This window comes from Macadamia integrifolia, chromosome 3, assembly GCF_013358625.1.
Source record: "Macadamia integrifolia cultivar HAES 741 chromosome 3, SCU_Mint_v3, whole genome shotgun sequence".
Taxonomy (NCBI): Eukaryota; Viridiplantae; Streptophyta; class Magnoliopsida; order Proteales; family Proteaceae; genus Macadamia; species Macadamia integrifolia.
Genome location: NC_056559.1, coordinates 5,388,654 through 5,459,954, shown reverse-complemented (window position 1 = coordinate 5,459,954; position 71,301 = coordinate 5,388,654). Strand labels below are relative to the sequence as shown.

At 38.0% G+C, this 71,301-nt stretch overlaps 5 protein-coding genes across 7 annotated transcripts in view; 4 read left to right on the top strand and 1 right to left on the bottom strand.

The window, feature by feature from the left end:
- Window positions 1-7,258, top strand: part of LOC122074815 (patatin-like protein 2) — a 22,358-nt gene extending 15,100 nt beyond the window's left edge. Inside the window, exons 2-8 of one of the 2 annotated variants that reach the window (XM_042639784.1) lie at window positions 4,346-4,496; window positions 4,624-4,808; window positions 5,396-5,582; window positions 5,683-5,847; window positions 5,932-6,234; window positions 6,668-6,843; window positions 6,950-7,258. In XM_042639784.1, coding sequence (XP_042495718.1) covers window positions 4,365-4,496; window positions 4,624-4,808; window positions 5,396-5,582; window positions 5,683-5,847; window positions 5,932-6,234; window positions 6,668-6,843; window positions 6,950-7,043 — 1,242 coding nt within the window. In that variant the 5' untranslated portion in view covers window positions 4,346-4,364 and the 3' untranslated portion in view covers window positions 7,044-7,258. Of the gene's footprint in view, window positions 1-4,295; window positions 4,497-4,623; window positions 4,809-5,395; window positions 5,583-5,682; window positions 5,848-5,931; window positions 6,235-6,667; window positions 6,844-6,949 lie in introns of those variants that run through there. The other variant, XM_042639783.1, reaches the window with a different exon arrangement.
- A 10,363-nt stretch (window positions 7,259-17,621) lies between these two features.
- Window positions 17,622-22,600, top strand: LOC122073982 (U-box domain-containing protein 44-like). Its single transcript, XM_042638737.1, has 4 exons — window positions 17,622-18,003; window positions 18,798-19,367; window positions 19,468-19,777; window positions 20,524-22,600. The coding sequence occupies exons 2-4, from the start codon at window positions 18,813-18,815 to the stop codon at window positions 22,131-22,133; spliced, it is 2,475 nt and encodes an 824-aa protein (XP_042494671.1). The 5' UTR covers window positions 17,622-18,003; window positions 18,798-18,812; the 3' UTR covers window positions 22,134-22,600.
- Window positions 22,601-23,673: 1,073 nt separating this feature from the next.
- On the top strand, window positions 23,674-43,697 carry LOC122073983 (protein LPA3). The gene is made up of 12 exons (XM_042638738.1): window positions 23,674-24,179; window positions 24,338-24,368; window positions 27,196-27,288; window positions 27,362-27,424; window positions 27,597-27,708; window positions 30,671-30,756; window positions 32,379-32,437; window positions 32,559-32,661; window positions 32,734-32,794; window positions 40,682-40,764; window positions 40,861-40,941; window positions 43,231-43,697. The coding sequence occupies exons 1-12, from the start codon at window positions 23,845-23,847 to the stop codon at window positions 43,288-43,290; spliced, it is 1,167 nt and encodes a 388-aa protein (XP_042494672.1). The 5' UTR covers window positions 23,674-23,844; the 3' UTR covers window positions 43,291-43,697.
- A 1,084-nt stretch (window positions 43,698-44,781) lies between these two features.
- On the bottom strand, window positions 44,782-47,904 carry LOC122074645 (F-box/kelch-repeat protein At5g42350-like). Of its 2 annotated transcripts, XM_042639561.1 has the most exons (3): window positions 47,645-47,904; window positions 47,094-47,381; window positions 44,782-46,916 (listed from the first exon to the last, which is right to left on the bottom strand). In XM_042639561.1, the coding sequence occupies exon 3, from the start codon at window positions 46,861-46,863 to the stop codon at window positions 45,031-45,033; it is 1,833 nt and encodes a 610-aa protein (XP_042495495.1). In that variant the 5' UTR covers window positions 46,864-46,916; window positions 47,094-47,381; window positions 47,645-47,904; the 3' UTR covers window positions 44,782-45,030. The 2 variants fall into 2 exon arrangements, with proteins under 2 accessions (XP_042495495.1, XP_042495496.1); XM_042639562.1 differs by lacking the exon at window positions 47,094-47,381.
- A 7,178-nt stretch (window positions 47,905-55,082) lies between these two features.
- The window catches only part of LOC122073726, a 49,442-nt gene continuing 33,223 nt past the window's right edge, over window positions 55,083-71,301 (top strand). Inside the window, exons 1-10 of the mRNA XM_042638351.1 lie at window positions 55,083-55,593; window positions 55,714-55,806; window positions 56,003-56,076; window positions 57,171-57,229; window positions 57,376-57,427; window positions 58,840-58,943; window positions 61,416-61,489; window positions 69,091-69,192; window positions 70,076-70,134; window positions 70,239-70,413. Of these exons, the coding sequence (XP_042494285.1) occupies window positions 55,228-55,593; window positions 55,714-55,806; window positions 56,003-56,076; window positions 57,171-57,229; window positions 57,376-57,427; window positions 58,840-58,943; window positions 61,416-61,489; window positions 69,091-69,192; window positions 70,076-70,134; window positions 70,239-70,413 (1,158 nt within the window). The 5' untranslated portion in view covers window positions 55,083-55,227. The remainder of the gene's footprint in view (window positions 55,594-55,713; window positions 55,807-56,002; window positions 56,077-57,170; window positions 57,230-57,375; window positions 57,428-58,839; window positions 58,944-61,415; window positions 61,490-69,090; window positions 69,193-70,075; window positions 70,135-70,238; window positions 70,414-71,301) is intronic.

Below are 71,301 nucleotides of genomic sequence, written 5' to 3'. Positions count from 1 at the left end.
CTGCGTAAGGAGTTTAGTCCCACATCGCTCGTGGATCCCATCCACGGTCTATACTTAAGTCCTTGGGCGTCTTCTCTTGATGAGCCGGTTTTGAGGGAGAAAGAAAATGGCTAAACCCAGATCTGGTATCAGAGCTGGGCGGACCCGAGGGAGAGTGAGTGCGCGTCTATCTCTTGCGTAAGAAGTTTAGTCCTACATCGCTCGTGAATCCCATCCACGGTCTATACTTAAGTCCCTGGGCGCCTTCTCCTGATAAGCCGGTTTTGAGGGAGAAAGAAAAGGGCTAAACCCAGATCTTTTCTTTTTCTTATTCAGAACACATGGGAAAATGTTTGAGACTTGTATTTCCACTATAAGCTCTTTTGAATGTGAGGTGGGTTGTTATTGAAAAGTCTTTTGGTTAATAGATGTTAGTGTCTCCATTTATCATGAATTTCTATTTTGATTGTGATACATTTGATATGCAGTTGAAACATTTGTGTTTTGCCTATTGTTCCCAAAATACTAGCTTAATCTAATGCTATTTATTTTTAGCAGATATTTGCATTTTCTTGTTTGGTATATGTACTCTATACTAGCTGTCCTTAGTATGGGTTACATTGAATTAGTTAGCATTTGTCCGAGAAATATCCTAGATGTCTTTGGCGCAACATCTTGGACTCAATCTATCCCTTTATCTTTTTTTCTCTAAAAGGTCATGTATATTAAGATGAAAGGAAAAAACTATACAAGGAGAAGAGGAATCCAATAACCAGAAAAAAAAAAATAATAAAAAAAAAAAACCCATAAAAAGTCCGAGTGTACTTCCCCACCTTCGGCGTTGCCATCAACAGGGAAGAGCACTAGGCAAAAAACAAGATAAATTCGCTTTAGAAAAATCTATAGCGCGACCTGCCCATTGCATCATCCAATATAGATTGTAAAATCTCCGAGGACCACACCAAATTTGTTGAAGATTCTTCCTTCTTGGCCTCCGTATTAGCTAGAAAATCCACCATGGGATTTGCTTCCCTATAGCAATGGTTAATTTTCTAGCTAATACTCTTAAGTTAAGATAGAAGAAAGGACCACTTCTGCCAAACAAACCATGGCACCAACCCCCTTTGCACCATCATTACCACTGATACCGAATCGCATTCAATCCACAGAGACTCACACTGCATTTCTCTCGCTCTATCAATACCTTCTATCAACACATAAAATTTCACTTGGAAGCTAGTTGCATTCCCTATGAAGGAGCTGAAGAACAAGATCATTTGCGCATTACTGTCTCTTATAATTCCACCAGCCCCTGCCTTACCTCGGTTACCCAGAGACGATCTATCACAATTAAATTTCCACCAACCTACACTTGGCGGCACCTAGGAAATTTCCCGCACCCCCTTGACTCTTCTTCTTGGGATCGTTATATTCATCCTGGCACATCTTTGCTGGTCCTGGCAAGATTTGATTCTATCTCGGTTACTTGAACCCCGCCTTTTGGTCTCATCCATGATTCCTTTGAAGATCTGACTAAAGGAGGAGTTACCCCCCCCCCCTAAATCTCCTTGAATTCCTCTCCATCCATATGAAATATGGGACTAAGATCAAACGTGCCATCCACATCTGAGACAGCCCCATCACGCTAGGTTTTTGAGACAATCTGTTCCTCTATCATCAACATGGTCATTATTATTAATTAACATTTATTGGATCTGCCATGGATGTATATTTCTTCTATTCATTACCTTCTTTTCTGTGTGTGCGTGCGTGCATGCGTGCGTGTGCTACTTATTACAGCTTCAGTACTGCCAATTAGATAGAAAATCTGTGTTTCTGTTATATTTTGTTCTGAATTTGTCTCTTACATTGGCATAGGCTGATGCTTTACTAAACATCAGGCTGATACTAATACATTGATGTAAAATTCGAATAAAAAAAAAAAATACATTCATGTAAAACCTTGTGCTGAATAGCATCTCTAGTTTCAAATTTTTCGATAGTCCGGATTTTTAATGCTTATTTTGCCTCTTGCCAACTCCATTTAAACTCACATGTGAGCTTTCAGCCCCATCCATTTTGCTATGCGGCTAAATTGATCTAGGAGACATTATGGTGTAATTATTATTATTATTATTATTATTATTATTTTAATAAAGGGTTTCTAGGCTTTCGACCTGACTAATCTCACATGCCCATACTGATCCCACAATCGCATGGAAATGTTTGTCCCACATTGGTTGTATTTTTTGTTGTCTTGGATCACATAAGTCCTATATATTTTATGGGTTTACAGTTGCCTAATTCAAATTTATAACGACATCTTAATTATGTAATTATGCTAAATAATTTTACCATGTAAAATAAATGGCAAACAAACATTGGAAAATTTTACAGTGATATTTTACAATATGTTTTACCTCCTAGAAACAAACGTTGGAAAATATATCAGCAAGGAAAATTTTACATGGAAACAAACGAAACCTAATAGACAAAGCCTAGCAAATGGAAGTTGCTTCTGCAGGACTAGGTTTTATGCTATAATATTTATTAAATTGAAACATCGTTTAGTTAAGTCTAATGGACTATTTTTTTGGAATTTTTTCAATAATTATAAGCATAGAACTATTGTAGACCGAACTCCTTAATTATGCAAAAATTGGGGGAAAATAATAATAAAATCCAACTGAAATTGGACCAAACTAATTATCTGACAACCTAGTCACTAGATACTTCCTTCACCCATCCGTGGGTTGCTCATATGGCTAGGGGGAATTAGGGATTGTGTGGATAGTGCACACGATCTGGTGATGATGGAATCAAATCCTCTTCAACGTGTGAGTGCACCTAGCACACATTTGACAACTAGGGGTGTATGCCTTAGTGTTTTCAATTATTTGGTGCGCACTGTCATACTAGAGAGATCCAGGTCCACTTGATGATATTAATTTTAAATTAAGCAGTCTCATATTTTGATCATTAAGTTATCTAATTATTTTATAAGATTATCTAAATGACATCTCCATATGTGTATTTAGAACTGATATTTTTTTAATTTTAATTGTTTCTTCTCATATTATTCCTAAAAGTTCTTTGAGTTAAGGTATATTGGGGTTTTCAAAAACTCTTATTGTCTTATACATTTTTCGAATACACATGTGAAATGACAATAGTTACCCTCATTGAAAGTATCAATTAGAAAATTCCTTAATTCAATGTGTAAGTGAGAAAGTTTTCCTCCACCTCACGTGAAGGAAAAGTACAACCATTAATGGCTGGCCTTTGTTTATGAATGGTCAAAACCCTCTATTCCTCTATTGTGTGATATCCTATGGATTGCACTTGAAGCCCTTGGTACAGTGAATTAATGAAAACCCGGTCCATGTAGGAGTGCTAAATGTATAAACATAAAATTTTAATCCAAGAATAGAAAATATAAAAAAATGTAACTTAATACTTTCATAAACTACTGATAGATCAGAATTACAAGACCAATGTTCTCCCTGTGCGTTCTTCTTTTCTTGAGCATAAACAATTAGCTATTGAGCTTCCATCATTTCCAGCTACTTCTTGATTGTTAAAAAATTAATTAAACCAAGGGCGGAGGTTGGACACGCCACTAGTTTTTCTGAAACTAACAATTTTAACCATTGGCAACGCAGGACACACATGGGCATAGACATCTTTTCATGTGGTGGGCGAGAGACACTGATACAAGTCTAGCAGCCTGGCGACATGCCCAAACTTTCTCATAATCTATCATTGTGTTCATGCCATCCAATTAATAGATAATTAGGTCAAAACCATTCAATTTTGTATCCTTTCCAACAATATTGTTAAATGCATGGTAGAAGTAGTCCATATTCGTTGAATGCTCCAGTGATATTTTTAGCTTCCATTTCTGAAAATGATTTAACTAAGACCTCAGATTCAATTCGTTGATGCCCACCTTTGTCCTTGGAAGTTGCAGGAGCCATTATTGACGACCTTCACTATCACAGAAGTAATAAAATTTTCATAGTTGACAATCCACCTAATTCTTCTTACCTAAGAGTCTTCTCCTGGTCCTGCCTACAATTCTTACACACTGTGGTCCGTACTCCATGGCCATCCTTGAACCAAGAGTACTCTAGCTAGTTCATTTGGGGGTTGGAACGATTGTGACTTTTCCTTTCTTGATGAGAAGCCAAAGACATTCTTTCTTATCCAGAACTTTTTCTTGGAAATGAGGAGCAATTAAATTTGAAGAGGACTATCTTAATCTTTTTGCAACTAAGGATAAAACAAGACTACAGACATTATAAATACCCAGTAACCCACAAGCATAACATAACTGCACAAGCTCTTCAAGAGACACCCACAATTTTCTCTCTCTCTCTCTCATCATGGAACGAAGTAAGTCAAGCTTACAGCCCCCCACATATGGAAAACTAATCACCATTCTCAGTATTGATGGAGGTGGAATAAGAGGGATCATCCCTGGCATTGTCCTTGGTTTCTTGGAGGCCCAACTACAGGTAACAAAATTATAGAATTTACTCAAGAAATTCTGGATAGCTGAAGCAATAATTGACACAAAAAAAAGCTTAGGATCTTGTGAATCTATGATTTATGTTTCTAATTGGTTTTAATTTCTTGCTGCAGGCTCTGGATGGTGAAGATGCAAGACTTGCAGACTATTTTGATGTGATTGCAGGAACTAGCACAGGTGGTTTGGTGACTGCCATGTTAACTACACCCAATGAGAGGACGAATCGTCCTTTATTTTCTGCCAAAGATATTAAGGACTTCTATCTTGAAAACTGCCCTAAAATATTTCCACAGAAGAGGTAGTATTCTCAGCCAAAAAAAAAAAAAAAAAGGTTTAATTGGGTTCTAGGAGAAAGAGTAAAAAATCAATGGGTATTTGATCAAATAATTATTTATAGGGAGAAAGAACATTAACCGTCTCATTTTCTATGCCACCCCTTAAAACCAGGGTTGTGTTTAGGCATGGGAATGCAGATGATAGCATTCGTCTTCCTATATTTATATCATATCTAGTGAACATTGTTGGGGTATGATGTCTTCTATTCCATCACTATTTGTACATCGGTTTAAATATAAATTTGTTGCAAAAGTTCTTTCTCAGTAATCAATCAATGTGAGAGGTGTGAGAATGAGCAATTATAACCCAATTCTCTGGAAGCAGATATCATCTCACCATGAATTTAGATAATCTTATCGAACCACCTAGATCATTTTGCGTTGTATGTTTGTTTGTTTGCGATTTATATTTTTTTTGCATCCTTTTAGATTTTTTTTTTTTTTAAAGGTTTTCGTTTGCTACATACATATATAATATTTATTGGGATTTTATTATTGTAATTAAGCTCATCTAATGTAGTGATTGATCAATTTCTGTTTTGAATTACAGCTGCCCATTTGCTCATATGGAAAAGATTATCAAAACATTGACAGGACCAAAATATGATGGCAAGTCTCTTCATACAATTGTCAAAGAAAAACTAGGAACCACACAATTACATCAAACACTTACAAATGTGGTTATCCCTACATTTGACATCAAAGAAATGCAGCCAACCATCTTCTCCACCTATGAGGTTATTCCTTATCTCTTTGAACTTTCTCCTTCACACCTTCTCTAGGTTTGGGAGAGTTCCAGCAATTCCAAGGCATAATCTGAATGATTTTTTTTTTTAGGTGAAGAACACACCATCTTTGGATGCCTTACTCTCAGACATATGCATCAGTACCTCAGCAGCACCAACATATCTTCCTGCCCATTACTTTAAAACCACCACTAGTGCTGATGGGAGTGAAAGAAAATTCAACCTCATTGATGGTGGTGTGGCTGCTAATAATCCGGTATATATCTTGAATCCTTAAAAATGAAGTCAATATCCAGTATATTAATGGTTTTCTCCTAATCTTAATCCATATATGTTTCAGGCTTTGGTGGCTATGGGTGAAATAACAAGGGAGGTCGTTAGGGGAAATCCTGATTTCTTCCTCATAAAACCAATGGACTATACAAGATTTCTGGTCATATCTTTAGGGACTGGTACAGCTAAATTTGAACAGAAATTTCATGCTAAGGAATCAGCTAAGTGGGGTATTTTGGGTTGGTTGCTCACTGGTGGCAAAACTCCATTAGTGGAAGTGTTTACAAACTCAAGTGGAGACATGGTTGACTATCACATATCTGTGGTTTTTAAAGCTCTTAACCTAGAAGATAACTACCTTCGAATTCAGGTAATTCTCAAAAAACAAATCCATATCGCTTGTCAAAGAATTCCTCTAAAGCCCTTCTTTTTCGATTGTCAATCTCTTCTGCTTCATTATCTACATAACTCGTCAGTGATAGCAACCACTGGGTGTTGCTACCTTTATATAAACAGGATAGGGACCAACCCTAAAATAAGAGCAATTAGGTTTCTTATAATAAAGCTCAATTATTAATATGTGCACATGATAATAAATACATTACGACGGTTAATTGGAGCCCATAAGGAGATCAACCCTGATTGGGTTCCATTCAACCACATCTATCAATCGACACTTCATCCACATATTCGAACTTACTCAATGACTAATGCTAACCCATTCATATAGAAAACATTATAGATTTATCATTGGATTGTTCTTCTTAACCATTTTTAACACTCTTGATTGAAAATTAATACAGGATGATACACTAGGAGGGACAGTATCATCGGTCGACATTGCTACTAAAGAGAACTTGGAGGATCTAGTGAAAGTTGGAGAAAACTTGTTAAAGAAACAAGTTTCAAGGGTGAACTTGCAAACGGGTATCTATGAACCAGTGAAAGGTCAAGGAACTAATGAAGAAGCTCTCATCAAGTATAAATCAATTCTACCTCTACATCTTATACTAGATTATCAAGTTCTTATATATAAGTTGCTTTTGTAGTAATGTGGATGATTAAATTCGCTCTAATATTTTCAGGTTTGCGAAACTACTCTCACGAGAGAAGAGAGAACGAGACATGAGATCGCCGCACACTCCACACCACAAATTGCCATATATAGAACCCAAATAACTGGGATAAGGCTGAGTTGTTGTTGTCGTTATTGAAAAACTCTAATGGTTTCAGTCTTTGATCTCTGTTGTTCATTTTAAAATATTCAATAACCCAATTGTGGGTTCATGGTAAATGGCATTTGTTGGCCTTGTAATTGGTCACTAATTAAATTTTATTGGAATAATTGGTATAAGGAAGCGAACTTTCTATTAAACAAAAAATAGCTTCCTCTCCTTGTGTTGTCCTTCATTCCGCTCACCTCATATAGATTATTTGAGTTTAAATAGAGTCATTGCCAACCATTTAATAAATTTTGATTTGTCACTTTTTATGAAAATGCTGAGAAATTCTTAAAGTGGAACTTCCATGATTCTATATCCTTAATAGATTTTAAAAAGGATAAGTCCTCAAAAATCAAAACCATGCCCTAATTCAACTAGCCAAGTCAAAATCCTGACATGGATTGATCAAAATCGGTCTGTAGACTCTGTACTCTAGATTGATCAGGAATCGGCTAGAATCGGCCCAAACCATAAGGTACTGCAACTAACACCCCCATGCCCCAACCATACAGTACTCTAGACTGATCAGGAATGGTAGGTTGCGGACTTGCAGTTCAAACTTTGTTGGCATCTAAGCTGGCTCCCCTGAAATTAAATGCCAACCTTTGTTTTTGTTGGAGGTGGGGGTTGTAAAGAAATTAAATGCCAACCAACACATCACTTTGACATATAAATGGATCTTGGAGCCTGTCTTGTACATGGTTTTTAATTTTTACAGCTTACATGGGAAAATATCAGAAATTGTATCTCTTTGACATCTTTTTAAATTGTTAGCAAAGACATGTAAATAGATTGATTACGAATCAAATGTGATTAAAATTGGATATTTCTTTACTTAATACATATACCTCTAGATGGATAAGTATTAAATAACCGTCTTTTCTCATTCTCTAGAACATGTCAAATCTTCATGAACCCTCAAGATCATTACTTACTTTTTCTTTAATGAGTAAATAATTATATCAAACCTCAAAGGAGGAGGAAATTACAATGCAAGGAAACCACCAAGAGACATGGATTCAATGGATACTCAAATAACCTTAAATTTTTATTTTTATTTTTTATTATAAGTTGGATATCTATTTTCGAATTGAATTGTTATGTTTTTAGATTATTAGAATTTGGATCCAAATACCGTTGGAAATGATACAGATATCCCTAAACGGATATGTATGCTAATCGAATTTGGATTTTTTGATTATCCATTTAGATCCCTATACACAATAGAGGTTATTTGAGTTATGAAGAATTATTTGTAAAAGGAGATTGAGAGGAAGAGAGCTTCTAATCCTCTTTTCTAATGCTAGTAAAATTGCTTTCATCTCTCTGTGAATATAGAAACGTTGTCAAACTATATACATCCTTGCATTATGATTAGGGGTGTGAAAATGACCTGGCAATCCTGAGCCCGCTCTAACTCTCTCTAAGGTTGAACCTTTCAATCCACAGGGCAAACTTATGCTGGGTTGGGGTAGGCTTGGGCTGAGGCATTGGGCTAATTAAGAATAAACAACAACAGCTAATGTTCTTCAAGGTTCAAACATTCTAATTTGGGGGATAGGCATTAAACAATCGCTGATCGCTGGGAACTGATGATCAATGGTGGATTTTCGATCATTTGATAAGATACACTTTTCACATTTTTTCACGTTATTACGGAACAGTCTGGTTAACATTAATTTACGCGTCAACGTCATCAATGCATTTTTATGATTTCTTTGTGTTCCTTCCTTTTCTGGTTGGTGGGTACCCTTTTCTGCGAAATAACAAAATGAATATTTGGACCACTACCATAAGGAATGGGACCCACCTGTTAGACTTTGTTGTAAATGGCCAAATCGGTGTCGTATCAGCCAATTAATTTTGATAGGTTAATCTGTGGTCTTGCACCCTAGGTAATGTGAGCAAGCAGGGGATGAGAGAGACAGACACGTACTGCTGACGTAATCCAAGTTATGTTTAATTTACCCAAAAAAAAAAGTCTAAGTTATGGTTTTTCTTTTCTTGGTAACGACTAAGTTATGTTTAGATGCTGAGGGAAAAAAAATATAACTAAGGCAAAAATCATTGTTAATATTATGATTGAATTTTTTTTTTTTTTTTTTTGCATATTTTTGCATCCAATTTTTTTTTTCTCTATGAGGGCAAAATAGTAAGGAAAACAAAAGGTATCATAATCTTCGAGGGCAATTCATTCATTCTAGCTTGAATTTGATACGATGGTATTAAGGGTGATCAATTTTATTTAGTTCTTTTAGTTTCTTCAATCCTAATCAAATCATTTTTGTATTTTATTATTGGAACACTCAAATACAATAATTGCATATGTCATGCATGTTACCTCACTCAAATGCGGTGGTGGTTGTTGGCTCCCCACGTCATCTCCTTCCCGAGACACTACAAGCGCTGTCTCTCCCTGCGCGAGCTTGTGGATTCGTCTTCCCAGGGACCTGATATTAACAAGAAAGCAAGGACCGAGGTGCAGGGTTCCACCTTCTCTGAGGCTATGGTGGCTGGCCGGATGCAGCCACCCAATCTTCCATGACGATCTTATCTCTGAATTTTATCAAGTGCTTAAACCACCATGGACTTTCTTTATCGGACAGAGCAGACATTGGGGCTACTTCCAACAACTTTACACTTCATCTGCCCCGATTCCAAATGACAACAACTTTGATTGTATTCAAAATCGGGTTTCTGCTGCCGATAACAATATATTATTACAACCAGTTACAACTGCTGAAATTTATAAAATCGTTATGGGTATGGCCTCTTCCAAAGCTCCCGACCCAGATGAGTTCCAAGGCCTATTTTATCAAAAACCACATGGGCAATTATTGGATCGGATGTGATTAAAACGGCACAAACCTTCTTCGATTCCGGTACCTTCTCAAAATCCCTCAACCGGACGTTTATTGTCTTGATCCCTAAAGTTGATCACCCAACCTCGGTCGGTGAATTCCGTCACATCGGCCTATGCAATTTCATTTACAAAATCATTTCTCGCATCCTTGTTTCCCAATTACAACCTATACTACCCAAAATCGTATCATTTAGTCAGAACGGATTCATCAAAGGGCGCAATATTCATGACAATGTTCTTATCTACCATGAACTCCATCAGATTAAATGTACTAAACGAGGTATTGCGGGCTTCATGTCAGTTAAAATCGATATGCAAAAGGCTTACGATCGGATGGAATGGAGCTTTCTAGAGAAGGCCATGTTGGCATACGGATTTCATAGCCAATGGGTCAAATGGGTGATGTTTTGTGTCACCACTTCAGAAATGGTTGTTCTATTAAATGGTTCTCCATTGCAATATTTTAAACCCACTCGAGGACTGCGCTAGGGAGACCCTTTATCATCCTATCTTTTTGTACTTTGTGTGGAGGTTCTCTCTTCCCAATTGGCAATCGCCATCAAAGGGATCAAATTAAAGGAATAGAGCTTACCAGAGGAGGAGAATTCATATTTCATTTAGCCTTTGCTGATGACCTTCTATTGTTTGGTCAAGCTACTTCAAGGGAACTGGATGCTTTCAAAAGTATTCTAAACGACTACTGCAAACATTCTGGACAGATGATTAATCTTGCTAAAACTAGAATTCGGTACAGCCCCTACGTGAGTTCTTCTTTCAGGAGGACTACAGCTGATCGGCACTAAATTAGCCCTTCAACCCGTCTTGATGTATATCTCGGCATTCCATTTACCGAAGGAAAACTTACTAAACATGACTGTCAGATGCTCCTCTCACGAGTCACACAAAGGTTACAGCATTGGACGACCAAGTATCTAAGTGGTGCGGGTAAGCATATGTTGATTCAGTCCACATTGGCGACCCTACCCACTCATTATATGTCATGTTTTTGCTTGCCATTTTCCATTCATAATAGTCTAGATGCACATAATAGAAAGTTCTTTTGGTCAAATGGTGAGAAGCCATCTCACCCTGACGATTAGTTGGGTTGCCATCTGTCAAACTAAGCCCAGTGGAGGTTTAAATCTAAAGCTATATTCTCATATGAATACGACTTTATTGGCAAAAAAGGTTGGCAACCTCTTCATCCTTCGCAATCTCTATGGGGTAGATTAATGAAAGCCCATTATTTCCCACATACTTCTTTTCTCAAGGCGTCTTGTCCTACCCATGCCTCTTGGGGTTGGAAATCACTTATCAACACTCATGATCTACTCAAACAAGGTATTTTCTTTCAAGTTGGTGGTGGCCAGGATATTCATCCCTGGCTCAATTTTTGGATACCCAATGTTCCGTCGTCGCAGGCACCTTACCCTCTCTTGTACCAGGCCCCAACTTCAGTTTCTCAATTGATTTGTTCCATCACTCGCAGTTGGAAACATCAAGTTATTTTCCATCACTTTACCCTCTCTTGTACCAGGCCTTGCGAATCTTGTCCATTCCCCTCTCTCAACACACCATTAGCGATCGTATCATTTGGTTAGGCACTGCAGCTAGCACTTTCACTATCTCATCTGCTTATCGGATATCTTTGGGGCCCCTGTGCAATAACCCTGATTCTATCTAGCTCAAGCTCTGGCACACATATACAATTCTAAAAATTCAGTTTTTACTTGGAAATTATTACTGGGGAAATTACCTACACCAAAACTACTCTTGCATAAGGTTTTACCATTCCAAACTCCTGTTACTAGTGCTCCCACATTAGATTGCCTGCTAATCACATACTATTCGAATGTCCTTTCTCTACTCAAATCTGGCAAGTAACTAGTTTACTAGACCCACTGGTCTGACCTGAGTTCCTCGCTTCTTTGGCTGTTCTCCTTCAGAAGCATAGAAAATCTAAAGAGGATCACGCCTGATTGTCTCTCTCACCCTCAATATATTGTGGAATGTTTAGCTTGCCTTTTTGGATCAGGCATTTAGGAATTCCAATACATCATTAGGGAGTATAGTTAGAAACGCCTCTGCCATGGCGTTCTCCTTCCTCTCTTGAATCCCTCAGCAGGTTCTGAGACCGACAATGGTTCGATGGCTTCCACCTTCATATCCAACAGTCAAAATTAACGTTGATGGAGCCTCGAAAGGAAATCCTGGGCTCGCTGGGGTTGGAGGCATATTTCGAGACTATAATGGCACATTTTTTCTTGGCTTCTCAATTGGAATGGGGTTTGCTCATGCGTGCGTTGCTGAAGCCCTTGCCGTATATCATGCTTTAAAACTGGCATTGGCCACAGAATTCCTCACGGTTCAGATTGAAGGAGACAATCTTACCATTATCAACATACTCAAAAGGAATTTTCAGTCCATCCCTTGGCGAATTCAATTCATCATTGACAACTGTTGGGCTCTTGCTGCGCAATTTATTTCGTTCAATCATACCTTCCGTGAAGGCAACACAGTCGCTGATCTTTTAGCCAACCGTGGAGTGACTTCTCAAAGTTGTACTATTTGGAATTCGGCCCTACTTTTCTTTCTTCAGCCTTATTTTATGATAGTTGTAATGCTTCCTTTTCTTTTCTTTTCTTTTTTTTTTTTTTTTTTTTTAAGTTTACCTCACACATTTTTCTCACTTTTTTTCTTTTGTCTTATTTTTTGGTAAGGATTTTTTCCTCACAAATTATCATTTATTGAAGCTACTCCTAAATCTTAAAAAATAATAATAATAATAATAATAATAATAATAATAATAATAATAATAATAATAATAATAATAATGATAATAATAATAATAATAATAATAATAATAATAATGATAATAATAATCTTAAACCACAACTTGTCAAACAAGCAACATTAATTAATGGAGTGGCTAGTTGACACCAAGTTACCCATGTGGCCATCCAATTTACTCATTCACCTCGGTGAAGTGTGGTTGTCATTGATAGTCGTTAACTTGATTTACTATTGCCCATTTTCATTAGTTGTAACCAAATGCAGCTTAGAGGGAAATGTTTCACTTTCGCCTCTGCCAATAATATCCATAGAGAAAATTACTAAACAAGCGGGGATGCTAGTGTGCCCAACACTACGAAATGACACCTCTCACATCAAGTTCTACGAACAAACTCGCAATTGTCTCATGGTCCCCCATTTGCAAGATTAGATCCATAAATTTAATGGCAAATCTTGAAATTTTCAATAGGGAAAGGAAAAAAATCACTAGAAAAGATAGATTAATTTGAGGTCTGCTTAACCGTTTCGCACGTTTTGGGCTATTATAGTATAAATGATAACATGTGTGTTCAAGAAGGATTAGAGAGTTATTTAATTAATAAGAAGAAAGGGTCCTATGATTCTTATCTAGGATCAACCAAAAAAATATCATATCTCTAAGAGATTAGGTATGCCATTGACTTTCTTATATCTAGCAGCTTCCATAAAAAAAGGATGATGCTTTGAAAGTGTGCTGTAATTTTTGTTCATTTACAATTTTTTTTTTTTTTTTTGATACTATTTATTCCATTGAACAAGTGTCCTGAAAAGGGGAAAGTTGTTCTATTATCATCTTTTTTTTTTTCTTTTTTTTTTGATAGAAAAGAGAAGCAAATGTTATTATTGATTTTCTAGTGAAGGGTGCAATTAAAAATGGTCTCTTTTCTTTTCAATTTGGCCATCCTCGTCACGTCGACGATTACCTATTTTTAAATATTCTTCATTGTCAAGATTTTATTTTCATTACTGATTTCTAAGGTTTGAGGTTTTGTTGTTTATGGTAATGTCGAAGGTGGGATTACCTTTAATCTAACATTTTGTATTTGGGTAGGGATGACCAAACATTATCTTATACATTTTTTTATTCTTTAATGCACTTACTCTGATCTAAATAACTATGATTACTCACTTATGTGTTAATGGAAAAATGATGGGATAAATTCGACCATTGGATATCTAGAAAATTGTTTAAATTGATTATGTGTTACATTTCTATCTCAAATTCAATCTTGCATGCTTCTATTTAAATTTCATTACCTCTTATAGTTGTCCATACACTCCTTGTAGTCCCATGCACCCTCTTCATACTTCTGAATATCTTAGGACATACCCCTCGTAGGCCAATCACCCATTCACTCACTTCATAATCCTAAATATCTTAATTGTTTGTTTTGTCGTTATGAAAATTCCAATTAGACTGAAACTTAACATGTGAGCAAGATCTTTAATGTCGAAAATCAAAGACCCAATTGAAAAAAATGAACTCCTTATTAGTTTTGATTTTAAAAACTGCTAAGGAATTGCAACCAATCGAACCAATTGATACTGATCGACTGAAGTTAACTATTTTGACTTATCCACTGATTGGATGTTTGTGTGCCTCTCTTGATCGGTCCTTATATTAACATTGTTGCCACATGATCAGACAGTGATCCCCAACCCTATTTAACCATAGTTTGAAAAAAAAAAATTTATTACACTGCTCTTGTATATATTCTTCTATACCCTTCTCACATAATATCCAGTGGGAGAGACAAAAGATGATTAGTGCTACTAATGGTGTGCCCTTTGTCTTTGATGGTCTTATTGTGTTGCTTTGGTCACAGGTTGGGAAGCTCGGACTTCGATCCACGCGGTTTAAAGAGTCAATTATCTCAACAACTATATGGAAAACTTTCCATTTATTGATGTATCTTCTTATTAATATTCTTCACCACAATTTGATGTGTCTTATCCATGAGATTGATTGCACACGTTAATCAGGCTTAGTCAAACGATTCCAATTCTATATTTCTTTCTTCATTTCTTTGAACGGTCAAAAGAAAAAGGGAAAGAAGAAAACTCAAAATGGTAAAATGCTCTAGAACTTAATGCATCAATCAATCGATTAAACTACTTTAACTGTACTCATAGTTGGAAAATTAGGTTCTTCAATTCAACTTACCTTCTTCAAAATCTATTGATTCATAAAGTTAGTCATGTTTTTTTATATATCTTCTTTCCTTCTGTTTTTCTTCGAGTGAGGAGGGACAAATGCTATGATTGTTTCATAGATGAGAAGAAAAAATAGTTAATATTAAAGACATCCAATGCAAATCCTATTGCTTCATTATAGAGAAAGAGAACGCACCTTGAGCCCTATAGTGCCTGGGTTGGGTGTTTAGGGCTGAGATTTTTAGCCTAGGATAGGGTAGGATAGGGTTGGGCAAGGCTAGCTGGAATGACGCCGTATATATAAATATAAGCCAAGAGTTCCCTACCTAATCATGTGCCCTTTGCAGTAGCTTTTTTTCCTTCTTCGTTTTTTTTTTTTTTTCTTAGCGAGCCCTTGCACTAGCACGGGGGCCATCTAAGGGGTATGCAAAAGCATCATTATGGGATGGTTTTTTGTATTTCATAGGGGTGAGGCCATCAATTCCCTTCCTAAGTCTGGGTGTAGGGCCACACGACCAAATAGCATTCATTTCTCTTATTATGTATAATTTTATAGAGAGAAAGATTATTCTCAGGCTGCGTAGCCTACACTAGCACCTCCTTGTGTCTATCTCTCTCCTCCCTCCTATGAAATGATATATTTTCCCTTATTGTGTAAGAGAGAGAGAGAGGTGTTTGCATACGTTACACAACCGGACATGGAACTCAATCTCAATTAAGGAAAAAGAAACGTAAAAAGTAGCATGGCCCTTGCGCCAAGACACATGGGAAGCTAGTGCAGCAAAAGCCACATTTCCTTTTATGGATCCCTCTCCCTCTCAAATATTATATATTATTAGGAGAAAGAACACTACTTTGTTGGTGCTAGAAACGCCCAGACATAGCAGATGCAGAAAGACCATGTTGCCCCCACCATGCAAGCCGTTGAAGATGTTTATATGCATCCTCCCATTGGCCAACATGTAGGTATGTGTCTACGCCAATAGGGTAGTGTTCTATTTCCCTATATTATATATAGGAAAAAGAAGCCTAGAAGGTAGCGTGGCCTCTGCACTTAACACCTAAACACAAAGAGGTGCAAAATAACCTCTTCCACATGAAAAACAATAATTCCGCCATTGCTAATGCTTCCGAGCATGCTCCCATTGGTGAAGGGGCCACATTGTCTTTTAAGGAATGCTCTCCCATTATATATTTATGGAGAAAATAAAGTTGTTTGGTTGTGTGGCTCATATGCTTAGTAATAGGAGCTTACAAAATTACCATGCTGCCCTCTTATGAAATAAAAAAATCTATTCATGTTAATGCCCCTATGTGCGCTCTCATTGGTGTAGGGCACACGTGACTAGGCAACTATCTCTTACCCTATATTTATATATACAAGGTCGATCTAGCATGCCTGCTTTACATCCTGGAGCCTGCTAAATGTGCTATTCCTACATTCCTCTATTTTATTATACATTAGAGTTTCTGATTTTTCTAACAATATTTTAGGTTGGGAATGTTGCATTATTATCCGCGGTTATTTTGTTTTATTTTTTATAGATTATGATGACAGATGAAGCATTGACGCAAAACTTGAGGTCTTCTCTATTACCTTAAATTAGCCAAAGAGAAAGGTTGGATGATATATGAACTCTAGAGTGATTTGAAGGAGATGCACAGCATGGCGTTGGATTTTAGCACCTTCTTGTGGCCATTGAGTGCAATACTTTCTTTTTTTTTTTTTTTAATGATTATAAATCACTATTTTTGATAACTTTTTGTCTCAAGGAGTCTTACCACATCATGCTTTTGTTTAAGTATATTGCTTATCTTCCTAAGCAAAAAAAATTTAATTTTTAAAAAACTGGTACTATCATTCTATCTCATTTAAAATAACAAAAAAATGGTTGATCTTGACTAGAGGTGTCAACCTGTCAGGCTGGGCCGGTCTTAATCAGGCTTGACCAGTTGAAAGCCTTGCACTGTGAACTCTCATTTAAATAAACGGACCTAGTTTATAGGAGGCATGACACGGTTTATAATTGGGTTGATCAGTGTCAGATAACCTTAAATGGGCATTAACCAGGTTACAGACCTATTTAAGTTTAAACGGGCTTTAAACGTGCCTACCCTAAAATTCTTTTCTTAAGTGAATTGAAGGCCTAGAAATATGTGATGCAAATCTTTGATGAAGAAAAATAAAATGATATGAAATTATGGTTGTTCTTAAGAAAAAAAGATTATGACTGTTACAACTTACAAAACAAAACTTAATCAAATCAAATCCTATTACAAAACTAAAGGTAAGAAAGTTTAATTAGAGTCCTACTAATAGTAGTAAAATAAGAATTTTATATAGTATTAAATGGGGTCCGGTTCGATTGGACTACAATGAGTATGTTCAAATCTGACATATAAACGTGTTAGTTCGATCAGGTGTCCGACGAGCTAGCTAACTGCACTGTGAACGCTCATTTAATTAACACATCGAGCTCAATTGGGCCTACCGATGCGGACTGAGAATTGACACCCCCAATCCTGACCCAGATCTAAACCTGTATCGGGCTAAAAACTGTCAAGGCAGCTGTGGGCGGTACACATTCGCAGTCAATTCTTTTTACTGTTTCTTTAGCTATTAGTTCCCTTTCATCCTTACACCGTCTCCTCTTCGTCCCCACCTTTCGGTTATTTGTCTCTGCCTTCTATGATCTAATCCGTAGAAGCGGTGGGAGTGACTATGGGTTTAGAGTCAAACATTCTCAGTTTCTCTTTCATTTCCTTTTACAATTTTCTATTCCTTTCATCTCTAGTCACATTCCCAGTTACCTTTCGATCTATATCCTTCTCCTCCTCTTCTTCTTCGTCCCCATCTTTTGGGTATCGAAGAATCGCAGAATCCCTAAAACCCACCCGAACCCAATCAATCAAATTCTCCATCACTGCCTCCACGGTCCCCTGCTGTTCGGGTGGGTTCTTCGTTCTATCACCTAAAGAGACTTCAGTTATAGCGAACGAATAATCCTCATGGATCCAGAATTTGGGTTTTCCACAACATCCCTGCTGACTTAGAAGATTTTGGAAGGTATGCTTTGGTGGTTTATACTTACTTTTCAATTGGTTCTTCTCATCATGTCTTAATTGATTTATTGTATCTTGAAGTGAGGTAAAAGCAACGATTAGGGTTTTACATTTATTGCATATCATTATGGTCATCGTCATCTTCCTCCTTCACGGTAATCCTTCTATAATTCCGCTCTGTATAACAATTCTTCTCCAACACTAGCTCTAATTAACCTTTATATCGCACATTTTTGGGTTGAAATTGAAACAAATATTTCCTTGTTGATCTTCGGATTGAATTGAATTCTAATTAGTTGTCTGAATTCCTTCGCCTTTTAATTTTTTTGTTGTGAGCTGCAATTCAGTGTTTGGAATAGTTTATCTGATCTAATGAGTCTTCTGGTAGTGGGTGAGGAAGACAACGTTGAGGCAATGCAGAATATCTTTCCATGTACAAGAAAAGGGATCTTGTAATGGCTATGAAACATAATCATTTCACTTAAGATAAAAATTGTGACTTGTGTTGCCCAACAAACAATCCCTTTTGGTAGGAGCCTGGTGTATTTTAGTGTTTAGAGTTGTTGATTAAGTCTTTGACTCTGCTGCTTGTACAGGCACAAAAGTGAATTTTTTTTTTCCCCTCCATTTAGATCTATCTATATTTTTCTATTGTTTAGTCATTCTGATCAGAGGTGGAGCAAGTGCAATGGACTATCTAATGCTTGATAGTTATGGACTTATGGTACAGATTGATACTTATATGAAAAATTTGCGAGCATATCTGACATCGATATAATTTTATATTTCTTCCTGTAGGCATTCCAAAAAGAGATGGCAGACAACTGGGATGGAAGTTTTGACCCTGGTAGCCAGTCTGATGATAGCTTCCAGTTAGAAAGGACACATATTGAGCCTATGTATGATGCATTTGTTTGTCCTCTCACGAAACAAGTAATGCGTGATCCTGTTACCTTAGAAAATGGACAAACTTTTGAGCGAGAAGCAATTGAAAGGTGGTTCAAGGAATGCAAGGATAGTGGAAGGAAACTTGTCTGCCCATTGACACAGACAGAGTTAAAAAATACTGATCTGAACCCCAGCATAGCTCTACGAAACACAATTGAAGAATGGAGTGCAAGGAATGAAGCTGCACTGCTTGATATTGCCCATAGGACACTCTCTCAAGGAAGTTCAGAACGTGATGTTCTGCAGGCCTTGATGTCTATCCAGCACATCTGCCAGAAAAGCAGATCCAACAAGCATGTCGTTCGAACGACAGGGCTGATACCAATGATTGTTGAAATGTTGAAGAGCAGTAGTCAGAGAGTGCGGTGTAAAACTCTAGAAACTCTTCGTATTGTTGCAGACGAGGATGAGGATAATAAGGTTGTCAGACGCTGCTTATTTTCTTGTTAGATTTTCTTACATCATCACAGACATGAATATTGTTAGTTTCAATTTCCCAACAATTTTTCTTCTTTTCCAGGAAGTACTGGCTGAAGGAGACACCGTGCGCACAATTGTTAAATTCTTGTCTCATGACCTGTCCAAAGAGAGGGAGGAGGCTGTATCTTTGCTATATGAGCTCTCAAAATCTGAAGTTCTGTGTGAAAAGATTGGTTCTGTCAATGGAGCAATTCTTATATTAGTTGGGATGACTAGCAGCAACTCAGAGAATGTTTTGACTGTTGAGAAAGCAGAAAAGACCCTGGAGAATCTGGAGAAGTGTGAGAAAAATGTGAGGCAGATGGCTGAAAATAGTAGATTACAACCTCTTCTTACGCGTATCCTTGAAGGTGCTTCTTCCATCTTTAACCTTTCCCATTTCCTTGCCTTTGGCTCCCTTACAGATAAATCCACTTAATTTCACCATGTTTTCTGTAATAAAATTGGAAATTTCTTTGTTCTTCAATTGCTTGAAACTAAAATATGAAATTTGCGTTCAGAGAGTTTACATAGAGACTTAACCAATGTATGCCAGTCTCTTCTCTAATCTACTCGTACAACAATTAAAGCTATGGCAACCACAGGGTGACACTGTTTTGTCTGGAGTAACGCAAGTTATCATCCTTTATTGATTACTTGTTAAACTGCCTACTCTATACATTGGTTTCTTAGCAGCCCTAGAAAAAACTTGACCTTTCTCTCCATGGGTGGATATTATAAGATTTATCAGGATATGTTTGGATTCCATCAACATGAAGAACATGTAAATGGTCAGAAATAGACTATTGTAGTACATTGAACTACTTGCCCTTAACTAGGTTAGTTATTGGAGTCCATTGAACCACTTGGCCTTAATTTATTTAGGGGCAAGGGAAAGCTGCCCGCCCACTCCCCCTAAGCCCAGACACAGCTCGGCATGAAAATACCCAGCATGTGTGGAGGCAGCTGGCACCCAGCTGTGTCTAGGTGTGGGGAACGCTAGACGGACAACGTTCTTTCTCCCTTAATTTAGCTAAAACCATGCACTAAAGATATTAATACAGTTACATCTTCCATATTCAACTCCTTTTCCTCACCAAAATGGGAATTGACACAGGTCCCCCTGAAACAAAATTGTCCATGGCTGCATTCCTCGGTGATCTGGTTCTGAGCAATGATGTGAAGGTCCTTGTAGCCCGAACTGTAGGATCATCATTGGTCAATATCATGACAAGTGGCAATATGCAGTCAAGAGAAGCTGCCCTGAAGGCTCTGAACCAGATATCATCTTCTGATGCGAGCGCTAAGGTGCTTGTAGAAGCTGGGATTCTTCCTCCACTTGTCAAGGACCTCTTCACTGTTGGTGCTAATCATCTGCCCATGAGGCTGAAAGAGGTTTCTGCAACAGTTCTAGCTAATATTGTGAACTCAGGCTATGACTTCGACTCCATTCTGCTTGGACCTAATCATCAGACACTGGTCTCAGAAGATATAATCCATAACCTGCTACATCTCATTAGCAACACTGGTCCTTCCATTGAGTGCAAGCTTCTCCAGGTCCTTGTTGGGCTCACTAGTTCTCCCACGACAGTTCTGAATGTAGTGGCTGCCATTAAAAGTTCAGGTGCTACCATCAGTTTAATTCAGTTCATTGAAGCTCCACAGAAGGACTTGCGTTTGGCTTCACTGAAACTTTTACAGTACCTTTCACCCCACATGGGTCAAGAGCTGCCTGATGCCCTACGTGGTACTGCTGGCCAGCTGGGTAGCCTGATCAAAATCATCTCAGAAAACAATGGGATCTCAGAAGAGCAAGCAGCTGCCATTGGTCTGTTAGCTGATCTTCCAGAGAGGGACTTGGGTCTTACCAGGCAGTTGTTCGATGAAAGTGCCTTTGAGTTGGTCATATCTAGAGTTGTCAGTATCCGGCGAGGAAATACCCGAGGTGGCCGGTTTGTGACTCCATATCTGGAAGGGCTTGTGCAGGTTTTGGCAAGGCTCACATTTGTCTTGGGCGATGAGCCCAGAGCTCTTGCTCTTGCGCGTGAGCATAATCTTGCTGCATTGTTCACCGATATGCTTCAGTCTAATGGGCTTGATAAAGTACAGATGGTGTCTGCCATGGCTTTAGAAAACCTCTCGGAAGAGTCCAAGCGCCTTACCAGACTGCCAGAATTGCCAAAACCTGGATTTTGTGCTGCAATCTTTCCATGTCTTAGCAAGCCTCCAGCTGTCTCTGGCTTGTGCCGTCTCCACCGTGGGTTCTGTTCATCGAAGGAAACCTTTTGTCTTTTGGAAGGACAAGCTGTGGGAAAGTTGGTGGCATGTTTAGAACACACAAATGACAAGGTGGTTGAGGCAGCGCTGGCAGCACTCTGCACATTGTTGGATGATGAGGTCAACATTGAGCAAGGGGTGATAGTTTTGTGTGAGGTGGACGGAATCAAGCCAATGCTTGATGTCCTACTTGAGAAAAAAACTGAAATCTTGAGTCAGCGAGCTGTCTGGGCTGTTGAGAGGATTCTGAGGACTGATGATATTGCATATGAGATATCTGGTGATCCTAATGTGAGCACTGCTCTGGTCGATGCATTCCAACATGGAGACTATCGAACTCGGCAGATTGCTGAGCGTGCTCTAAAGCATATTGATAAGATACCAAATTTCTCTGGCATATTTCCAAAGGCTGAACATGGGGTAGGCATCTCACAGATGTCCCTCTCATGAAAGGCCAGTGATGGATATAATGGTCTTTCTCATTTTCAAATTATCATAACATACCAGAGGAAGTTCAAGGCCCTGTTTTCATTGTGGCTCGGAAGCATGCTCAGTCATCAGTTGTATATCTCATTTGTCTGAATTTGTTAGATTTGGATTTTTTTTTCATTGGGGATGGATGGGTTAAGAATATGTTCGTCATCGTGCGAAATTGCATTTGTATTGTAGGGATGGTTGTGAATTTTTTTCTGTGCACTAGTGAAGTTGAACTGGCATCAAAAGGGATAGGAACTACTGAAGTTGAATGTAATGTATGAACTTACTAAGTGCCGATTGCAAGTTCAGTGGGATTCACCCTTCTTTGTGGATCATAGTGTCGATGTTCTAAATGTAAAAACTCCTAATGAGGGGATGCAGTTGTCTCCATTCTCCAATACTTCTTTAAAGTAAAGAGGGTATGCACAATTCTCTTGTCATGAGCTTTATTTGTGGTTACGATGATTATGTCTCTGCACTTCTTGGGTATTGACAATCTTCTCAAATCTTCACATTAGCCATCAGAATTCCAGAACTCGGTTGGTTATATGAGTGGCTTGTCATTTAACCCTTTCTCTAAAGCTGGAGTACAGTTTCCAGGATTGCAGAATTTGGTTGGTTATATGAGCCTCTCATCCAGTTATCTGACCACTGTTGATACTTTTGATGGCAGCCACACTAAGTCCAGTTCCTCTTGACACTCTTTCAGCTTTCTCCCCCCACTTCCACAAATGTGTGAGATTGTCCAGAACAGCTGCAACAGTGTACTTTGGTAAATACACTGCAAATGATTTTCCAGAACTCACTTCAGATTGTAAGCATCTTATAAAGTTTGTCTGACCTGATGGTTGCTGATGACAACCAAAACTAGCCTCATTTTTTTCTGCTGCAGTGCATCTCCTCAGCATCCTCTTGCTGCTTCCCTATGGTTACGTATGGTTGCTAGGGAAATTAAATTGAAAGCAAGTGAAAATTTTCAAACTTGAAAAAGAGATTTTTGTAACTTTACTTAAATTAAAGGGATTTGGATGCAATATAGTCAAATGGGGTAAAATCTCATTCATCAAGCTCCTAGTTTCTTCCGACCTTTCCACTATTGCAGAGATCACATGAATCATAGTGTTACCACGGTATCAGGTGTGATACCCCGAAATCATCAGTTGCAGAAGCTTGAAATGATTTCCAATCCTGTTCTTCAAGCAGAGGTCCTTCATCAAGATTCCAAGGTGTGATCATCCCATTGAAACCCACATTCGATCATCTTCTTCCTATAAAAGTCAGTGGCTAATTCACTATCTTCCTCAACAAGAACATCCAATCCAGTATAGAGTTGAAGATTTTCAAGTTTTCAAAGATTGGTTTTTCCTGAAATCGAGAAACCGACCCCCACCAAGACTTCTTTTGCGGGACCCTCTAAGTTGTTGAATTGTCAACAAGGATATATCTATTGAAGATCATACTGATCAGGCGATCAGAACCATTTTCCGCCATGCATTGGTGGCACTTGTAGACCTTCAGTTCTGGTCTACGAGAATGTGGGACCGATATTCCCATATGCTATCATATCGTTACTTCACCTTATCTGTGAACCTTTTGTTCCCACTTCCCACTTCCCACTTCCCACTCAGTTCGTTACTTCGTTCCGCCAAGAATCGAGAGAGGTTACAGTGATTCAGTGACTGTAATGGCCATGTCGATGGCCTTCTCATCCTGGAGCCCACGCTCTATCTTTTCTCCTTTCCCTCAATTTCGCTTGTTTCAAGCTCCTCTTCCATGTCTTCCTCTCTCATCCTCTATCTTATCTGGTTCTCCGCCTACTAGGCTCTATTCTTTCCGAGTTCGCTCAAGTTTCCGCAGCAATGAGGTTCGAAGCAGCATCGGAGAAGCTCCAAATGTCAATCCTACTGCCGGAGTTGCAGTTTATAAGCCCAAATCATATGAAGTTCTTGTCACTGATGCTACCAACTCTCTCATGTATGCTCTTGAAGACGGGAAGACCCGTTTGGAAATTGATTTCCCGTAAGCCTTCCTACTTCCTATTGAAAATACCCTGCATAAATCTGTATCAATTTTTCTTTTTTATCATTATCCGTCTCAAATTTGATTTGAGTTGGCTCCATTTTTCTCTTTTGGCACTCACTCATTTTTTCTATGCTTGCTATCGGTGGTATCATCAGACCCTTGCCTAGCAACATCTCTTCTTACAAGGTACTTCAATTTTCCCACAAATTTGACTCTTTGGTTGTCACACCTCCCACCCCACCCCAAAAAAAAAAAAAAAAAAGAAGCCAGATTGAGACTTTTTAACCGTCTTTGCAGGATCATTTGGTACTCATGTTCTGAGAGAATGGTGGGAATTGTCAATTGTCCCTAAAATTCTGGTGTGGAATAAACAAGGAAAAACTGAAAGGGTAATTCAAAACACGTGATATATTTGATCTGAAATGCCAGCAAAGGAAAACTGGTACTATGAAGAAAAAGGATCTTCTGAAATAGGGTGTCAGAGGATGGATAGTAGTGCGAAGACTATGGATTTGTGTTTTAGATAGGAAAGGTTTAATTTGTATAGTTAAAAGAGGCATTGTAGGTGATATGTCTCTGCAGGTTATTTAAATCAGAAAGAACAATTGGTTAAGTTGGGGATCAGTAGGTTTTACGTGATCATATGGCCAATAAAGATTGTAGAAAATCAAAGTGGGGAACTAAGGATGAGGTGTTTTTGGCCCTAGGAGTTTGAGTTTAGGTTGGGACATAGTTTAAAGATTGGATTAAAATTAAATTAGAGAAAAAGAATAAGCCTTGTTGTAAGGTAATGAGAAAACAGTGAAGTACAGAAAAAATTGTAGAAATATTTATTGTATGCGAAGAAAAATCCAGTAGAATGTTAGCTTCTATTTAATAACTACTATGACATAATGCTCCTTGTAAATACCAAGGTTCCATTGAAATCACCACCCACAAAAATAATCTCCAGCAGGAATGTGTTTTTTTGAGTTGACAATTGATACAGATTCGTGGTTGCACCAGCTTGACCAGTCTGGCCATCCAGACCAAGATGAACAGGCTCCCAACTTTTTCAGGTTCAGTAGGGTATTTAGAATTTATTTTATTTGGGAAAAATATTATGCTATCTTTTATCTTGGGATAGCTATTAGACATGTAGGGAAATTTCCAGTTTGAGTTCTGTCGAGTTTCTATTATTTCTGGTTTATGTTTTTGGAAGTAATAAGAAGTCTTCTTTATTTATTTATTTTATTATTATTATTATTCTTCTATATATATATATTATTTTTTTTTTAAAATTGGCATTTAATCCAATATGTAGGACTGTGAAGAATGGATTATTGAGTTTGTTTTAGGTTGAAGCCTGCGTGGCTTGTGCAACCTCCCCTCTCTCTTCTCTGTTCACTCCTTCCTTTATTCTTCTCTCCTTTCTGCCCAGCCACTTTATTTCCTACTGTTACTGCATTGGTTAATGGTGCCTGCAGACCACCGTAGGTCAGCACCAATCCCTTTCATCCCTTCTTCTTTCTCCTATCTTCTAGGCATAAGACCACCTTCCCTAGGCGACCTGAACCATAGAATCTTAAGCCGTGATGCCTCTCTTGCTGTAAGTTAGAGCTTTGCAAACAAATATGATTTCCCCTCTTTTGCCCTTCCCTGCTTACTTTGGTCCCTTTTATCTTTATTTTTGTTTGGGTTCCATGTATACCCTCACTCAATAAATAATTAAATAATATTCCCCTTAATATCATTGTCTACCAAATAGTACATTAAAATTTCTGGTTATGTACCAGTTTGCTAGTACATCTCATATTTGATTTATTACTTATTGCTACTTGGGTGGGCCCATAAGCGACCCACGTGGGGTTGTTTGAACCCGGGATCGCACAAACAATGCTTAAATGTAAATTTTATTTGTTTCACTAAGTACCAACTTGGATTCCTGGTCAAAACAGATCTTTTATCACAAGGGGAACTGCTACATTGACATGGACTTTCTAAGAATGAAGATAATGAAGGTTGTAGGCCCATACATAAACTGATAAACAAAACAAGTTGAAACTATGAAAATACAGAGGAATCCTTCATGATGCAGCATAACTCTGGAGAAACTTCTTTCAGAGCTGCTGCACATGATTGTAGGCTGCAATGCTGTACTGGACATCCCAGGAACTTCAGAAAAACTAGGTTTGTCCGATGCCAATTGGTATCAGAAGAAAAGAGATCCTACTCAATCTTCCTGTCTCCTATTTAGAAGAGATTAGGTTTATTCTCTCTATTTCCATAGTTGAGTTGTAGTATTTCCATTTTTATCTCTCTCTTATCCTATCCTTATTATTTCTTTTCTTCTTCTCTGTCCACTCCAGTAAGTTCCTTTCAATCCATTGCCTTCCTCACAGATTAGACAATCTAGTTACAATTCTAGTTAAATCTAATCATCCAGCCTTCTTTCCCACTTAAGTGTGATCCCTTAACTTACCAATTTTGATTCTCAATTTCTTGGCCTAGAAACCCCTTTAGTGTTATCTTGGTTCATAGAAATCATACTTTTCTCTGTAGAGTTTCAGGATAATGGCTGTAACCCCAACTACAACCACTTTTTGTTTGCCAAAATATGTAACTACACTTCTCCTTCCCATCATTCATTATTTGTTATTAGTTCCTGTGAGCTCCTAATCATTACTACTTCTCTTTTAAGATTTGGGGGTCATCTGATCTAGTCAGGATTGGTTTGGACCAATCTGAGCCTGATCCCTATCCATCGATCCTTGCAAAATCGGTTGCCAAACTAATTATTAGCGGTTCCTCAATATAATCAGCTCTAGTTGGCTTCTTAAAGATACCAAACCTGTAAATGTTCTTCTAAAATGGAAAACTAGAGTCTGTGCTGCCCATCTCCAAATGAGTCCCCTCCAAAAAGGTTTTTTGGTGGGACATAGTGCATTGTCTTCTTAACATTTCTATTATTTTTGTCGTTTTCTTTGCTGGATGCCTTCTGTTGATGACCTCTCAAATCCTGAATATGTTGAAGGGATCGTCAGATGATTTCAATGATGCCAATATCCAATTGGCCATAACTGTGGTCAGGAAGCTCCAAGAAAATAAAAGAACCAGATCTTGCATTGTAAGTTGGGATTTATTTTGTCATGAACTTTATATGTATCTGCAGAAGGTAAGATCTAACTCTTGAAATTCAGGTGTTTCCAGACAAGCCAGAAAAGCGCAGGGCTACTCAGCTCTTCCAAACAGCTCTTGACACAGTATGGAGATAATTCATACCCTATTTATTTTCAATTTTGCTAATGTACTTGAGGGGGGCACATGTTGCTCAGACATTTGGTGAATGCAAGTATGGTTTGCATCCGACCTCTCCACCCACTGCTTTAAATAGCCATCCTTATTTTTCTTAAATTACCTTGATCTTTCTTTCAGATTGATGGTGTAACCATAGGTTCCCTGGACGATATCCCCGGTGGGCCTGTTTCGTCATTCTTCAAATCTATCAGAAACACCTTAGATTTTGATTTTGAAGACGATAACGAAGGTTGGTTCCTGCTAATTTAAATGCTGTAATGTTTTGACCTTTTCATGATGCTCAAGTTTCTTGCCCTCTTTTGAAATAGCTAACGTAAATTGTTCCAGGATTTTTCATTGACTAGCCTTGCATCACTCATGGGTTTAAGGAATGAAATATCAATTCCAATTTTATTCATGTTACAACTCTTGGTCAAACCATATTGCTGCAAGTATTGCTCCTTGGCTTCATCAATTCATGAGTCGAGGGATGTTCGTTGATATTCCTTGGATCAATAGCTGAAGTACTTCTCTTTTCATTCACTAGAGTAATTTCCTAGTTATCAGAGAGCAAAGTGTTGAACCTAGAACTCTAGAAGGTTCCAAGTGTATATTTTGTTTCGGATAGGAATACCTTGTGTGATGTGTGTTTGGGTGTTCTAACATATTTTTTATGTGCTAAGAGAATGGTGAAATCCAAGTCTTTGAGGTGGAACCATTGATGGAAGAAATGATATGTTGATTGCAGAAAGGACTGTTGTAGATGGACTTCTGTGTTGAAGCTACGGACTTCCACGATGGGAAAGATTGAAGAACTTAAAGTTGCATCAAGATTAAATTATCTTTCAAGACATAGGATTTGCTTTATATTTGTATACTCATATAATCCTATTGTTGATGTCCACAAGATTAAAAAGCCCAAGCAAAAGCCATAGAGAGACCTAAAAGAATAGACCTAAGAAACTAGGAGATCTTATTTGGAAAAATCTCCAAGTATAATGTTCACAGACTTCCGTGGTTCAGTGATGGACATCTGAGCTTAAAGAGATATATCAAAATCAGACCAAGTCTTCTTTGGCAGACAACCGTGCCTAATGATAAGTGTCCATGAACGTCTTGATGGACTTTTGTCTTTAGCATCTATGAAACCCGAGAATGACGTTCTTGAGCCCCTGTTCCATGGACTTCCGTGGAGGTCATGCGGGCTTCTGTGTGAGGAACATTTAATGTCCTACGCTAGTGGTATTTGAATGATTTGGCCATCTTTATTGCACCACTTGGACTCTAACCTATTGGGTGGGAACTCTAATGTCTTCACCGATATTGAGGACCTACAACAACTAGTTTTTCTTGGAAAACAAAGTTGATTTTTAGGAGACCAACATGATTTCAAATTGAGCTTTTCAGTCATTTTGAGGATAACAATGCATGACTTTAATAGCTAGTTTGTTGACACCAACAACTAGATTGTTGCCTATATAAAGGCCCAGTCACTTGAGAACCATAATGCTTGAATATAGCTGATTTGAAAGGATAACATCATTCTAAAAGGGCTGTGATCTTGTGAGAATCAGTTTGAGCTTAATTGGTACAGTTTCCAGGCTTGAAGAAGAGAAGTCATTTTGCTGTGTGAGCTTGTGTAGCTCTATTGGTACTATGTGTAATTGTGAGTAGACTTGTTCCACTGCTGTGTGAAGGAAATCCTTGGTATGTGTGAGCCAGGTGCTCAATCCGAAGGGATTGTGCTTGGGTTGTGTAAGGCTTGGTTCCTGCCATTTGGAAAGTGATCGTTGGATAGTGGAATAAATCCTTGGTCTATGCAACTCGGGTTGAAATACTTGGTCTATGTGACCTGGGTAGTGGATGTAGTATCAGTTGGATCCAAACCACTTTAATATCACTTGTGGCATTGCCTCTTTTTTTATATCTCTTTTCCTTGAATTGTTTTTTACATTTTGCAAGAAATTACATCCACCCAATTCACCCCCCCCCCTTGAGTGTTGCCATTCGGTCCTTTGCAAAGCATATGTTTAGGAAAACCAGGGAGATCGATTAAGGACATATATATGTAGAATTGTGGTATATGTTCCTCATTGCTGTACTTTACACTTTTTTTGAGCACTTAGAGTTTATGTGGTTCATTTAAAAGGGATCTTGATAATCACATTTCAAGAATTTCCAGCTGTAATTTTGCTAAAATTCTTCATTCTTTTATGATATCTTCATACAATGTGATCCTGTGGGGATTGTGTCCATTGTTACATTGATAGAACATTAGAGCAGGCAGATCTGTAGTCTCTGAATAGATTTTTTTCATCATGATATCATTCAATTACTTCATTAGAAGGGTGTTGAAAGCCATGCTTTTGAATTCACTCAACTCCCTCATGATGCTTCATTAGAAAAATAGAATTTAAGGATCCTATTTGTATTGGGGCGGCCGTGCTATGGCAAGATCCATTGGATCCATTAAAGCGGCACGAATTTAATCTGTTAAATCCATGATTTGGGGTACTTTTGGGTTGAGCACAGTGGATGCTAGCAGATAAGTCATTTTTTGTGTTGAACTGCGGTGTCAATTTATTTCCTGTAGACCTTTTATTGGGATTTCTTTCTCTCCATTTTATCATTTCATGTTTGTCATTTTGAGTTGGTGTCATGTTAACTCGAGCATGACACATTTATTTAACTTGTTATGTTTGTAACCCCATTTGACCCATTAATGAAAGTTGTGAACAGGTTAGTAATCATTTGTTACACTTGGCTTTTGGCACAACATGACTCATTGCCCCCCTCCCCTTAAAATTACTAGTAACAAACATAAAAATTAATGACAGAAAAGAAAATTTTAGAATATGTGTGTGGTTTTTACTGAATTGAACTCAGGCAACTTCAGTAGAACATGAATGAAGCTTTCAGAAGTAATCCTAATACTATGTTCTAACTCTCTTGTAGTTATTTGGAATCTGAGGAATAAAGAGGATTACTAAAAAAATTTGGACTCAAAACATCCTAAAATATGTATTCCGTCAAAGATCTGTTCACTTAGACACCTACTCTAATCATGTCCAGATCATGAGATCTTGGTCATGTCGGTAACCGGTTGATTAACCTTTCTAATGAATCTGGATATCTGTTAGGGTTTGCACATTATGAGTGTATATGATAAAAATATACCTCTTGACATTCTATGAAATTTCATGGGAATGCAGGTCGCTGGGAATCTGACAAACCACCATCATTGTTCATCTTTATTAATTGTAGCACACGTGAACTTTCTACGATAGAGAAGTATGTGGTATGGTGTCTGCTCTGAAATACTCTATTGTCCTTGTTTAATGCTTTGTTACTGTTATGAGATCTCAACATGTCAACTTGTGTGTTAAGGAAAATATTTAATCCTACTTTGAACTCTGTTACCTTTGTATATGTTACTTCAGTTGATAGATCCAAGTGGCATAAATACCCCTTGTGACACAGAGAGTCCAATGCGTCACTACTCTGATTTAGTGTGCCTGCGTTGGATTTCTTTCCTCATTGTGGAAAAGGTGTAACATTTAGCTATGAGAAAATATTTGATTGCTTTTGATTCAACAGAAGATACTAACCTAGATAGAGTTAAATGGCAGAACAAAATACGTGTAGCAGACCCTGAGTAGCTTGCATGAGAGTTATTTAACTTAGTAGGAATTTTTATTTTTCATTGGTAATGGGTACTTGAGAAAGAAAGACTCCCTCCATCTTCCCTTCTTTCCTTCCATGCCCCTGAACAATGCAGTGGGAAGACACTTCGGGTATTAATGTATTATCCTCCAGTGTTTTTAGTCATTCTTTATTGTCAGTTTCATTGTCTTCAAACCTGGCCTATCCACTAGCCCATAACTTCCTAGTCAAAATCTTGGTTTTAAGGTTATAAATTGGTGGGTGTTGTAATATATAGGAAATGAAGTCCTAATTAAAACATGGAAGTGGTAGCTCAGCACTGTGACTGTTAAAAATATGTTGATTTTGAAATTAGGGGTGAGCCACTTGTTTTAGGAGCTGGGATTATGGATTACCAGTTGACAGAGCCAGGTGTCAGAACACAGCTTATTTACTGTATAAATTGCCTGGAAACATTCAAAATGTTCTCCATTCTTGTCCAAAATAATCCATGTTAATGGTAAATGAAACTATCTGTGGGTCCTAAGGCCCATGTCAGCCATAAGTTAAAATATGACTATATTAACCATAAATGAAACTATGATCAATATTAACTGTAAAAATAAAAAAAAATTAAAAAAAACCCATTATAACTGCACATAAAACTATCCATGATTAAATAAACAAAACTTACCAGGGTTTGATCCGTACTCGTGCATTTTGCATTTTTTGTCTGTACAAGAATTCAAAATAGTAGTCTTTCTTTATATCTGTCTCTGTCTTCTCATTCTTCATATCAATTTTAAGAAGTCTCATTTCCCTGGTAACAAGCTTGAAATTCCATTCAAATCTAGTCTAAAGAATGTATATACTCTCCAATGATAAACAAGAATGGGAGAAGAGGCCCTTTACTTATCTTTGTGTAAAGCCTTGATCTATTTTTGGCTTTGAAAGATTTTCATTCATTTGCAGTCTGAAAAGAAGTAATAATTTTAGTGTTGTTTGTATCAGCAGTATGACAATTTTCTCATCAAACCAAGTTAATCAGTTGACATTTTGAATCTCCAAATTGTCCGCTGGTTCATAACTTGGATCAATAGTAGTAAGAGGATTAATCTTAAGGGGCTGGAACATAATGATCCTCTGTGTGTGATGGGAGTTGCATATATAGCACATGCATCAACTCTATGATCATGTAATTCCTGTACTTGGGGTGTTTCATGTCCTGTATATTCTATGCTCGCATTACGAAATCTTACTTTACCCTTCATGTTGCAGGATAAATTTGTTAAATCTACCCCTGCCCTTCTTTTCAATCTTGAACTTGACACATTGCGGTACGATTACATTACATGACTGCAGTCATCAAATAGGTTTCTTTGACCTGTTCCATTTTCTCTTTTTAGTTTTTGGTTAATAATGATCCCTTTGTCAAATATCTGTCAATTTACTTTGCAGTGCTGACTTGGGTCTTTTCGGGTTTCCCACCAAGGATTTGCATTACCGGTTTCTTTCTCAATTCATTCCTGTGTTCTACATTCGAATAAGAGAATACTCAAAGGTATTTTTTAAACTTCTGACTCTGTTATTTCTGCTTGCTTTGAATAATCACTTTGTTTCTTTAATACTGAAGACAATTGCAGTTGCACCTTATATTGTAAATTACAGCGGTGCGTTGTTTCGCCAATACCCTGGTAAGACATGGAATACTTAAAGCTGAACCTTTTAGAATATTCATATTTGAATTTCCATGCCTTCTTTTCTTGCATTAGTTTCATATGGGAATCTAGTTATAAAACTTTTTGAGATGACTATCTTCTCTAAAAACGAAGACTGCAGAGTAAACTGATGGGAGGAAGGAAATCAATTTAGCCTAGATGAACTTCTAGAACACATACAATTTCATTAATGGTTGAAATTCTCCTATTTATTCATAATTCTTTGTATTTTAGGCATTTATATTGCATGGCAACTTTCTTCACTAAATTCATTAGCTTAGTATGTTTATGTCACTGAATGGATACAACGTATGTATATTACAAATTGGATAGAAAGCTTTGCCTTTCGAGAAAATTTTATGGCGTTGCTATTTTTTATCACTGCCATTTGTCCTGATGTTTAGCCTCAATCATGGCTATGTTGCACACTTGCTGCATATAGTTTTGATTTTCCTATCACTAGTAGCTTCAATCATGGCTATGTTTCACAGTTACTGCATATAGTGCTGAATTTCCAATCACTAGATGATTATGGGATCTCTCACACACTAAACCTCATTTATGTCCACTCTTTTCTCCCTAGTGACCCTATTTACTCATGAGCTCTAACAACTATTCATAGGATTGATTGGTGCCTTGATCAATTAAATGATGATATTCCCTTTAACAAATTAATTGATGATATTCCCTTTAACAAGTTGGATATAATTAGAATATTCACTCAAGTGATTGGTTATTTTCCAATAGGATTTCATTAATGGATTCTTGTATGTACCTTTTAGTATATGATTGCTAATCTCTTTTAATGCAATCTCTCATAAATGAAAAAAGCCTCGGTAATATTAATGTTTCAGTTATTTTATTGGGCAAAGATTGTCTGGTTGGCACACCTTATATGGGTGATCCAAAATATCTGCAACATGGCATATCGGATGGGGCCCAAATTATGGGACAAGTAGCCCTCAAGTTTCCATGCTCGCATGTCAAGTTTCATCCCAAACGGAATTGACCAAGTGTGTGGGGACAAAGATCGGGAAATTTTGTGGAATTTCCAGATTCCACTCGCCCCTCTCAGAGATAGAATATCTCTCGCTCTCGAGGTTGCAATCCCTCTCCATTTCTTGGGGAGCGGTTTCTTCTTTGTCTTTCCCTTCTCTTATTCCTCCCGAGGTTTACTAGGGATTCTTTATGTCCTCTGTCTTCTAGGTGACATGAAAAGGGATGAGGAAAACATGTTATTTGGAGTCGCCACGTAAGTTTTAGGGCCTAGAACCCTGTTGGTGATCCCAATTCCAATGAAGGGATCAAGCTCCAATAGGGGGTTAAATTCCTGTGAGGATTGAACCCCCAAATTTGACTTCATCATTGGTCTGTTCCAGAGATGCGGGTCCGTATCAGGTTACGAGTGTGGGAAGGTGTTAGGCACCCACCTCTTTCGGGAATTCCAATCTTCCTATCAGATGCTTGGATTTCGAACTTTCTCCCTGAGAATCTTGATGACTCTAACTAACATATATGCAATGATTGCTAAATTATCATCATAGTGAAAATGAACATTAATGAATCTTATAGAATGACGGAATTTATTTATTTTTAGATGAATAAATAAATTTATACCCAAAGCAAAGAGAAAAATACAAGGGGAAAAAAGGGGGGAGGGGAGGCTTAAGCCACCAAGGAAAAGCCAATCCTAGGGGGAGCAAAGCAAAAGGCAACAACAAGAACATTAAAAACAACAGCAAAACCCAAACTAGCAACCAACATAGGGCCAAGAGGACCAAACCAGCAACCAAAGCCACAACAAGGGAGGAGAGGGCAGAGGTCAAGTGGCGGGGGGAAGGGGCCGGAATGAGGTTCCAGGAGGAGATTATGTGATCATTTCTAGTGGAGTGGGGGATCGGCCGGGATCGAATGGAATGGAGGGATTGATTTTAGAGGTAGCATCAAAGTAGATGGCTTTCCAAATCCTTTCCGGGGAATGGGAGTTGGAAGATCATCTACGAATGTTACCCTCCATTCCAAAGATGGGTGATAGTAGCGGAGAAAGCTAACTTACTAATGGTGTTGTAAATGGAGGAGCCAGCAAATGTCATGTCAACTCAAATACATTCCCTCTCAAAGGGGAGAATAGCCATAGGAGAAGGCCAGCAACGAGCAAGAACAGTTTTCCACACCAAGGTGGAGAGGGGACAAGAGAAGAAGAGGTGGGGGATATCCTCTTGACCAAGGGGGCAGAGGCAATAGGAGGGGTTGACCTGGATGTGACGGTGGATAAGGAAGGACTGCATGGGAAGGCAATTAGAGAGACATCATGTGGTAAAGCTGTGACGGGGAATATGACCTTTGAACTAGACGAGATTACGAAATGGAATGACAGGGCCAGAGGATCTGACAAAGGACTAAGCAGAGGCAGAGGAGAATAACCCATTGGATGAGGGGAGCCAGGCACATTTGTCCTCCCTACCACGGTGACCAGGGGGAATGGGAGGAAGAGAGGCCCATAGATCCTCAAAAGGGGGAGGAGAGGCAGGGGGTCCAACCCAGAGGGGAGAGAATGGAGGAGACAAGAGCGGATTTGGGAAGACCAGAGGAATAGATGATCCTAGGGGTGACAAGGGAGGATAGGATGCCCGAAGGGTGCCAAGGGTCCATCCAAAGGGAAGTCGATTGCGCATTGCTAATAACAATGGAACAGGCAGTAATGGCAAGGGGTTCAAGGCTAAGGAATTTTCGCCAAATCCATGAGGCATCAGAGGGGGATGGGCAAGTTCAAAGGGAGTTGTGGGTAAGCAGATAGGAGTATACCCAGTCGACCCAGATACTCCTATGCTTGGAGGCAAGCTTCTAGATAAGCTTCAGGATGCCCACAGAGTTGACCTCCTTGATTCTTCTGATACCGAGGCCCCCTTCAGACTTGGGCAGACAGACCTTATCCCAAGACACAGGATGAAGGAACTTGGATGAGTCAGAACCTTTCTATAGGAAGGAACATAAGAGCCTTTCAATGGAGTTGACAAAAGAAGAAGGACAAGGATCCCAGACCAGAAGAGGTAAAGAGATTGGAGGATAGATCTGATAAGATTAAGCCGACCAGCATAGGAGAGGAGCTTGCCTTTCCAGAGCTGGAGCCTCTTCCTAATGAGATCAAGAATAGGGGAGCAAAGGTGGGCGGAGAGCCTAGAAAAGATGAGAGGGAGGCCCAGGTATTTGACTGGAAAGGAGCCCAGGGAGAAACCAGTGATACCAAGAAGGGATTGAGTCTCAGTAGAGACATCAGAGAGGAAGAGGTTGGACTTGAGGACATTGATGGAGAGACCAGAGAGGGATTCGAAGGAATAAAGGGCATCCATGATGGAAGAGATGGAGAGGGAGTCAGCTTTAGAGAAGATCATGATGTCATCCGTAAAAGCAAGGTGGGTGAGGCAGAGGGACTTACACTTAGGAATAGGGGAGATGAGATGGACATCAGAGGCAGATTGAATGGAGCGGGAAAGAACCTCAAGGGAAACAGAGAAAAGAAACGGGGAGAGAGGGCAACCTTGACGGATTCCCCTCCTCAAGGGAAAGTAACCAGCAGGACTACCGTTGACTAAAACAGAGAAACAGGGATGGAAATGCAGCAGAAGATCCAGTGGACAAAGGAAGGAGGGAAGGACATTTGGAGCAAGACTTTTGAGATAAAGTCCCAACTAATAGAATCAAAAGCATTGTGGATATCAATTTTGAGAAGAGCTAAGGGGGAGTGATTTTTCCGATCAAACCCCCTGACAATCTCATAGCAGGGAATGATATTATCAGTAATACTCCTCCCAGCGATGAAGGTAGATTGGTTTGGGCTCACAAGAGAATCAATGACTTTCCCAATCCTGTTGGCCAAGATTTTGGCAATAAACTTATAGAGCAGATTACAAAGAAATATAGGTCTAAAGTCATTCATTGATTCAACACTTTCTTTTTAGGGATGAGGCAAAGAAAGGTGTTATTGATCCCATTGATCTGGGAAGGGTTGTAGAAGAAACTCCTCACAGCAAGAATGAGATCATTACGGATGATGTTCCAACAAGAGGAAAAGAATCCCATACTGAAGCCATCTGGGCCAGGAGCTTTGTTGGCCTTGTGAGAGAGGATGGCCGAGAGGATTTTATCATCAGAGGGAATGGAAAGAAGAGAAGGAAGAAGATCAACTGGGACCAATTTATTGGGGAGATGTGGGGGAATAGGAGGACCTTATGTAAATGACTAAATTTATTATTGGCACATGAAATGATTAAATCAACTTATATGATGTAATCACATGAAATAATAAAATTATACTATCAATATATGAAATGATAGATAATTCTAATCTATCCACAAGAATCCAACATAACCATACACATGAAATGAAAATCAATACCATATGGTAATACTGGATGATGGGAAATCACATTTGAATACATCTGGGCAGCGCTTCGGGATTTTACCTCACGTAAAATTGGGCATTGCTTCTGCGCTAATGGGAAAATGGGATTTCACCTTAATGTATTTTGGGCAGCTTCTGCGCTATTGGGAAAAATGGATTTTACCTTATATAAAATTTGGCAGTGCTTCCGCGCTATTGTGAAAATGGGATTTCACCTTATGTAAGATTAGGCAACGATTCCTCGCTATATAAATAAAATCAAATGAAGTAATGAAATTTGTACCTCACAGAGGTTCGTTACCTGGCTTTTGAGAGACTCCTTAGCTGATAAGATCTTACTACGTAGCCTTGAGGAATTGAATTCAAACACTTCTTTATTTTAACCTCTCTAATTTACAAAAGGGTAAAAAAGAGGGTAAAGTAAGTGAGCAAGAGAGGCATGAAGCTTAGATGTGTTCCAACAAATCTTTGCTTTAGCTGCCGTGGTTTACATTTGGGTAGAAGGAGCATAAAGAGGGTAAGCAAAGGTGGTTGCAAGGCTTAAGTGGGTAAACACATAGTTCCTCTTTCTTTCTTCGTTTTCTCTCTTTGATTGGTTTTTTATCTCTCTTTTCTATCTTCTTTTTATCCATTCCTCTCTTGTTGTCAGCCCTCCTTTATATAGGCAAGGGATTAGAGGACAATTAGGGGTAGTCTATGGTAGAAAGTAAGATTTTTTTCAAAAGATCATTGTTGCTCTTCACCGTCCAACTCTCTTATCTCTTATGTAACATTTCAATGGTAGATGGAGACCAAGCTTTTTCCTTGAGTGACAAGTGTCCACTCACATAGTAGTTTATCCCAAGTTATGTAGGCAAAAAAATTAGGGTAAACATCACTCCCCTCCCTGAACTAAGGCGAAATATGAACTTGACCCACCGCGTTTCCGAAAATATCACTTCCCTCCCCTAGAAGAAAAAGATGCTATCTAACAGCCCCAACCGTTAGATTTGGCTGTTAAGTCAAGTTAAATCTTTTTATAATCCCCAAAATACCCCATGTTTGTGTAATACCAAAACTACCCTTATCTTAAGTGAAAGCTCCCCATCGAACGAAAACCCCTTTCCCTCTTTCTCCCTTCCCCTCTTTCTCTGAAAAATTGTCCGAACCAGTGCGATTTGAAGCTTTGAAGGCCTTAAGAGAAGAAGAAGATGCTTGAAGGAGAAGGAGAAGGAGAAGGAGAGCCCCATTCATCGATGGGAACTCCAGATCCCCCTGCGATTTGAAGCTTGAAGACCTTAGGTTTTGATCGCTGCAAGTTCTCTGTTCCAAAACCGTAATGGCAGCACAGTTCCTCAAGTCATCAAACAGAACTTACAAGAGAAATCCAACAGAAATCTAAGCCGCATACATGTGGGTTTTTGTGAATTTGTGTAATTTACACTTAGACATAAAATAATTGTACAAATTCATAGATATAGAGGAAGTTAAAGACAAATGTCGTTTCAAAGACACACATTGGCTTTCCAAACAAAACCATTTTGATTTCTATCGACAAATTCAACAAAAACCAGAGTGTTCCAGTTTTTCAAATGTAAACAAAGCAAGGGTAGATTGAAATTAGAAACTGCTCATCAGAGAACCACGGTGTTTATACCTTTTGGGAAGGATCAGAGACAAGGGAAGCGTCGATGCGGATGCGCTCGAGGTCGACAATGTCAGGACCTAGACAGAATGAAATTCATGGAGGGATTGGTTGATTTCAGAGTCAAGGATGTCATAGCCTCTGTCTCTTAGCATCTTCAGCACAGTCCATCTAGCAAGGTAGTACATGTGGCTCTCTACACTCCCAGTGTCTACCATGTTGCTTATACAGGTCCGACCACCACCATCGTTGTTATCCACCATCTCTCTCTCTCTCTCTCTCTCTCTATGTGTGTGTGTGTATCAGTTCACTGTCAAGTAGAGGGAAAGGGTAGTTTTGGTATTACACAAACAGGGGGTATTTTGGGGATTATAAAAAAAATTAACTTAACATCCAAATCTAACGGTTGGGGCTGTTAGATAGCATCCTTTTCTTGTAGGGGAGGGGAGTGATGTTTACCCAAAAAATTATAATATGTTAGATATTATTCACTTTCTTTATCTGTATGGTAATTAATACAAGAATATATGGGTATGAAGGGTATGATTTGTTAGATATTATTTACCTTCCTCTAACTGTGTGACATATGTCCTAAGAGTGATGCAGATCAAAGCCTGAGAAGAGGGCTGTGAATCAAATTCAGAAAAAAAGGATTTTTTTTTACTGTTCACATAAACAATACCCATGTGAACAGTAATCAATATGGGCCCTATGGCCAGCTTGAACGAAGAAGTTTAAGTTGCAAGATTTTAGGAAATCTTTGATTGTGTAGTTTCCATTTTCATATTTCCTTGTAATAGTTTACCAAAATTGGTAGTTTCTTTTAAGAAAGAGAAGAAATTTGAGTTTCGTCCCTGAGTTGGGGAAGCTTGACCAGGCAATTGCATATCATATTCCCTATTTTGCATGCATGTAGATAAGTTAAAAGTTGCTCTTGATTGCATGTTATCATTTAATGTGATTTTATATTATTATTTCATGTAGTTTTATACTAAATAGGCTTCAAGGGTAAGGAGTCAACTGTGACATCAGTGTCTAGATTCTAGAATTGAGAAACCATGGTCAGTGTTCTTTTAGAAATTTGAAGTGTTGGAGGGCATTAGTGTTGAAAGAACAGGTCACAAAGACCTCTAAGTGATTCTTTTCCGTTATGGGAAGTTCTTGATTGTGAAAACATTTTTTAATATGATCAGGATAGTCTGGGTTTCCAATGTGAGATCAGTGTCTATAATTGAGAAACCATGGTCAGTGCTCTTATAGGGATTTGAAGTATTGGAGGGCATTAGTGTTGAAAGAACAGTTCACAAAGACCTCTTAGTGATTCCTTTCCTTTATGGGAAGTTCTTTATTGTGAAAGCATTTTTTTTAATATGACCAGGATAGCCTGGCTTTCCAATGCCCTAGGGAGTGTGAACTAGTCATGATGCAGGTTGATGATGTGCTTTGATTTTTAAGTGTTATAGCCCATCCCAGGTTTATTTCTATTTTATTATAGGCTTAAGTTGCAGAATCAAGACTTTTCAACCTCCTGATTTGAGGGAAATATGCACCTCAATGTTGCATAACAGAGAACATTAATTACCTATGATCTCAAATTTTCTGTGTGAAAAGGTTTATGATTTAATGTATAGAATTGTATTATTCAAATTCTTTTAAATGTTAAAAAGAAAGAAATCATTGTGATAACAATAGAAAGAAATGAGTTATTGTGAGGGAAAAAGTTTAAAAACTTTACACTCCTGACTTTGTTCTCATATTGCTTAGAAGTGAGATTTTGAATTCAACACTCATCCTTACGGCCATTACTTTAACCATGTTCCGCATGGTGCTGGTGCAGGTCCTTGGCAGGTGATGCTTAAACAAGCTGATGGTTCTTATGCTTGCGTAGCTGAGAGTGCTGCTCGTTTCACTTTGGGTGAAGTAAATGGTTTTCTAACCCAACTAATTATAGTCCTCATACTTTAATATTTTTCGTTTTATATTTTTATTCATTATGTGACATCCTTTTGCTTTTAGACAAAGGAAGAACTGTTGAGGGTTCTTGGTCTACAAGAAGAACAGGGAAGTTCACTGGAATTTCTTCGAAGAGGCTATAAGGTTTCTCCTTCTTCTATCCGAGTGGCTAATATAATTTCTTAGTTATGAATTTTCCTTTGATTTTGTATTTATGGGGCCTAGCAGTTGATATTAAAGGTGTTGTGCTCTCAGATCTGTAATGTTTACCATAACCTAATGAACTGATCACCCTCATCTTACTTCTAATTCTGTTCATCTTTCTTCTCAGGTGTGATATCCTCTCGTCTCTTCTGCTATTTCCCTTCTTCCTACTTTTGATTATTATTTCTACTAATCTGCAGTTCCCTCTTTATTCTTCCCCCCCCCCCCCCTTCTTTATTTTGGGTTAGCTATCAATTTTCTCTCCAATCTGGTTAGTCCTTAGTCCTTCTCCTACACTTCTGTCACAAGCTGATCTCTCACTGGTTCGGGTTAGCACTGCATTATAGACATTCTGATGGAGGGGATTCCTAGGTGACTTGGTTTCCTACAAGGTTAACTAACTAGGTAAGGCAAACTCAAGAGACTTGGGTTGGATAGGATAAAGAAAGCTCAGCAAACAAGATTACATGCAAAATAAAGTGAGACTAATGAACAAAGTAACAAAGAGCAATAATAATCTAGGAAGAAAAACACACGAACTCACTCAAGTGTCAAGGGGGAACATGGGGTAGGGAACATAGCAGCAAGCTAAATTAGGTTATGACACTAGCCCATTAAGCACCAAATATAGATAAAGATATCATATTATATGCTCCAAAATCAATCATACTTGTGATGAGAAAAATCAGCAATATCTAAGGTAAACAGTTGTGCAAATAAGGTAAAACAATGGGCTAAAAAGGGGAGGGTTTTAATGGAAGTTAATGGAGTAAATAATGAGGAGATAATGGAGGAATGGGAAGGTTCATTCTATACTTACCTGCTGCCCAGGTCTGAGAATAAAGGAAACAACCCAGATTTTAAGATGGTGTCCAGCAGCAGTCCGTTTATTGAAAGGAGACCAGCAGCAGCCCAGGCGATGATCTATCCACGTAGCATGACCTTCGGTTGTTGCAAACAGTGGCTGCAATGGTACAGCGGCAGCAACAGAGAATAATAGCAGCAGCAAAGGGTAAACAACAGCAGCAACAGAGTGTAACAGCAGTCCAACATCAAAGGGAGATCAGTGGCAGCAGTTCAAGCATCAAAGGGGAGATCAGCAGCAGTCATATTAGTAACAGGAATAGGTACAGTGAACAATAGAGGAGTGGGAGAGGGAGGGAGGCGAGAAAAGAGATGACCGAGAGAGAGAAAAAAGAGAAAGGCGAGAAAGAAAGAGGGAGGCTGAGAGAGAGAGAGAATTGTAAGAGAAGGGGGTGGGGGGACAATTCTTCATTCAAATTCATTAACTAAATTAAGATGGCCAATGGCCTTACACATAAATAGAGAAATAGTTACTGAAAAAAAGAAAAGGCTAATCCTATAAATATAATCTTAGGGAAGTTTCTAAAAAAAACAAATAGGAAATAAAACAGTTTCCTACTTAATTCAAATACTTAAATAAATAAGATATTATGAGATAAACTACTAAAATAACAAAACCATCAGTGGGGCCCACGAAATCTGGGTGATGGGAGAGAGAGAAAGAGACCAGTGATAGTCTCTTTCCTCATTCTCACGGTAGAGTTCGACTAGCAGTCTTCCTTCTCCTTTCTTCTAGTCTTCCTTCTAATTCTCCAACCACAAAGAAGGTTGGGTCTTCTTCTTCCTTCGGCTGTATACCTTGATGTCCCCATCACATTCTGCCTTTCTATTTACTCTATGCATCATTTCTTATGATCTTTGTGCCTTTGATGTGATAGTATATCAGTACCCATTTTAGAAGCATCTTTTAGGGCAAATACAAATTCCATATGGTTTACTTTGCTGTCAGTTGCCCACAGATTGAGGGGCTAATCCACTTGCAGTTGGCTTCATCTCAGAGGATATGCTACTAAGTGAACTAAGTAGAGTGATTTCAACCATTTTGTACTCTTTTAGATTGACATTGTTTTTCTGACAACTTTATTGAATTACAAAAATAGGCGCATGTACACTACATGGAGGCTATGCTCTTGGCAGGCATACTGACATATTTAGTGTTTACATGCATTGCAGATAAATGGATTTTTCTGTATTAGATTTAGTGATACCTAATATGACAGTTGCTTGCCTACTAATGAAAACACTTACCACATTTATGATTTATTATTCCCCTCCCCCCCCACCCTTTTCTTCGGATCATGTATAAGTAGGAAAATATACTTGGTTTTGAGGTTCAATCTGACTTTCGATTTATCTGGTATTTAGTCCTCGACTTGGTGGGAGGAAGATGTTGATTTGGAGTTATATTCTGCATGGCGTAATTGAGCAGCAAGCAAGCAAGCTGAATACTTAAACGAAGAGGGGGCCTACAGTGCCAAGAAGAGTGTCATGGGCTGTAGAGTTTCAAAGATCAGAGGTTGATGCAGGTAGCAATTCCAGATACATACATCTGGTTTTAATTGTGCTGATTCATTATTTGTCCATTTTAAAGGTGGACCCATACAACTCTATGGCTGTGATTCTCTGTACAGGTGGTATCATACGTGATGCCTGTTTGTAATAATATCTTCCCTCCAAAGACTCAGGCTGCTACAATCATTTGTTTTCATTGTGCACCCCTCAGAAAAAGAAAAAAGAGAGAAAAAAAAGAAGGATAAACAAGATTTTGGCTGTATTGTTCTACATTATAGATTTTCTGTCTAATTCATTTAGTTATATTTTTCGACCAGTCATATATATGCAACAATTTCAGTCATTGCTTTAGGGTAAATCACACTCTGCAGGTCCCTCATGTTTTCAAAATGTATGCATGCATAAAACAAGCATGCACCTAGAGTTATTAATGCAGTTATCAAAAGGGAGATAGTGCGATTATAAAATTAGGCAAGAGAATGCTGCCCGCCTGTGTGGCCACTGCATCAGTACATAGGCCAATAGGAGGCCTGCAGAGGCATCTTCAGCGCATAGTGGGGTGGGGGGTGGGGGGGAGAGCATGATCTCTTCACGTCCACATATGTCTGTCATAGAGGGTGTAGGCGGGCAGCGTTCTTTTCCCATAAATTAATGAAAAGCTTCCTGTTCGGTTCCATTTGGTTGGATGCTCCCTCTGTTGCAAGCAACTGCTACCTGGCTTGCTACCAATATGCTGTTGAATTTTGGTTCTCAACCTCAGTTCAATAAGCATTAGATGGTCAGACATGGAAAATTAAAAAAACTAGAGTTATGTTGGTCCATTACGATGTAGTGGTCCCAGATTCGAGTCATGAAACAGCCTCTCTGTGTGAAGCAAGAGGGTAAAACTGTGTACATTATGACCCACCCCATACCCTATTGGCGGGAGCCTTGTGCACGTCCCTGTTTTACACAGCAATTACGTTGGTCAACATGGGAAAGAAATCCTTATATAGTCCTGTAGAGGACATGAAAATTGGAATGGACAGGGCTTAAAGCTGTATGTGACAAGTATCATCTGGCTCTTGTGCCCTGACCTTTTTTCACAAAAAGGCAACCGAGTAAACCACATATCATATGCACAAACACCATGAAGAGTTGTAGAGCACTCTTTGGGATTGGATGTGCTCTGGTACAAGAAGCATCGGAGAAGTAGAAACAGAGTTTGATGTGAAACATCAATTGCATAGAAACAGGCCATAATGCTGTAAACTGTATCTAATCCCCCAGAACAGCATATACACCGGCCATATTTAATCCACAAACACACAAATGTCATGCCCCCAAAACCTTGATCACAAAATCCAGGATCCAAATTCACAATAACAGAATCACAACCAGATGAAAGTTTCAAAAGTAATGATATGAGCGATTGAAAGACAAATCAATTTTAATCAAATTTGCTCGATTTACATTAAATGCCAAGGAGGGTGTTGAAGATCTGAATCAATCACCACAAGCATGAATTTTCCCAGATACACCACAAGCATGAAGTTGCCAAGATACAAAGGTCTACATGGAAACTTGAAACTTGAAACAATGGATATGAATGTCACATATGTGCACAGATACAGTAACTCTCTTCTGCATGATTTGCATTGTCCACCAAGAGCTTCAGAGATGCAGTACAGCTATCGACTTTGTTAAGCATGATGAAGCATCCAGTTCATGTGCCACATGCTTCCTTGAGATACGAGTCCACCTCAATTCTGAACCAGACACATCACAAACAGTCAGGAAGTCCAACACTTGCCCAAATATCTTGAACATTTCAATCCCAAAGATGCAATTCTCATCCGATACAAATGCAGCATTCCAGTCCATGGGGGCATCTGGATGTCTAGAGACCTCCTTCCAGGTAAGCAATGACAGATTTAACTCCCACAGCTTCCTTACAGCTTTATCTCTCGAACCCATCTGACAATCCTGCTCACACCAGGAGACGGAGAGCATGAAGAGGCGATCATTGCACGAAATGAGTTTTGGGAAGTAATCATGAAGACGAGGAGGGGAGTGAGTGGTTCTGATCCCCACCCAAATACCTCTTTCTAAGTCATATGCAGCCAGTTTGTCAGTCTCAGAACAAACATAGAACATCCCATTACAAACAACCCCAGAACAAACAATACCAAAATCTCCAGGTAACCTAGGGATGTCCATCCATTTGTCTGATACTGGATCATAGACTTCCCCAGAATCCAGAGGCTCGTCCCAGGATCCCAGCCCACCTACAGCAATCAAAATAAACCTCCTATCCTCATCCAAGTTCGACCAACTGCTTTCTTGTTTGACAAACCCGCATGGCTTTCTCTTGGGTTCTGACAAAGCGTCATCTTCACTGGAAGAACCTCTAAGATGACATCTTAGTGAAAGCCTGTGAGGATCCTCATACACATTAGATACACCACCCACCCTTGACCTGGAAAAGTGCCCGTCTGCCCTGTTTGACTGACTTCGAAAGATGGAGCAATAAGAACCAATACTGAAAACACCTAAAATGGGAGCTGACCTCTCATGTTTCATTGGAGATACTTTACGAAATGATCTAGTTAAGGGGCTGAATACAATCACTCCCCTATGAGTCTTGAATGAAGTCTTATCAACCTTCCCAAAGTTTGTCAAGCTAGAACAACCTCCCACAACAAAAACATCATCTCCAATGCTGGCAACAGAGAAAAGAAACCTTCCCTTCAGAATATGAGCATCAATCCTATGCCATTGATCAAGGGATGCATCCAATGCATGTATATGCCCTGAACAATAACTATCCTTCACAACACCAAAAAGGAATATCCATGGGCTACGATACAAACCTTCACGCCTCAACTGCAAAAACCGGCAAGTTGTAGTCAAGGATCTCCATTTCTTGCACACAAGGCGAGCAGTCATGAGGGTGCTCAGTGGAAGCCTCACCAAGCACATTTCTAGAAGTTCATCTGGAAGCAGAACATTGAGTCCACCATCTGATAGTGGCTCTTCAAGTCCCCTCTCTTTTCCACCATTCCTCCTCCAAAACCGCTCTGTCACCCCATATGAGAAGCAATCGATTCTAGTGTCCTCAGTGCCACAGATTGCTTGGTGTCCTTTGCCTTCTTCATCTGCACTAGACTTTCTTCTACAGATGCCATCCCCAAATTCCTCACATGTGTCAGCACCCACCTTGCAACCACCACCCCTTCCATACAAGCCAAGGCATCTTGAAGAAATTCTCGTTTGATTTCCTTCTTCCTCAACATTTCTTCTGTGATTCTTTTTCAGCAATTTCTGGCTAACACTTCTTACAAGGCGTTTTGACACAGTAAGAGCCTCTAAATCCTCTCGAATAGATGCTTCCCCGATGGCTCTATTAACTATCATTCTGCCATCAGTTCCTCCACCAGAATCATTACAGGGGAGTGCAGCTTTACCATGACTACATGATTTCTTGCAATGATCACTGCCCGCCATCTCCAAAGCTCAGAACCCCAAGCCCAAATCCTTATGTCCTCAAACACATTCCCCTGTTCAATGATAACAAAATCAAGCACAGGGTCAGGCACGGTGGGGACATTAAGATAACAGTGGTAACCATATTGAACTTTAGCAAATTATAAACTCTCCATTTTTTTCAAATGCAGTCAAACCCATCCAGATTCTGACAGTTCAGAAGAATATAAAGACAGAGATAACTGCTAAACCTGTGAAATCCAACTCTATTACAGATTCAAGTTGATTTCTGCCCATGACATGAACTGAAGAATATAGAAGTCCACTCGTTCCATTTCCCAAACGAGAAGCTACATCTCCAGTCCGCCCGCCCAATACCATTAAAACATCAACATGACCGATTTCTATAAATTCCACAAAACTTTCGGCAACCCAACTTTGTTAACACTTAACCAAACCCAGATCTCTAAAGCAAGCTAGTAAAGGATCTGTGACGGATTTCCAGATTGAAGAGCGTCTACCAGCGGACGACTGACACCCTATAGAGGAAGAAAAAAAAAGCATTTCTAATGTGATTCAACGGTTACAAACTCAAAATCCACACCAAAGCAAAACTAAAACCAGATTTTTGAGAATGGTTCTAAGCAAAATAAAGTATATGAAGAATCTTAAGTGAAATTCAGCATGAAAACTTGCTTTCTATAGAGAACTAGATCAGCTAACAAACTCGAATCTTCCGATCTGTACAATCTCTCAACCAAATTGGAGTGAACTTTAGATTGAAAAGGGAAAAGGGTAGTACTTTGATTCTGCCACTTGAACGTCGTCAATGTAGAATCAAATTTCTTCAACGGCTCTGTTCTTCACCTGTAGACATTGAAGGAGAAGAAAGGTAGGGTTTTGCAGGAAATCGGTAGTGCGCAGATATCTAGATCGCCTCGTACTAATCCTGTTCGTGGAATCATGGTGTCTTAGCTCGAAAAGGTAAAGCAGAGGTTGATAAACAATCATTATTGGAGGCTTTTTTTTTTAGCATTATTGGAGCGTCTCTCTCTCTCTCTCTCTCTCTCTCTCTCTCTCTCTCTGTAAAGGCTCTCTCATTCTGAGTCATAAAATCTCATCAATCTCCGTCATTTTGGAAGATTTGGTGGATTATATTGATTAAATATTCTGATCTGAAGCTTTTCAACATGAAAACACATAGATCTGGATTTAGATGTAGTTCGTATTGTATCGGTTCCCACTGGTGACGTTAGTCAAATTACTTTTTTTTTTTTTTTCTTGATAAAAGACGTTAGTCAAAGTTACGAAGCACGTACAACCTACGGTCTAAGACTATCGACCTCGTTTTTTATTTTATTTTTTTAAGAGGTGGTTGTAATTTACCGGGGCGGGGAAGGGCGTGGGGAGAAAAGAAAAAAAAAAAGACAACGCAGGTTGATTAGTCCGATGGCTCGTTCAACTATGAAGTGGAATTTAATGAAATCCATATTTCATTATCATTCTATTCGATTGATTGTGGATTCGAGTCAACATACTCCACTATTACTTGTTGATCCTACAGAAATGTTGTTTACTACATTTTTAATGCACGAGTCCAAAATAGTACGTACGTACGTACGTGAGAATGCAAGCGGGTAGCATTCTTTTTCCCATATAAAAAAAACTTAGAGAAAAGAACCTTGCCCGTCTAATGTTCCACACATCGAAACACACCTGGGCATGAAAAGACCTAGCTACCCTTGTGTGTGTAGGGTATTTTCATACCTAGACATAAGGGGAAGTTAAAAAATTACGAATTTATACCACCACCAACTTCTATATTATTTTAGTAACTAACATCCCTCTTTGATTTATCATATTGTCAAGGTCAATCAAGGCCAACTTACCCAGATCATCAACGTCAGTCATACCCAATCTAACCCAATCAGGGCGGGGCGGGGTTGGGTTGGGTTGGGTTGGGCCTAAGATGAGATATTTCAGCCCAACGGTTGGGCCTAGGTTGAGTTAAGAGCCATAGGGTTGGTCTGGGATTTAGAAAAACTCAACCCATTGACAACCCTACATATAGGGGTGTTAGAAAAACTTGATCAGCCCGAACCTTCCCTGAGCCCGAACAAGGCTTGGGCTGAGATTTTGGCCCATTGGGTGGGTTAGGGTTGAGGTCTTATCCCAACTCAACCCTGTATATTAGTACACAGTGATATGAATATCTTAATAATTATAGATGGGTACTTATAGAAAAAGATATTCAAAATTTCTTTTTTCATTTTTAACAATTTGCATATATACGAAAACCTTGGAATTTGGCCGGGGGGGGGAAATAGAAAAGACAACGCAATGTTGATTAGTCTAATGGCTCATTCAACTATGAAGTGGAATTCGATCTAATTTGCTATCAAAGGTTGGTAGTCTAGTGGAATGAAGTCCTTGTTTTGACCACCACTTGATTCAGCTGATTGTGGATTCGAGACAACATACCCCACTTTTGCTTGTTGATCCTACGAAAGTGCTGCTTACTGCCTTCTTAATTAATGAGTCAAAAATAGAACGTACATGTGTGAAAATGCAAGCAGGTAGCATTCTTTCTCCCATATAAAAAAAACATCGCACCTGGGCATGAATAGACCTAGCTACCCTTGTGTGTATAGGGTATTTTCACACCTAAACACAAGGGGAAGTTACAAAATTACGAATTTATACCACCACCAACTTCTATATTATTTTAGTAATTAACACCCCTCTTTAATTCATCATATTGTCAGGATCAATCAGAGCCAACTGACCCAGATCATCAACCCAGATCATCAACGTCAATCATACCCAATCTGACCCAATCAAGGTGGGGTTGGGTTGGGTTGGGCCTAGGATGAGATATTTCAGCCCAATGGTTGGGCCTAGGTTGAATTAAGAGCCATAGTGTTGGTCTGGGATTTAGAAAAACTCAGCCCATTGACAACCCTACAGATAGGGGGAGTTAGAAAAACTCGTTAAGCCCGAACCCGCCCTGAGCCCGAACAAGGCTTCGGCTGAGATTTTGGCCCATTGGGTGGGCTAGGGTTGAGGTCTTAACCCAACTCAACCCTGTATATTAGTACACAATGATATGAATATTTTAATAATTATAGATGAGTACTTATAGAAAAAGATATTCAAAAAATCTTTTTTCGTTTTCTACAATTTGCATATATATGAAAACCTTTGCCTTTGGCCTCTGCAATGTATCGAGATCAAGCAACCAAGTAACTAATAATATTGGGTTGGGCTGGGCTGGGTTGGGCTAAGCTCAGCCCAATCATAATCCATCAGGGTTGGGCTGGACTAGACTAAATCGGATAGGGTTGGGTATGGGTTAAGATATCCCATTCGAACATAGGATTGGGTTGGCTTGGATTGAATCAAAAGAACTTAGAGCCCGTTTGGTATAGTTCATAAAAAACGTTTCTAGTGTTTTTTCGTGTTAATAGAACGAAAAAACGCTGAAAACTGTTTGGTATGTTTAGGCTCCGTTTCAGTTTTTTCGAAACTGTCAGTGTGGTAAGAAACGAAAATGGCCCGATTTGACGAAACGCTTGGAGGCTGTTCCGTCGGCCACGTTTCGTTCCAAATTAATATAGGGAGAAACTTTCGTTTCCGATTATCCGCGATAGAGAGAGGAGAGCAGAGAGGAAAGAAGAGAGAGCCCAGCTGAAACTGTGTACAAGAAATCTTCACCTCAGGTCTATGCTTCGCCTCTCCTCCTTCTTCTCCTTATTCTCCTTCTTCTTCTTCATTTCTTCATTTCTTCTTTTCTTCTTCTATTCAACCTCTTCTTCTTCATCATCTATTGTAACCACAGAGAGGGTTTGTGTGAAATTTAGGGGTTTTTTTCTCCTTCTTCTTCTTCATTTTTTCTTTTCTACCAGAGACAGAGATCGATTAGCTTAACAAAGTTCTGGTTTCGAATATAGTTTGGAACTCACATATGATGCACCATGTTTTATGGAGTGCCATAACTGGTTTGCCGCCCTCTTCTCTGCAGTCCACGATCTACCATCAGCCACTGCTCGTAGTTGCAGATATATATCTCTCCTTTCTTAGTTTAGAGTTTTTGGTAGATCTGTCTCTTCCCTTCTTAGCGTAGGTTTTGGGTTTACCTTTCTGGGTATAGATCATTCTCCGCCTACCTTAGCCTCTTTAGGTTCGTGTTTCTGAAAACCCTAGGCTAACAAGGGTTTTGGGTTTTTTTTCTGCTATCAATTTATGGCCTTGATTGCTTGAAATTACAAGTTTCCTTGGTTGCATTTAAATTTGTCTGCTTCTCCAATCTTTTTCACCAAAAATATATCTATCTCCAGTTTTCAATATGTTGAGAGACAGTCTTTTGCTTTATGGACTGCCTAATGTTTAAAACCTATTGCTTGCAGGGCAACCTCGGTTTAAGTGCCTGAAGAATTTCTTTCTTTCAGAGATAATTGAATACTGATTTGAGTTGCAAAGGCTTGGGATCTTTTGGTTTGAGCTTCTTTGCGGATCGGGCGTTGATCAGGTGCTTGTTTTTGTTCTTGATATATGGATTGAAAAGTCTAGTTAGTTAATTTACTTAGCAATGGTGATGGATTTCTTTTATGCTCCCCTGGCCTTTTAGTTTCCATTAGTTTCTTCCTGGGTAGCTTTGATGCAGTTAATTTAGCAATGACAGTTAATTTGGCCCTTTGGCTTTGGTCCTAATTTGGTTGCCCATCTTGTTGAATGGATTGTTTTACTTGTTTAGTAATTTAGGATTAAATCTATTTAGATTAGTAGCTTGAATTAGGAGTGTCAACCAGTTTGGTTCTAGATATTTGTTTCAACTCAAGGGATTATTAATGTGAACCAAAATCAAATCAAGGACCGAATCAGTTCTGAAACTTGGTACTCAAGCGAATCTGTTTGGTTTGGTTTCCATTCCTACTCGGTTGTGAAGCGTGGTACTTAAGCGAGTCTGTTGTTACCATTTAAACAATTTTGGGCTTGTTTTCATATGTTTAATGTTTTATATTTTTGTATTTGTCAATGTTTTAAATATCATAGTCTCTGTTACATTCGAAAAATGAACCAGAATCCAATTGAAATGAGTAAGTCCAATGTTGTTGGTTGTTACTTAAGTTTCGGTACCACAACCTTCCATTGGTACTTTAGTACTGTATCTCTCAGCCTTCTGTTGCTGTAGAGTTAACCTTAGTGGGTGATGGTAATGCTATTTCCCCTCCTAATAAAAGGGTGAAGTTGAAGTCAGTAGCATGTTGGACAAGTACCTAGTTCAAACCAGTGGATCCAAAAGAAAAAATCCATATGGAAAGTTTAGGCTGAATGCATTAAGTATGGGAGTGTATTCATGGCTAACCCGCCAAAAATTGGACCTCCAACTTCAGTAAAGCATATAAATAGGTGTCCTAAGCATGAGAATAAGGACAACCCAAATGTTTAAGTAACCATCTAGTATGAAGGTGACTTTGAGGGATTTAAAGATTGACCCCGTTGTTGGGCGTGAGATGGTTTTGACAGTAGTGGTTAGGAATGATGCAGATTCTTCACAAAAGTAGGCTTTGGTGAAGAACTCTGATTTCCCTAAATATTGAAATCGATACTCTGATTTCTTGTTCTGATTGAGATTGCCCTTGTTTGATATCTGTTTGATCCACTTTGGTGCCATGATTTTGGGCGTTCTTTATGCGTATTCATTAAAACTGTCCCCGATGCTTTTCATGTGAATAATCTGTGGCTTTAAACTCTGCTTGGTTTCCAGTATGCTAACTTTTACACTAACTTATAATGTCTAGTTATTATGTTTGGAAGTAGTATCCCTGCCGTTAAGTGGTCAGAATTTGAGACCACTGTTTTCATTGAAGCAATGAAAGAAGCTGTAAAAAATGGTCACAAATCCGGTAATTCATTTAACAAAACTGGATGGGAGAACATTACAAAACAATTTCAACAGGCTTTAAATCGTCCAGTTGGGAGAGAACAGTTACGCAATAAGATGAACAAGTTGAAACAAGAGTATCAACAGTTCAAGAGACTGCTTGACACAACTGGATTTGGGTGGAACTCAATGACAAAAGCAGTCACAGTTGATGATGAATCCGTATGGGATAGGGCAATACAGGTACAATAGATTTCAGTAGCTAGTTCAATTATTTAAAAATTATATTACAATGAGTAGTACATCTAAGTGATACAATTACTGCTTATGCAGGCAAATCCAGGTTGGTTGAAATACAAGAAGTATGGACTGAACAATTGGCCAGATTTGAGCATGGTATTTGGGGATGCATATGCTAGAGGTAACTTAGGGGTTGATAGTACTCAAGATTTGGATGGCATTGAAGCTGTTAATACAGTTGATATTGAGCAAGTCTCTCACTCCCCCAATACCCCGGTGCATATAAGCATGACTGACTCCTTTCATGAGGATACTCATACTCCAACTCAGACCACCACAAAACGAAGTCTTGCTAGGACACCTACGGGACGAAGAAAAAAGAGCGCCAATAAGGGAGATAGCCACATGAAGGACTTGTATGGGAAGCATTTAAGATTCATGTAATTTTTCAAGTGTGAAGATTCATGTAATTTTTTCATGTGAGTGGTAAAGGTCAATGCAAAGTACGAACTGTGATGAAAGGTCCAAACAAGGGACAGTATTTTCTATGTTGCCCAAGTTCAACTGGGGTAATTTATTTCTACGATTGACCTATACCTATAGATAATTTATGATTTTTGTTTAATTCGATGTTAAATTTCAACGACTCTAATCACATATATTATTTGATATAGGCTGATAACCGTGGATGTGGTATGTTTGTATGGTTGAAATATGAAACACATATCTCTACCATACAACATACATTATGTTCAGGAAGCTCAAGCTCAACATCAACATCATTCAGACCACTTTCCGTTTCAAACGAGTACATGAAAGGATATCTGGAAGGGACACTTAAAGGATTAGAGGACCAAACAAATAAGATGAAAGACATCCTCCATGCATTCAAGTCTTTAGATTTGGAAAAAAAGTAAAAATTTGGGGAATTATGTAATAGTTAACTTGCACAAAGCATTGTTAATACTGTATTTTATTCATCCTTTGGAAACCGTGTTTTTTTTCGTTGGTGTGTAATATTTTATTGTCCCAAAAAAATTTATATGCTTATAGTATTTTAATGTTATTTTTGTAATTATTGACTTAAAAGAAAAGAAAAGAAAAAAAAAAACCGTTTATGAAACAAGCATTACCAAACAGCAGAAATGTCGTTTATTGGTTCTGAAACTGTTATAGAAACAGATTCACCAAACATGCATAAATCGTTTAAAAACGACGTTTTTGACACAGAAACTGAAATTTTCGTTTCTGACACAAAATGAAGTTTCTGAAACAGAAACGATACCAAACGGGCCCTTAGAGTTGAGCTGGTTGACCCATTGACACCTTACCATTGACACCCTACCTCCATACGTCTTTGCCTTGGGTCAAGAACCTTAAAGTAAGGATGTCAATCGGTTCGGTTTTTGTTATTCGGTTCGATTTCAAATGATGATAAAGTGGACAATAACCGAACAAAAAACCAACTTGGTTTCGTATTTAGATACTCAAACTGATTCAATTCAGCTCGGTTCGATTTCTGTTCCAATTCGGTTATGATATACAATTTTAATTCAGTTTCGTATTTCAGTTTAATTCGGTTATGAAAACGGTTCCACTTTTGAACCATGACTGTGATGGACCAAAGGCCATAATGAGCTCAAGTTATGGGCTTCATGGCTATTTTTAACTCCAAAATTGTCTTAGCTTGTAAATATGTAATGATAAATTGTAAAAAACACTTACCACATTAAAAAAAAAAAAAAAAAAAAAAAAGAGCTTGCAAAAAACACTCTTGAATGATAAGAGATATTCGGTTTGGTTTCGGTTCGAACCGATGATTTTGACACCTTAAATTGAAATCGAGCCGAATCGAATAGCATACTCACATATTCAATCCGAATTTGAACCAAACAAATTCGGTTCAATTTCGATATGATTAATTTGGCTCAGTTTCGATTTCAATATTGGGTTTTGATTTGAAATTGACACCCTTACCCTACAACACATGAAAAAACAAATGAACGGTCCGGATTGTGAAGAGGTAAACAATGCTGGTGCAGTGGCTACGCGATCAGGTATCAATCTCTTGTTAAATTAAAGCGGTAAAGGGCGTCGGCGAAGTTTCGGCGACGTTAGCAAAACTCTTTATTTTATTTACCTTTCACTGTAATCAAACAGGGTCTCACTGCCTCATTCAGTCACGAATAAAATCCCCGCCCTAGCGCTCCTGCAAACTCTCTTTCTCTTACCTCCGGAGTTTGTTGAACCTTCACTTAACCATGGCTTCTATTCTAGCAAAGAAACAAAAGCAAATAGACAAGTACAGTCTCAAAGAACTGAAAACCCTAGGCCATCAACTTCTCTCTTCAAGAGCTCACATCAACAACCTTCCTCTCCTCCTTTCCTTCGTTTCACTTTCATCCTCTCCTCAACATGCTCTCGAATCTATTATCTCGCTGCAATCGTTTTTCATTCCCGTTCTTCCTGAGCTCCCATCATCCTCTCCCAAGTCTCTCTTGAATGCTAGCGAAGCAGAAAAGGACCCCGAATTGGTCTATGGAATATGGCTTCGGTCGAAGTTCGATGAGTTTGTTAAGTCGCTAATCACTGTTGCTGTTTCTCAAGAGTCTGATGAAGCTCTCAGGGTATATTATCACATCTAATTCCCATCTCCAAATCGGTTATATGATGTTTTTCACTCACTTTTCTTTGTGCTGTGTTTTGTTGTTCGTTACTCTTATTGCTCAGAAAATTTACCTTTTCAGGAAGTCGCGTTGGATGCAGTAATGGAGTTTGTGAAATTGGGTAAAGGTGGGAGGTTTCAGTCTGTTATATACCACAGGCTTCTCCATACTATTGTAAGTTATGATTTTTTTTGAAAACATAGTGACATTATCTTAACTATTCGTTTTAGATATGGTGTTGTTTATGATGCTTGTTTTGGAAATATGACATTATGTTTAAGTTGAAAAATCCATTTGGAACAGGAGTCATACTGTTCATAATTTTTTTTTTTTAAGTCTGTTCCCCAGCCGCATTATGTTATTTTTTCAGGTTCACTCAGCATCATCTATGGATTTCTTATTAGACTTGCTTGTGTCAAAGTTCTCCAAGTACATCGACGTTCGGTATGGCCTGATCCTTTCCTTCTTTAGCTGTAAAATGTTGCTAGGTTGGCCAATCACATGCATTCAACTGTGTTCACTCCCTGGAAATTAGAAAAAACTTTTTTCTTTTCATGGTTGTTTCACAATTAATGCAATTGTTCCCATTTCGTCTTGAGGCTGGTATATTTTTATTCTAGTGTATCCCTGGCACTGTTGAGATTCCCAAAAGAACAATAGGTTGCTCTTATATGTTTCCAAATAGTTGTCACTCCCGTTGATTACTTGCAGTCTAGTTAGGGTCGAGATTATGCTGTTCTGTTTGTGCTATGTTCCTATCTGAAATCTCATTTGTGGATGTGTTCCTGATCAAGCTAGAGTTGGTTTGATCTAATGTCTAGTTTATAAATCATGTCTCAAGGATATTTCACTTTTAATGCACTAGTTGCAAGTTTCTTGCATCAAATGCTGGATGTTTACATTTCATTATAAGATCTTTGTTTGTTGATGTTATGGTCTTGTGGTATGTTCTATGAATTGCTAAAGAGTTAATTTTTAGGAGCCTCTACTTGGCAATGCCATGGAAAAAGGACTACCTTGCAATTATTATGTTTCTCTATGTTTGATGTCCTATGATATGCAACTTACTTTTCTAGATAACGTGTCGTTACAAGAATACGTGAGCTTCAACTTTGTGAAGGTAGATTTCTTTTTTGACTCTTGAGCAACCCTAGCTTCTGGCAGCTCGTAATTACATGGCTCTTATATAGGCTTTTTTTAGCTAGATATTTTCTCTCAACATAGCATTGTCTGGACTTATTTTTCTATTTTAATTATCATAGAGATGACTTCATTTTAATGTTTTCAATAGGGAAAATCTCTTAATGGATATGCATTTTCTGTATGCTTGCAAATGTTTCTTCTTCAGTTATGTATTTATTTATTAATCATTATTGCTGATTGATGCAATTATAATTATTATTTTATATTTACATCTATACCGGTTCTACTGTCTATAAATGTATTTGGGTGTTTCAAGGTCATAACACAGTTCTGTTGTCAATAAATGTATTCTTACTTGCTTATCTTTTTCATTATTTTCTTTTGCCATGGTGCAGTTATTTCACATACATTAGTGTGGAAAAGATTGCGAAGAGTTTGGAAGTGACAAACATTGGTGGTGTATTCTCCTCCATGATATTTTAATCTGTTAACTTATTGAATTGATTCTCTAGACTCCAACACCATCTTCTTCTTATATTCCTCCCCCCTGCAGTTTTGGTATGTCATGCTTATTTGGTCTGCTGATTCATTTTCTCTTAGATAATGGAAATGTGGTTATACAAGAGGATGACAAGTTCACTTCTCGAGAAAGGTTAGTATAATATGAACTTATCTTGCTCTCTGTGTTCTTTTTGTGTGTGTAAAACAATCTTGAGGTCATAATTGAAATTTCTTAATGCCTTACAGTGCATTGCATTTTGGTTTATGTGTATTTGTCCCCATCTTTGTATTGTGAATTATCTCAAGGTCATTGTTGAATTTTCGGGATACTTTATTTTGTAGTGCATGTTGAACTAATGTTTTAGTGAAACCTAATTGTTACCATATCATGTTGGAAAAAACAGACATTTTCCCATATGTGTGCAAGTTAATGGAGATACACAACAATCAAGTATGTGCAATGCTAATAACACAGATAAACCAAATCAAGCCAATCACAAAAGGATACACCCTCCCAAGGTGAAAGGAAAAAACCACTGGACCCACGCCAGGTAAAACTTCCACTATGATAAATAATAGGATTACAATCCTCTCTAATAGGGGCCATTGCTTAGGGAAATGGTAAAAGGTCTGGGATGCTAGGGAAGATGCCCTGGTTCGAGTCTTGAGGGTGGTTACTGAGTATCAGTGGATTTGTAAGTCATCTTTTGCCATTGTATTTTTGTGTAATAACTAATAAGTCTGATGGGATCTCTTGTTTGCCTTTTGTATGTCTTGGTGCATGCTGTAGAACCTGTTGGACACCCATCTTAGTTGGAAATAAATTCCATTTTAAGGTGACTGCTGTGATTAATTGTTCCCTGTGGCAGTTTGGTCAAGCATTTTGATTGAGAGAAGCTCCTTTCTTTGGTGGAAATTTTTTTTTATCATTTTAAAAGAGAAGCCAATGAGTGAGTCTTTTCAGCTGTCCTTCAGATCATTCCTTTTCCTTTTCTCAATGAGTAGCTGTCCTTCAGATCATGTAACTACATAACATTGATGTGTATCTCCCCATATGAGATTCAAAAATGAACTAGACTATTAATAATTGAATCCCTTGCCTTTGGGTTGCCAGTCCCTTTCTCATTCTTGCATAGCTAAGAAGGTACAAAGGAAAAAGGTGAGAGGGAAGGTACTCCCACTTTAAATCATAATTCTGGGTTTTATTTGATGCTTTTAGTTTGCTTTCCTGCCCGGATATTTTGTTTTGCTCCCAATTCATTCTCTATCCACTCAAACTGGTCATTAATCTGTTCATATGCTTATATTCTTTTATGGGTACTATTTACCAAATGGAAACATAAGTTAGATTGGAACAATGAGAATTGTTTGGAGTGATAATAGTTGTTAAATTCATTTCAGTTCTGTAATTGTCGTCTTTTTACGCATATACTCAATTATTGTTTGGTTGCATCAAAATTCTGGCTTTGCACTTTCAGATGTGACAAACTATTTTTATTCTGTTGAACTGTTATTTTTGCAAAAGTTACCATGCTAATTTACTCGAAATTTTGTTGTTTTAAGCAATATAGAGGTTTCTATTCAGAAGATACATTATCTTCTAGCACACATTTCTCCTCTACAAGAGCAGGACGGGGACCACGACCATGAGATGTGGAGTGAATCAGGTGAGCATCCTATGTGGTTTGAAATCTTGAAGCTTGTTGGGTTTTTCTAAATTATTTTCCATTTTTGGAAGCCCTTTTTTTTTTTTAATATCTGATTTGGCGTTTCTTTTTTGATATGCAAATTTCCTTCTGCAATAAATACTTTCTTCTCTACAGTACTTCTGTGTCGTTTTGCATTTTATGGTCCGAGTCAGTTAAGGAAGCTGGCTGAACTCATCAGCCTTAAATTTAAGCGTCCAACTCAAGATTTTTGGAGTTTTTTCTTACTTCAGCAGAATTGAATGGCTTTTAATGCTTTGTATTTTTATTGTTAGAAAAAAAAAAAGGAATTTGTAGTTAGTGTTTGGTATTTTCTTCATGATTCATATTTTTTTCTTCTTTATATAATAGAAGACCTTGGTGAGTGGAGCTTGCTTATATGTGCTTTGTCATATGCTTCCTTTTTTATTTGTTTTTATTTTTCAGTTACTATACCTCATAAGTGGGAAATTAATTGAAGTTTGCAAATATGCCTGAATGTAGAACTTCTGTGTCTAGTGAATTTTCTCCCTCCCAGTAGCTCCCTCTCCCCCTTTTCTTATCTGCTTATATGGCCTATATGCTATAGCAGTATAGCTTATGCATAATTTTACTCTCTCCCATAAAGCTCTACTGACATGGTTTTACAAGGAGGCCAAAAGATGGTAGTTGGTAGGATGCCTCCTATAGTAAGTAGTTCTGAAGCGAAATTAAAAATACATCACTTCTGCTCAAGCGAATCATATGTATTCTCTGATGCAGACTGAAGGTCAAAGAAATCTATACATGACAATCCAACTAGGAAAAAAAAAAAAAACACTTAACTACAAATCAGGCCAACAATGAACAGTACTTCACTGTCAGAGTAAGCTATATGGTACGGAACTCAATTTATGGCAAATTCCAATAGCTTTTCAGGCTTTATGTCTCAACTATAGTGCCTGTCCTGATAAAAAATTGCAAGTTTAAAAGAAGCTTAGAAAATTTAATTAAGTTCTTCAAAATTCACTTTGTTGCAGGAACACAAACCAGCAAGAAACTATTTTATCACTCAACCAATTGAAGTCATTCCAATGGTTTCAGGATCACAATTGAGAGGATAACCAATGCTTAAAATTTGTAGTCGAACAAAGCAGATTTGATATGGTTCAGAATTGTGAAGCCTAGCATTGCTTGAAAATAAACCTTCCAATCCAATCAGATATTATCAGTGGAGTTACAACTTTTGGAGTTGAAATTCATACCAGAAGTGGAGATTGCAGTTCAAAACATCACATAATGTGACCAAAAGATCAAAGCACCAAAGATCTTGACAGGAGACTATGGCAGCGGTGATTAATTGCAGCAAAACTAAGCCTGAAGCCTCCTGAAGCCTGAAGCCTGAAGCCTGAAGCCTGAAGCCTGAGGAGAAAGCAAGGAAGTCCAATTAAAAAATTAATTCCATTGAAAAACCAAAGTCTGTCTTTTTAAAACTGATGGACTGCTTTTTGTAAATAATGAATAAAAAACTCTTAATAAAGATAGAAAACCTGCTCATACACAACTAACAACTACAATTCAAACTCAAATGCTCAGAACCAGCTCTTAAAGATCCTACTTAATAAATATGGTTAGACTCTTTAGATGACCATACTAATCAACCTATGGCTCTTGTAAGATGGCCCAATTACTATCTAAAACCCATAGTTAATGCCCATCCCCAGAAAATTCTAATGACTAATAATAATTGCTCTAATAAGTAATATTGAAAAAAAAAAAAAAAAAGCATCTCTCTTAGCTGTGGATAAAGCTCTAAGGGTCTCCATTGGCAACTGGTTAGTGCTTCTTATGTGAAGATACATAAGGAGCCACCTTGGATGGTGCAACTGCACCAACCACGAGTCCTTTTGATCCAGTCCCCTTTAATGATCCTGATCCAAGAACCTTTTTAACCCCTGCAAGAGCTCAATCCTCTCAAATATGAAGATCATCATTGAAATCAAGTTTCATGGGTTATGCTTTCAGCTTCTTCCATACCAGCTTTCTGGGGTTTATCCTTCTTGCCTCCTCTGTGGACAAATTGTTAATTTTTACCATTTATATTTGTGTGTTTGATTTTCTGTTCTGATCAGTGACTTGGGTTCACTTTCGGAGAGAGAAAAATCTTAAGTATCGAGTTGTCAGCCATTTACAATCTTCGCTGTGATTACTTTGTGTGCATTATGGTTTTAAGTGGCTATTTGGACACATTACTCTCTTTCCCTTTCTTGGCAGCCGACAAGAAAATCAATGGTTTTTTTTTTTTTTTTTCTCATATTGGTGAGAGTTCTGCTTAAAATTTTCTGTTATCAATAACCTAGTTGATGTTTTCAGAATTTTTACTTCTGAATTTTCTATTGACTCCCTGGTTGATGTTTGTAGCATTTTTTTGGGAACCAACTGGATTGTAATTTTGTTATTTATTATTGGCTTTAGGATTTTCATCCAAAGACAATGAGGCTTTGCAGGTTAAGGACAAGCAAAGTAAATCAAACAAACTGATTAAGGATGTAAGTTTTCCTTCATTTAACTCTGCTATCAAGGATGGAACCAAGAACATAATATATATATATATATATATATATCATTCTAAGTGTCTATTAGTGATAGATTCGATTAAAGGGAGCTCTATTTGACTTGAGAAATCCTTCTTTTTGTTTTTCTGCAACTTTCCTGCCTTATCATTCTTTTTTGTTTTTCCTGCCTCTCGGAGTGTGTTCAGGGGTTGATTGGCAATTCTGTTGTTATTACCTATGCCCCTTTCATCTTAGTAATGTGAATAAGCCCGTCCCCTCTCTCTCTTAACAATTTTCTCAAAAATCAGCTAAACAAGGTGGAATAATGTGTCTAATGATGTGAGAAAAGTGCCTGGCTCCTTGGATTGTCACCTCATCTAGTCAATGATGGTTGCAGAATCACCTTCCACTACTAAGTGAAGAATCATCCTCATGTGAGGGAACCATTCTTAATCCATGTTGCTTCCTCAACCTCCCTTCATTTACTTCTTTCTTTATCCTCTCTCTTGTTCTTTTTTTTTCCCGGCCATTGTGGGTGTACATAGACCATGGGGGCAAGGGATTTATCATTTTACTGTTTTTTTGGGTGCTTGCCTCTCTTGGGTGTCTTTAGTGTTGGCTTTAGGGTTTCTTTCGTGTCGAGGGCTGGAGGGGGGTTGGTTTTAGCTGGATTTCCATCTTTTTGTTGGTGGCTGCACACTCATGTTTAGGTCATATCGTTATATAGTTTTTGTGCACTTTTTTTGGGGTATACTTCCAATTATATTTATCCTTTTCTGTTCAATGAAACAATTATTTCCTGCAGCTGATTGAAAACAACAATCATGCTGAATGATGCTGTTGCAACAATGTCCAATATTCATCTTTCTTGCATTTAAGTGCCTTTTCTAGAGGCCTGGAATTATTGAAGGGATAGAATACTCCAGTCACTATATTAGTCTCACTTCCATTTTGTTATGTACGTACGTATACTGCAAGGGTGTGGTTGTCAAAACCCCTGCTGTGTACTCCTAAGATTAGTTTGGTGATCACGATAGGGTGAGTGTCCCTATCGTGATATGTTTGTCACTTTGAGTTTCCTTGTTCATTGCTAGTTAGTCTTAGTCTTGTTCAGTGTGTACTCCTACTAGGAATCGATTTGGTTTTCTATTATAAAGAAAGTATGATAGCCATGACAGAACATACAAGTTGAATCTATCGTGGTTCAGCAATTCTCTCCTCTCCTTCTCCCATTGTTCTCTCCTCTCTCTTCTACTTTGCAGGGTAGTTTCAGATCCTGGTTTGAGAAAAAAGACCCTACAGTAGTCTCAATGTCAATGGCATTATGATTATGCGCTTTGGATCATAACGCCACATGGTCGAGATGGGTGTTGAAACCTGATATGTGGCAAAATTAGACCTAGGGGGCTGAAATTGACTGCTGCTTTAGGAAGTTTTGGCCCGACTGTTGGTTCAAGATTCCCTTTTCTCCCCTTGTATAATATTATTATTATTATTATTATTATTATTATTATTATTATTATTGTTATTATTCTTGTAGAGCAGTTTTCATTAGTGGTCACCTATTTTGAGCTACACAGTGAGCTTAGCTACCAAACAGATCATTTGATAGGTTGTGGAACCCATGGCTTCACCATATTTCTAATTCAGGGTACCATCTCAATCATCTGGCCCACCGTTTTTGAGTTTTAAAACTTGTATTTTCAAAGGTTGAAGATTATCAGCCAAAGTTGAGTTTTTCAACCAGTCACAAACCTTTGTCTGCATGTAGAGAAGTGGCAATTGACTGAAATTTATCGGAGGAGGAATTATGATGTGAGTGTCAACAAAATTTGATTGCCGACAAAATTGCCACATGGCATATATTAGGCCCGAGACAGAAAGCCTCCCCTTTAGAAAACCAGAGGTTAGTAACACAAAAGAGAAGCAATAACCCACAAACTGTTGGTCAGATGCATCCCAACTTCTAGTCGAAGGTAGTATGGATGGTAGAGGAGACAATATCAAAAAAGGAAACCCATCCAATGGTTGGATTGAAAGAACCAAAAGCAAGAATTTCCTGCAACTAGAATGGAGCAAAACAGAAATTGCAAGATAGGAAAAACTGAAGAAAACCTGCAGAAAATAAGTGAGCAGTGGCAGCAAGAATAAATAAGGATATTACACAAAGGAAGGTTTAGAAATCACCCAATGATGGGCCACATAGAATGATGTTACTTGCTGGAACTGACAGAACTGTAAAAGAAAATAAGGAGAAGAAGTAGAAGAAGGAAGGGGGGATATCACCTGGCTTCACTACCGGTTCCAATCCAAGGATTCACCACCTTGAAGTTGCTGCTGCTTCACCACAGTAGCCATCAACTTCATAATGAAGAGGACACAAAATAGTATAGCCAGATTCGTTGGGGAGTGTTCTTCCTGTTATTGTATTTATAATAATGAAGGGTGGACTACAAAACAAGCAACTCTCCATGCGTGGGAGAGTACTAAAATAGAAACTCTTTTAAAAGGAAGATCTTACTGCTATTACATAAAAAGGAAATAACCAAAATAGTAACTACTAGGTAGCTATTGACTAAACTACTAAGAGTAAGATAGATGAGTGGTGAAACTAGAAAGATAAAAGAAGGAATTAACAAATCCGAGCTAATTTAGGAGTAGCTCTAATACATAATAAGTTGCGAGAAAATCGGCTGAGGTATAATGGACATGTCCAACAGAGGTCTTTGAATGCTTCAGTACGGAGGGCTGATTTGATGTGGATTGAAGGAGTTGAAAGAGCCAGTGGTAGGCCAATAATGACTTTAGAAGAAGCAGTGAGGAAAGACAAGCATAACTTCGGACTAGTATCAAGTATGGCTTTGAATAGAGCTGATTGGAGAAAAATGATCCATTTACCCCCCTCCCCCCCAAAAAAAATTTAATTGGGATGAGTATTGACATACCGGGATCATTATCTCCTAGTGTCTTTTCAACTTCAGAGTTTGCGAAAGATTGGTCCTCCCATGTCTGTGGAAGCAATCCGTAATTCCAGTTTATGTTGTAGCTGCAGGTTGGGGGGGGGGGGAGGAGGAGGGGAAGATGTGGTTCAGATTTCAAAATTATGCCCTAAAAAATGGAATAACATCTTGCTGAAGAAATACCACAAAGAATCAGAAACTAATGATCTGGGCAATTCAAATACACCAGCTACCAGATGTCCAGCAAAGAAGACTATCGCCCAAATATGATGAGACAAAAGGGTGAATTCCTTAGTTCAAAAATCTCACTCCATAGCTTAGAATTTGACACATTACTAAACTAGCAAGAAATACTCTGTTGGTGTTGAAGGAAAATTTCGAACTTTCTATTAAATTAAAGTAATTCCATGTATCCGAAAAGCCAAGCTGACTGTTTCACTCCTTCAAGTTCCTGATCTTTATAGTTTTACATAAAAAAAAAATTTGGCACTACTGAGCCTAGCTTTGTACTTAACCCTATGAATTCTGGGTCAAGCATTAGTATTTCTAGAATAAGTCAAATAAAATATAATATACTAAGTAAAACTAATGCTTTGTTTGCTTTATAAGGGAAATGTGAGGAGAGGTTTTCCCTCACAATGTTGTTTGGTTCCAATAGGGAAAGAACTTCCTTGACTTCCCTTACCCAGTTGCATTTCACCTTTTCTCTGTGGGAAACATTTTCTGGGAAATAATTTTTCAAAATTGTACTTGAGATGGCCTTCTTGCCCCCCCCCCCCAAAACAAAAAAAACAAAAAAAACAAAAACAACAACACCACCAATCAAATGAACATTCCAGAGTATCCAGAAACAGCTTTGCCTTCCCATTCTTCCAAGGAAAGCTACCAAACACTACATAACATACACCAAGTTGATATTAGAAAGTTAAAATAATTTCTCAACGATAAAAGACAACTAATGATATTACAAGATATAAAATCTATCAGAAAATATTCATTCAATTATATCCACTTCTATGAAGGAAGACTAGAACCAAAAAAGTCACAAGTATGCAAGCTCACAATGCAACTGAATGGGCACAAGAACTAAAAGACAAAGCACATGAAAACTGTTTAGAAACAGCCCTCCCCCATTCCTTTTTCTTCAGACAACAACTAATAAGGACAGTGTAATACAAGAGTTGGGAAATCCATGAGGATGGGGACAATGTATTATATCATACATGGTCCCACATAGTGAAGGTGCCATCCCACCAGTTGATGAGCCAATCGTGGATGTACCTTAGACCAAAAATTCAATTTCATCCAATTATGTTAAGCAGACTAAAGTGGACAAATTAGATCATAGACAATAATTTCATTTCATAACCGCAACATCAACAGATATAAATTTAGTCACATGACAATTCGTTAATGATTTTTTGATAAATATAATGACAGCAAAATAAAATTAAAGCAGGGAGGTAGGGGGGATAAAACTTACGGATAGTATCGAAGTTTCCCTTTCTTTGTGTCCTGCTTTATTGGAGTGTATGGCTCATCCGTAGCAACCTCCATCTTTGCACTTGTCTCTTTTGGTATTTCAACAATAAAATTAAAAACACCGTCGCCCAACTTTGTATGAGAGATTTTCGTTGTTCTTACAATTGCAATGGGAAAAACTAAATGTCAGAACCATTTCTGACATTTAGTACCCTCACAAGGTCATGCTTCCTTGCCACCTGGCGGACATGGACATGCACAGGTGGGTATATGTGGTAGAGGACCATAGCCATCACTCCTGTAAAATTTCAGCCTGAAACAACAATAGTAAGTGGTTAAAAGGGATTTTAATTTTTCTGAGGATTACAGGAATTCCGTTTCATAGTAATGAAATTTATTTATATTTTTGTAATTTGTTATCATTTTGGATCTGTTTGGGACACTTCCTTTTAGGCTGAGACTTGACCAGTTAGATAGCTGTTGAATCCTGTCAAATGGGCCTACCCATGTTTATCATGTGTGAATTGATAAAACCTTGTTACGATTATTGCTTGGGGATGTTCCTTGTTGTGAATTGTGATAGTAAAAAGCTTGATTTGCCTGCATGAAGATGTGGGTTCCAGTCTTGAGAGGGGCCACTTTGTGCAAAAATATCAATGGTTTGGGGTGTCTTAAATCCAGACCCTGCTGGCTATTGCACCTGGTTATGGCCCTTTTTGTTACTCTACTACTGCTGTTATTATTAGGATTTTGAGTATTAGTACTATTGTGACTGATAGTTGAAATTTAGGGTGGGTTTTCTAGGTGGGTTAGTTATCTCCCATGTGGCAGATTAGAACCTTAACTAGTTGAAATATGGTTGGATGCTAATAATACATAGGGAAAATCCAATACATGGCGGGCCACACAGTTGAGGAAGGCAATCTGTTCTAATATGTGGCTGATCCAATGGTCCCCCACTTATTGAATGACAGGAATGGCCACATTTGTTTGACTTAAAATAAGTGAGCTTGAGTCAAGGCAGCAGCAATTTTTTGGTTGAGAAGGGCAAAGTCTAATGGTAGTTGAAGTTTTGTTCTGCCTCAGGAAGATTGTGGCTAGTTGTCCAGTCCATATAGCGGCACATTCAGGTTGATTCAGCTTATTAGGTATTCTCTTGTGTTTTGATTGAACAATTCATTCCAAACAAAATTGGCTGATTGTTTGACCGTAGGCATGGCAAGTATGGATCTTGGTATGTGTGCACTAAGATTTGGGGAGAAATATGTTACAAAATGTATATCAACAAAAGCTCAAGCTGTTGAGTAAGGGGAACAATAATGTATATCAACAAAATCTACATTTTGGTGTTATGATTCGTGGTTGAATTTTTGTGTGTTATTGTGCTAGTCTTGTGACTTGTCTCTTTTGTAGAATCTCTCTTTTTTATTTTGATCAGCAACAACTAGATACTTTCATTTCATTGAACAAAAAGGATGGTAGTTACAAAATTTCATATGTCCAAACAGCCCCACCAAGAAAACTAATCTATACATGAAATGGGAAAAAAACTATCAACAACAGAATTACTGCTCCAATACATCACAGAATCCCACTGGGAAGTAAACTCATTCCTAACCCAAATAAACTATTCTGCTAGCTAATGCCCAATCAGCTAAACACTTGAAAATCTCTGCAGAAATTCGTGGGAGAACCCTTGGTTTATCTTAAACAATCCTTGCATTTCTCTCCTTTCATAATCTCCAAACCATTGTTTACGGCAATAAATTCCATAGAACTGATCCTTTCATGCCAAAGGGACTGTTAGGCCTTCAGAAAACAGATTTTCCATGATACCAGACCATATAATATGACCCCCGATGAGACTGAAGAAATATATATATATATATATATCCACACTTTATTGCATGGTTATATAATGGGAACAGTTAAGCTGCTGATTCTCTTGTTTCATAACTGATAGATCTTGTTATTGTGTTAAAAGAAAAAAAAGGAAATGTTTAAAACATAATTCATTTTTTCATTTAGTCAATTTCTTTTGCAACTGAAAATTGTTTCAAAGTGAGAAAAAAAAAGTTGAAGGATACATAACTCTAGGGGAGGAAAGACTCCTCAAAAGAGAGAAAAAAGATCTCCCCATAGAGAAATCACAACACTCCTGAATTACGCTTCGGAGCGAATGTGATGACTCTCCTACCTCCTTCCTCCTTGTGTCAATGAGAAAACTACCTTGCCTTGCCTTGCCTTCGCAACTCTTGCTGCACATGGCCAATGGTAAACCCCAGTTCTCCCCCACCCTCCCAACATTTTATCTTAGAAAAGAAAGGAATATACACCTAGAGGAAAAAAACAGAAGCAAATAAGGAAGACAACTTAGGTCAAAAGAGATAAAGGGGTGTTCTTGAGGTGTGGCATCCTGTGACCTTCACCCCTGACAAGTCCTCTAACAGTAGGACCTCTGGTGCCCGCCAATATGCTGTCCAAATAACTATCTACTGAGTTAGATTTTTTTAGTTTATAGGCTTAAAACTTTAAATTAAACATGTAATTAGTTCTATTGTTTGCCCCTTTTTTCTTCTTCTTTATTTCTCTGCTTTTCTTCCTCTTTAGGTTCTGTTGATTTTAGTGCTATTCCCAAACAGGGAATAGCGCTAATATTAGCGCCTACGACAGGGACCATTTGGTCCTTGTTATGTTTGTTTGGGTCTTTTTGGGATTTTCCTTATGTAAGTGGGGGGCTTTATTGTCTTTTCTCGTGACCTAATGTTATATATTCATAAGAGAACCTGAGATTAGATTCATATTGAATTAATCTCAGGTTGCTCTCCATTCTTGAGACTTCTTTTGGTACTTCATCTTCTTCCTCTCTTCTTCTCTTTTCTCTCTCTTTTCATTCTTGTTTCTGGTTTCTGGTTTCTGGTTTAGCTACAGCTTCTGAGATTGTAACAGGTTCCATTTGTTTCCAGGTAAAATCCATACAAAATGGAAAAATTCAGTAAAATATATACACTAAAATCTTTTGAATTTTCAGCATCTTTGTCTGTGCCTTAGTTCGCTAAAGCTGTTTTGAAAACATTTATTGCTAGTGTTAATTTCATCTGTTACTAGGAGTGGATTGCCCTGATAGAGTTTTAATGTTTATATCTTTCTAAGGTCTCTGCTCCATCCAACATTGCCAAAAGGATGAAGTTGAAGTTCACTAAAGCATGGCTATCTTTCCTGAGGTTACCCCTCCCTCTTGATGTGTACAAGAAGGTATCTTTACAGCCCTTCTATGGTGTTAGCCCTTTTCCAGTTGGAATGTTTTGTGCCACTACTATGATCCAGTTAATGCTACTTTTTTTCCTGCATTAGAGCTTTGAACTTTAAATTTTTACTTATTGGAAAATGGGAGATTGGCTATCAATTTTTAATACCTCTACTCCTTTTTTAGAGAGAAATACTGATTGCATTTAATATTTCTGTCCTTGTTGGTTCACAATTACTGTTCTTGTTAACTAATGTGTGTCTTCCTGCAACAACATGGTGATTGGGTTTTTAGGCCTCTGATCTAATTATAAAATTGGATGTTTTATCTTATTCTGGTTCATCATTGTTTTTCTTTTGAAGTCTCTGATCACAGTCCATAATAACATCTGTTTCCTTCTTCATTTATTATTTCTTCTTCTTCATTAAATCATAAGGTTCAAGAACCCTTGGACTAACTTATCCCTAACTTGTTTACCCCACCAAAAAAAACATAGCTACCTTTTCTTCCTTGAACCCTAGCAACCTTCTCTTATTCCTTACTTTTCTTTGTTTTTTTCTTCATTCCTGCTGTGGAATTGCTCTCTTCTTTATCTGGGTAGCACAAAAGGCCATTCTCACAGATACTGTTGGTGGGAGCTTCTGGTTCCCTCCCCTTCTTTCTTTGAGCTTTTGCTTCTCTTCTGCTGGTCTTATTTCTTCCCCCTTTTTCTTTTTGTTTAGATAAATTTTGTTATTGATCATTCCCCTCCCCAAAAGAAAAAGCGGCTAGGATGTCTTGCATCGCAAGTGGTTTTGCATATGTGTTTATTTCGTTGCTTGTTATCGCATAAAGTTTCTTTAAGGTTAAATATTCATTCTTGGCTGACCCACCTTCCTGTCTAACATTCAGGTTCTCATTTTGCTTCATCAGGCAGTCATTCCTCATATGTCAAATCCTGTTATTTTATGGTCAAGTTTGCTTTGCTCGAGTTTATTTTGCTTCTTGTTACATTTTATCTGAGATGATGTATTAGAAGTTGAATGGAGCCTGATTATCATCTGGCAATTTGCAGTGACTTCTTAACAAGATCATATGACATTGGGGGTGTAATAAGTGTCATGGCTCTTAGCAGCTTGTTCATTCTAATGACACAATATGGTCTTGAGTATCCTAACTTCTACGAAAAGCTCTATGCACTATTAGTACCTTCTATTTTTATGGCAAAGCATCGAGCAAAGTTTTTCCAGGTAATGTCAACTTTGTTCTTTACGATGGTGTTTGTCTTTGCTTTAAATTTAAGGCATACCACAACTGTTGAAATGAAATCTATATCTGAGAAATTTATTGTTAGATTCGTTAAGGCTCTCTTTGGTATGATTTCTATTTGTATTTATTAACTATTTTTTAGAAATTATTTGTGACAATAAATTAATGACCACAAATAGTATTTGTTTGGTTACTATTTATAAAATAGATTATATAATGAGAAAATAGGTTTCAGTTTTCACCTTCAGCTTTGGGCTTCGAGTGAGAGAGATGATAGAATTTGGGGTTTTTTATTGGAAAAGTATAAAACATACTAAAATTACCTATTTACCATTGATTTTGAGTAGTTGTGCTCATTTAAGGTAGCAAAAATCAACATAAATGATTTGTTGCCACAAATCACAAATAGCTTGAGAGTAATTTGTGATTTGTGATTTATCCTAATTTATTATAAATAGAAATAGGTGCTATAAATTATACGAAACACTTGTAAAAATAGAAATAAGTCAAATAAATACAAATAGAAATCAAACCAAAGAGAGCCTAAGTATGTTGGACTACTAAATACTCTTGCCATGATTCCTGTCAATTGTAGCCTAGTCAAATCTAGAAAGCGTTCTGGCACATCACACGTTATCCATGTGTGAAATATTTTATTTTGTCAGACATGCTAGTGTTCAAATAAGGTTTCAGTCTAAACTTTAACACATTGGACCTGTTTCCAAATGTTAATATCGGTGTAATTTTGAACAAAGAGGTTCCATCTGGTCCATCATTTCTGTAGAAGATAGTTCTTATCCTGAGTGAGCAAAAAACTTGAGGTGGGAGGTTCAGAATGATATTGTAAGAAGTTCCAAACATTTGGAGCC

Coding starts and splice junctions, on each gene's coding strand:
- LOC122073982 (XM_042638737.1), top strand. CDS start 18,813: ATGGCAGACAACTGGGATGGAAGTTTTGACCCTGGTAGCCAGTCTGAT. Junction 19,368..19,467: donor ACGAGGATGAGGATAATAAG/GTTGTCAGACGC, acceptor CTTCTTTTCCAG/GAAGTACTGGCTGAAGGAGA. Junction 19,778..20,523: donor TCTTACGCGTATCCTTGAAG/GTGCTTCTTCCA, acceptor GAATTGACACAG/GTCCCCCTGAAACAAAATTG.
- LOC122073983 (XM_042638738.1), top strand. CDS start 23,845: ATGGCCATGTCGATGGCCTTCTCATCCTGGAGCCCACGCTCTATCTTT. Junction 32,795..40,681: donor GTTGTTTCGCCAATACCCTG/GTAAGACATGGA, acceptor GTGCTGGTGCAG/GTCCTTGGCAGGTGATGCTT. Junction 40,765..40,860: donor CTCGTTTCACTTTGGGTGAA/GTAAATGGTTTT, acceptor TTTTGCTTTTAG/ACAAAGGAAGAACTGTTGAG.
- LOC122074645 (XM_042639561.1), bottom strand. CDS start 46,863: ATGGCGGGCAGTGATCATTGCAAGAAATCATGTAGTCATGGTAAAGCT.